This window comes from Neolamprologus brichardi, chromosome 20 (assembly GCF_056152115.1).
Source record: "Neolamprologus brichardi isolate AB-2024 chromosome 20, ASM5615211v1, whole genome shotgun sequence".
Classification (NCBI taxonomy): Eukaryota; Metazoa; Chordata; class Actinopteri; order Cichliformes; family Cichlidae; genus Neolamprologus; species Neolamprologus brichardi.
The window spans coordinates 1,844,055-1,905,002 of NC_142123.1; the positions used below are offsets into that span (position 1 = coordinate 1,844,055).

Here is a 60,948-nt window from a genome sequence, read left to right on the forward strand (position 1 = left end):
CTGTGAAAGCTTTCATGGTGAAACAGTCCAGTGCATATTAAAATTAGACTTACGTGGTGTGCGCGTGCGCATGCACATGTGCATGTGTGTGTGTGTTTCTACAAAGACAAGACACCGAGCATAAGACAGCTACTGCATAAATCTGTGTGACAGTAAATATCTGCTATTTAAAATGATCAAATGCTGTATAAGAACTCAATGAAAATCCATGTTTACTCAGAAATAACTGTAAACCTGTAAGAGCTACACAAAATAAATGAAATACTAAAATCACATTGACTGTAGATTTTAATATCAAATGTTTATACAGCTCATCTATTGTGTTTACTTATTCTATTATATAAAGAGTTCATAAAGTATGGAGTTATCCCGTTTTAGACCTTTTCGAAGTTCTTTTCTACGTTGAGTAGTTATGGTCATTTTTGTTGTTCAGTTATTGCCTTAAGAGTAATGGGTACCCATTTTTGATTTCGTGGCACAGACTCATCACCGTCCATGAATTTTGAATAGTGTTGGGGACCGCTGTTCCAGAGGATTAATGTTAGCCTGCTTTTTCTAAGACCCGTTTTGATTTGTCTTTGGGATCATTGTCTTGTTTGAACATCCAATTGTTTCTAAGTTTTAGTGGTTTAGTTGTTGATTTGAGGTGATCTTGAAGAATTTGGAGGTAGTCAAGGCCTCAGAGCAAAATGCTAACTCAACCATGCTCGAAAGCTGTTAGTGTTCCCTTTAAAAGTCTTATCGTTACTCCTCCAAACATACCGTTTGTCATTGTCACCAACAGAGATGGGCAGTAACGCGTAATCCAATTACTTTTTTCAAGTAACGAGTAAAGTAAGGGATTACAACTGCAAAAACGGTAATTAGATTACTGTTACTTTCCCGTAGGAACGCTGCGTTACTGCATTACTAAAACCGTGATTTTTTGCGAGAATGTCTCATGACAGCGATGTAAGCGAGTGCGACGTTCATGACAACAGCTGTGTGCAGATCAACAATGGATCATATATCGAGTGCAGAGAGAGTATGAGCGTGCAGCGTTTAAAGCGTGGAAGTACTGACCTTACTTTGAGTTTGATTCCATAAAAAGTGACAAAAACATTAGTGTCCGTTGTGCGTGGGAAGAAAACTTCTTTTTACAGCGAAAAAACCCTAAACAAGCACCGAGTAGCTACGACGTAATGGGAAACTCACAGAGAAACTCACGGATTCTTCAACTGACCGCTGCACACCTGCACCAGGGTAAACCTCCGCCTACCCCACTCCTGCTTTACAGGTGAAAATAGAGCAACAGGACCGCGAGTCTTTGACTTTATTTATTTTCTGCTGTGTTTTACTTGCATCTATTTGAAAGACTGAGTGTAAACACACAAAAATATTTTATTTTATGTGCTGGAATGTGCAGAAAATAGGTTTAAATGTTAAACTAATTTCTTCCAGTCAGAGAATGTTGCAGATAATTAAATTTTTGCTTGATGCATAAAGTTAAAAGATTAAAACTAATAAAACAAGTTTTAAAAAGAGACTTTTCCATTTGATTACATTTTGTATGATGATTATGCAGAAAAAGTAGAATTGGGCTGAAAGATCTATCACTTTATCACCTATTCAGGTTGTAAATCGTGTTTTTAAAAAGTAACTAAGTAACTAAGTAATTGATTACTTTTGAAAATAAGTAATCAGTAAAGTAACGGGATTACTTTTTGGGGGAAGTAATCAGTAATTGTAACTGATTACTTTTTTCAAGTAACTTGACCAACACTGGTCACCAACGAGCTCAATCTTTGTTTCGTCTGAGCATAAAGTTTTCATCAAAGACATTTGGCTTGTCCATGTGGACAGCTACAAATTCAGTCAAGCTTGAAGGTGTCAATTGTGTAGCAGGGACTTCTTTCTTGGTTCGACGCCCTCTTAATGCACGGAGATGTGAAAGTCGCTTCACTTTGAACAATACAGTTGGTGCTCCAGCAACTTCCAGTTGATGGCAGGGTTGAGTCTTTGTGGTTCCTGTGTTGTTCTTGAACATTATAATCAATTTCCATTCATCTGAGGGTGAAAGTTTGGGGAGGAGACCCAAACTTTTGGGTGACACATCCAAATAACTTCTGTTTATGTTCACTTGTTTGAACTGATGGACCTAAAATCTGCAGTTGTTTATAAATGGCTCCAAGAGACCTTCCCAACATGTGCACATCTTTAAACAATTCTTTGATACAATCCCAAAAGTAGTGGAGAAATTTCACAACTTGACTTGTTGCACCAGTGGCACCACGTTCCCACGTTGGAATTCACTGAGAGTGACCCATTTCACATATGTTTGAAGAAACAATCTGCATGCCTAGGTCCTCGATTTTATACACCTGTTGCCATTGAAGCGACTGGAACATCTCAATTCAATGCTTTGGGTGGGTGAGTGAATACTTTTAGCAATATAGTGTAGCTGTACCTGGAAAAAGAACAGTTAAAATAAATAATTAAAAGCCCAAAATTGCCATGACATTCATGAATGTATGTAAACGTCTCACCAGAACTGTACATTTCAATTAGAGAATATGTGGCAAAGAAAGGACGATTAAATGTTCAAATCGAGGCAGAGAGACAAGCAATCTCTCAAAACATCAAGCAAAGGTTCATCACTCACAGTCTGAGAAATGAACAGTTTTCAGTTTTCATATTTCATCTCCAGTTACCTCAGCTGTGTCATATATACTATAAGGTCACAATTTGCTCCATTATTCAGTTGTTCTGTCTTCCTCCTACTGAAGTTTGCAAATCACGAATGTTAATTTAGATACATTACATATGGGAAATAAATCAATGTTAAAATTTGTTCAGATTTTTCTTATTAGTATTAGTACAGTAATGCTCCTGAGAAGCAAACAGGTGAAGATGGATGGAAAGAGCAGAATTGGTGAACAGAAAATGCAACCTCTGCAGTCTTCTAGACACATTCTTCACAGAAGCAACTGATATTTATAGTTTGTGAATATGACAAATTATTTGGGTGCACCAGTGCGAGTGACTCCTGGGTTCTGACATTCTTGCTAGCAGCACTCAGTGTATCTAAGTAGCTGCATCCCATTTTAGCCCACTAATAACATTAATTCCATTAACTTTTTGATGCACAGAAATAAAAGTGTGCTGTAAGGTTTGTGTATTTCTGTGAATCTGTGAGAAAACAGATTTTAACAGCAACACTGTACTCAGAGCGAATGTAACAGCGCATGAATTCATGTATTTATCTCAAATTATGTGGTGGTTCACATTTAGTTCGGTATGAAATTTCTTTGGTTTTTAGTTTAACCCTTTAAGACCTACCATAGAACCAAGTCCGCCAGAGCTTATATTATATTTTTACATGTTGTGGAGCCATTTTTGGGAGCATTTCAAGTTGATATCCATCAATACAACCATTATAACCCAGATTTTAATAATTTGTCTGCATTAAGTGCATAGTAATTACATAAATTGCAAAAAAGTGCAATAAACTACAAAAATATTTAAAAATGTTTTTGTTTTTTTAACATATATTTCTAGTTAGAGAAATTTAAGAGGCTTATCCCTCAAAACTGTAAATACAAAAAAGTTGCACAAAATAGTTTCCCACCACAGGAAATTTATTTTGAGTGTCTTCATAGTTTTATTTTTGAAATACACCAATTTCTATACACTGCAGGAAAAACGAAAATAAATATTATAATGCAAATTTGCAAAAAAGCAGCATATGCATCAAAATAAACTATTTCCAGCAGTGCAATATGAGTCCTAAGCATCCCAGAAACGACACAGAAAGTCATAAAGTCAAAGATAACTTTGAAACCATGACCTAGGACAAGCTGATGGCATAAGATGTAAATACAACTCCTCCGGTTTCATATGCAAAAAAAATTTTTGCGCTAGCTTATGTGGTTGCAGAGCTACCGGGATTTAAAAATAGTTACGCAAAACCGAGCGTGCTGCTCTGACCGGTTTTAAAGGGTTAACTTCCTGAATTTGTTTTAATTTTCTTTGGAAGTACACTTTACTGAGAACACATGAATTCATAAACAATGTAAACTGAGCTTAACAGCTTCAGTTCTGTGGCTGTTAAAAATATGACATTTTGTTTAGAGTGAAGCTCAATGGTGTAAATTAGTCTTTATAAATGAAGTCTTCACTTCAAATTAACTAACCTGCAGAAAATATGCACAGACATAGCAGATACAAGTAATATACAATGTATATATAAATATACAAGTAATAACCAAGTTATTTCAACAAAGTTTGTGAGAGTGATTCCATTTATAGCTAAACTACAAAGCTTTTTTCCCAAACCCAAACCCGTCACGATGTAAATGTTTTTATTGCCCAAAAACCGACAATGTAAGCATTTACAAAACGTGCTTTAATATACCAGCCACTCACTTTACATTTAGAAATCTCAATCATTTTGAGAAACCCTAACAGGAGTCCATACAGGTGCCATTGTCATGTCTTGTTAAGTTTTCCAGAGATAGATAAGGTTTGCAAATGATATCACTTTGAATATAGCGTGTCTCACTTTTTTCATCATGAGTCAATATTTGCCATCTTTATAAAGTTTCTCTGAATAATTTTGCCCAAGTTGGGCCTGCATATAAAACTGACTCCAGATCCCGGATTAGCATTTCATATGAGTGAACTTTAAAATGTGCAAATGCCATTTGCCTTTGGTTCATAGCAGAGGTTTGACTGATTCACGTGAAAAATGTCAGATTCCTCTGACTTGCATGTGTGAAATACCGTCCTTGCATTCTACATGAAAAACTCCAAATTAAATTAAATGTGTTAAAAGGCACAAACACACTTGCATAGGTGGATGGAAGAAGCCTCACACGCTTACACAAACCTCCCGTGACTTGATGAGGTTGTTGTGATTAATAGGGGCGAAAATCACTTGCAATCTAAGAGAACCATTTGACTCTCCAACACACACACACATCACATGCAGAGTGCTCAGCCTTTGGTGCTTAATGGAGCCCTCATATGGGTTATTGATCGGGCGGACCACGGTGAGATTAATTTATTCTTCCAATCAAGCTTTAATTAATAGCAGGACACTGGTAAGACCCCCATTAAAACTCATGGTCATTACTCACAGCAGGAACATAGAGGAAACCAATAATCAAAAGATGCCTGATGTTCCCTTGTCCCACATTCAGGATTTCTTCTCAACCAAGAACACAAATATTTTTAACAGAATTTTCTGTAAAAGAAAAAAATCTACCAAGCAGCTACTACACATGTGAGCGTTTGAGCACACATAAGTTATATTCTCTGTGCACAAATCAATCAGTCTTTCGCCAGTTTTGTGAAACCAAGTGCGAGTACCGATCCTCCTGTGATTAGTAACATTTAATCCAATTACATGAGCATGACCTCACTAATAAAGAGCTTTAATTAACCATGTTCCAGTCTACTGCACTATATCAGCTTCGTACTCAAAATCGGGGTTGTATTATACTGTTATTAATATATACACAGTATATCAGGGAATAAATGCAAACAAATATTCTGTATTTACATTGATCTGTATTATGACTACCTATACAAACCTTCTGTAAATCTAAGGTTTGTGGAATTAAATATAAAAAAATTGAAAGTGGATACAAATATTTATTAAAACCAAAAATATTTTATTTGTTGTATTTGTCCGTGTTTGATTCCAGCACAGTGTATGCAGTCTCTATATGCATTTTTCGGTCTTTCATGGTCATGTTAGTTTTTCTCTTCAGTCTGAATTCTGACTGTTTGTAAAACAGAAGAGGAGGGGCAGAGAAGAGCACAAAGCTCTGTAGAAGAAGAGAAGCAGTTCTCCACTGAGTACTAATTAGCCTAGAGCGATCAACCTTTGTCCAACCAAAGATGGACAGATGGCAACAGATCCCAAAGGCTGAAAGCACTAGCGGTTCTTCTGCTAGTCCCAGCTGAACTACCAGCTAACCCAGCAAGACTGTCATAAAGATCAAAAATGAGAACCCAAATTCAGTCAGCATGAATCAGATTGAGTTAACAAAAAGTGAGCTGTTTATGGCTGAAAAAAGTAAAACGCAGTACGCTTACCAGGCAGAACATGATGTGAGAAAAGCACAGACAGAAGACACTATACATACAAAGAGAAGGCTCATCAGGAAGATAATGAAGATGAGAAAAGAGGAAGGAAATAAAAGAACCCACCCCAACACCTGTCATGTGTTTTTGCAGCTAAGATGGCGACGGTGGAAATACGCAAGGTGCAAAACAAGCCTTTAGATACGTCCATTTGTTATACTTCCTGTTTGTTATACTTCCTGTTTGTTATACTTCCTGTGCTTAATCTTAAACCGAAACCTTTATCGGACATCCAAACCAAGGGTGCAAAAAACAATTGGTGCGGTTTTATAGGCTGAAACTTGAAATATATTTTCTGGAAACATATGAGACTACCATTACCGTTAACATGACTTAAACTGGTAGGATGTAGGACCTCTTAACAGTCCTTTTTTGCTGTGTATCACTGGATGCACTGACAGTGCAATCCTTTTAAAACCTGTGGATTCTTTGGCAGGCTTTCTGCCCCATTAGTCTGCTGTAAGATGTGATTACAAACAAATCTCATGATCAGGATTATTGCAAGTGGTTTTATATTAACAGGCTACAAAACAAGGTTCAGCACAGTGTGTAACTCTGCATAGAGTTGGACCAGAATGTGAATTTGTATTTGTGTGTATTCTGCAGTAGCTAATATGCACGTGAAATAATATTACTTACTTGTGTACATGATTTATTTCGATCACGACTTATGACAACATTATACACACAGAGATACATAAATCAGCATGAAAATAACTAAATAAATGATACGCACGCAATTACATTTTTAAACAAACATGCAAGAACGGGAGGAGAACAGAACGGGAGTTGAGATGCAGATGGTTGCATGTGAAAGCTGGAAGATTTGCCAGACTGCATTCAACGCATCATAAATCTCTTGTAATGCTACCATGCTCAGAATGATTATGCTAAAAGTGGATATTGGAACTGAAGTTGGTGCCATTAGCAGGCAGGAAGTAAATACTCAGACACAAGCTTCCTCTCACTGAGATGGGCATTTAGTCCTGAACATGCGTACGCTGAAGAAGCGAGGAAGAGAGCAGGGGGAACTTAACAATTAGCGTTCATAATGAGATCAGGGTTATCAGACGACTCGCTGGTCACGATGATGAAAAGAACACTAATTCAGTTTGTCTCCTCCTTTCTTCCGTTGGCCCTGGTTACTTGCTAAGGGATGGAGAGAAAGAGAGGGGAAGGGTGGGGAAATGTCCATATTATGAATAACTCCTATCAGACATGTGCTAAATTATCGCGGCAAAGTAATTTCATTGCTTGCATTAGTTACAATAACTGCAGGCTAAAAATGAGCACAAACCACGATGGCAATCTCATTCTCGCCTATCTGCAGATCTTGGACATGTTCTTTCCAGTTTTAGTCTTCTGCATCCTGTTTACGCTCCTTTTCTTTCTTTGGATATAAATACCAAACAGGCTGGTCTGCTGCACCTCAGTTGGAGCTAAATGAGTGTAAACAGCCTGACTGGGCCCGAGACGGATGAGTGGCATCGCAAAGGGAGGAGGGGGAGAGATGGATAGAGACACAGACAGAGGAGGAGAAGACAGGAGAAGGGAAGTCCACACACACCTCTCTATAGAGTCGCTCGTGAAAACTTCAGCCCTGCCATCTGCTAGCTAAAGAAAGCTGACACATAGGAGAACATCGGCAGTAATCAGTAGCACCCATGCAAACACACACACACACACACACACACACATATAGGGATTTATTGTTTACTGTTACAATTTCTTCAAATCCTGAAGTAGAGAGGATATCAGCTGGGTGTTTCTTGTTTCACAGAGTTTTGTCGCCATGCCCGGGACCTACAATCCCATTCTCATCGATGCCCCTCATCAATGAAGTCCAATCATTAAGACTGATTAGAAGACATCTCACTGTGAAAGGACCCCCGCACAAGCCATCTATCACCAACGCACACAGCCACTCACTCACACACACATGCATGGAGACGCAAGCACACACCAACACAAACATACGCACACAGGGGCGTCATCCATCACCCCCCGTGGCTGGTCTATCTGAGGTCTCAGTGATTAGTTGTCCTGCCCGGCTGAATTATGATGTTAATAAGTCACCATTAGTTCCCCTGTCCTCGCCCACTTCACACATGTAAGTAAGAGTGCGCGCACACACACAACATGCCACTTTCATATTGCATGGAGAAGCAATAGAGTGAGTCTAAAACAGAAAAATAAATGATTGCATGCTGTGTTTTCATCATCCTATCTGTGCAAAGATCTTTTGAATACTAACTAAGCCTAATTTTAGCAACAGCATTTAAATAAATGTCATCATCCTGTAGTAATATTTTATATCCACACAGACCTTTTCCACAGAACACATTTTTGCCAAACCAGAGAAAACACAGGTGCTGCTGATAACGTTTTTTACTATACTAATATATTTATATATATGATTTCTTATACAACCTGCATGCACAGAAGCTGCATGACATTAATAACACATATGGTTTTCCTTATATGACAATCAAATTTGCATATGTGCTTAGATACATATGCAGAGGTTATCAGTATGCTAGCGATGCACCAATTGATCAGCAAGTGGCTGGAATCAGTTGGTTTTCAGCTGATTGGCAATGACTGGTAACCAGTCGATGAGCCTCAGATGAATCTGTTTCTGTGCTGATCTGTCACAGCTTACATTCATCTGGCCACAAATGTAACTATCCCAGGATGCAGGATCAATCAGAGTGATAGTTTAACAATTTAGCAATATACCCTAGAAACGCAGAGGTCAATATAAATACAGAATATTGATTTGCGCAGGATATTCCTTCCCTGAAACCAAATGTAACATGCATTGACATGTGACTGTGTATACAATAATATAATACAGCCTCAAATAAATTTCCACAATCAGTGCTGAAAGGAATCTGCAGGTTTTAGGGCAACATATGCTCCCATCCGTACAATGCATTTTTCAGGGACGACCTTGCATATGTCAGCAAGATAATGCTCGACCACAAACTGCATCTAACAGTGTTAGCTTTGCAGCAGAAGAGTGAGGGTACTGAACTGTACTTTTTAATATGGGTTTATGTGATTTGAATATCATTTTTTCTGGTTTAATTTACATTTTACACAGCATCCCAAATTCTTTGGAATTGAAGTTATAATATGCAATGCTAATGTTACAGCCACTAATCTCCAGTTTGGCATTCCCCATTTCCTTTCTTCAACATTCATTCTCTCAAACACAAATATAAATATTCAGTTGAAACACCTGCTCAGCTCAATCTTCATTATTTAAGGTGCTTAAAGAAACTCAACACATGAGCTCAGTAACATCACCATTTAGTATTTTAGACATGCAACTACAGAGCCACACACACATGTGAAACATTTTAGACAAAGTGAAACACACTGCAATGCATCAATAGGCGCGTTTTATATGTACAAAAAAATAGCTCTGTCCAGTAACCTGGAGCATTTTACTAGATCTGTGAGAGCAACCTAGTGTATGTCTGGAAAAAATGTAAATGGTTTTTAACTGTTTTTTATAGAAAACATCAAGTAAGTGATGGTGCCAGTTAAAGTTCTTAAGGTTATTACACACAGAGCAAAAAAACAACATGAAATTCAACATTTTTTCGAATGTGAATTTGTCATAATGGATTGCATTTATATAGCGCTTTTCAAGGCACCCAAAGCGCTTTACAATACCACTATTCATTCACACACTGGTGGAGGCAGCTACGGTTGTAGCCACAGCTGCCCTGGGGCAGACTGACAGAAGCGAGGCTGCCATATCGCGCCATCAGCCCCTCTGGCCAACACCAGTAGGCGGTAGGGTAAAGTGTCTTGCCCAAGGACACAACGACCAGGACGGAGAGCCCAGGGATCGGACCGGCGACCTTCCAGTTACAGATACGCTTCCCAACCGAAGCAGGTCCTGCAAACAGAGTTGGGACCACATCTGAGGAGGCAGAGCACTGCCAAATGCAGTGATCTGATTGGTCAGATCTGTTTATTCGCATTTGAAAATCAGAAAAATTGAACATGATGTAAAAAAGCAAATGCTGCAGATTTGTCAGTGTGAACGGCCACATTAAGAATAGGTGAGTCCAAAAAATTATATTTATATTTATAAATATTTTTAAGGCACAAAACAGTTTCCAGAAAACTGGAATAATGTCCGACTTTTTTTATTGGAAAGAAAATTGCATATTCATAATTAACCTATGAGCTTTGTTACTTTGTCATTCTTCATTTGTTTCTTGTTTGTTATATTTTTGCAAATTAATGGCAAACACACATGCAAACATCATTTTTACAGACGATTAAGTAACTTTGCTTTCTACACAGACGTCATTATAGCAACAAATAAAGGTCTGTAGTTCTAAAACTGCACAGAAATGCTTGGAGTTTGAACCAAATGCAAATACTGAAACCAACTGAAAAGAATTAGGACAAAATGTTATAAAACAGAAAAATCACAAGCACCAAGGTGTGCTGGTGAGTCAACACAAGTCTTTTTGTATGAACCACTCTCTCAACAAGAACACCGTGGAGCTGTGGTGCTCATATCGAACCACAAAAACTCATCACTAGCTAAAATAGAGCTCAAAGAGGAAAGCACTCAACAACACACAGTAGGAACAGAGTTATGAGAAATAAGAAAACCAGCAAATATTAAAACGTCCAAGGACAAATAAGGCAACTATCTAAAATCGCTCCACACAAAACCCACAAAACATGATAAACAACTCAGTTTGCTGTCAAAACGACCAACAGGTTACTTTGATATTCCTAACAGCACGGTGCATGAAGGTGAACGAGGTGATCCATTGATAAAGATATAACGTCTGCAGCCACACACAGCCTGTAGCCAAATAGACTATAACACTTTATGTCTTTCCTTCTCTTCTTGTGTCAACACAATACCTCATAATATTTCACATAACAGACTTTCACTCACAGCTACTAGGCTGGATCCATCCACACACATTTATGGTTGGTTTCAGCTGCACTGGTCTGACTTTTGAATCAATAGTTATCAAGATTATGGCGAGGATGTCCAAAACCTGCTTTGGCTTCATCCAGCGTTTGAATATCTTCCTACAGCTTGACAACATTATTGGTAACAGACTAAGCTGTTCAGCTCTCTGCTAGCTTTCTTGATGTGTTTATTATCACAGATATGAGACACATGTCATAACTATTCAAACAGTTGTTCTTTGTCTGGCCCACACTTGTGTTTCCTCTCAGATTCTCCAGTGATTTTCTTTTCCTAAGACAATTTAAAATGTTAAGTTTGTTCTTTTCAGCATTACCACCATGATTTTAGCGTGAGGGTCCTTTTTCACTAACATTCACCTAAAAATATATTTTTATGTACACTAGCACTAGTTTTTGTGGACTTGGAGAAGGCATTCGACCGTGTCTGGGGTGTCCTGTGGGAGGTGTTGCGGGAGTATGGGGTGTCTGTCCCATTGCTACGGGCCATTCGATCCCTGTACAACCGTTGCAAGAGCTTGGTTCGCATAGCCGGCAATAAGTCAGACTTGTTCCCGGTGGGTGATGGGCTCCACCAGGGCTGCCCTTTGTCACCGGTTCTGTTCATAATTTTTATGGACAGGATTTCTAGGTGCAGCCAAGTGGCGGAGGGCTTTCGCTTTGGTGGCCTCAGAATCTCATCTCTGATTTTTGCGGATGACGTGGTTCTGTTGGCTTCATCGGGTGAAGGCCTCCAGCTCGCACTGGAACGGTTCGCAGCCGAGTGTGAAGCAGCGGGAATGAGGATCAGCACCTCCAAATCTGAGGCCATGGTTCTCAGCCGGAAAAGGGTGGAGTTCCCACTCCGGGTCGGGGATGAGTTCCTGCCCCAAGTGGAGGAGTTCAAGTATCTCGGGGTCTTGTTCGCGAGTGATGGGAGAAGGGAGCCGGAGATCGACAGACGGATTGGGGCTGCAGCTGCAGTGATGCGGACCCTGCACCGGTCCGTCGTGGTGAAGAGGGAGCTGAGTGTAAAAGCGAAGCTCTCAATTTACCGGTCGATCTACGTCCCTACCCTCACCTATGGCCACGAGCTGTGGGTAGTGACCGAAAGAACGAGATCGCGGATACAAGCGGCAGAAATGAGCTTCCTCCGAAGGGTGGCTGGCCTCTCCCTTAGAGATAGGGTGAGAAGTTCGGCCATCCGGGAGGGGCTCAGAGTAGAGCCGCTGCTGCTCCACATCGAAAGGAGCCAGCTGAGGTGGTTTGGGCATCTGACAAGGATGCCTCCTGGGCGCCTCCTGGGTGAGGTGTTCCAGGCATGTCCCACCGGGAGGAGGCCCCGGGGCAGACCCAGGACACGCTGGAGAGATTATATCTCTCGGCTGGCCTGGGAACGCCTTGGTGTTCCCCCGGATAAGCTGGAGGAGGTGGCTGGGGAGAGGGAAGTCTGGGCCTCTCTGCTTAGGCTGCTGCCCCCGCGACCCGGCCTCGGATAAAGTGGATGAAGATGGATGGATGGATGGATGGATGTACACTAGCAAAGAAGGAACTCAGGTTACACTCTTCCTCTCATTGCTAATTTTATGTATGTTTTAATATGCAAAATTAGCTTTGCTGCTATCAGTTTTGCTTTTCCATCGATTTCAACCCCACAAAATACATTTCATGAACTATAACCGCAGGCATAACGATGCAGGTTTCATTACACAAAGACTAACCTGCATGTATCTTGTAACCATGCATTCTTACTATGGAAATTTGACACCATGCTCACGCTCAAGCAGACACGTGTGTCCAAATCAATGGGATTTCAATCAGACATTATTCTTCTCAGTATGAACATGCCAATATTGGAGAGGGGACGAGAAAAGCAGGAGTAGACAGATAAACCCATTAGGCCCTGTAAAATATGGAGATATGGCTTATGACTTAGAACTGAGTCATTGATTAGGATAAGTCAATAGTTATACGCATCATTGTTGTTTTATGAGGTGTCGTACTATTTTAATATAGCCCTAGAGAAAATCTATGGGTAAGGGTAAACTATTGATCAGCAAATAAGGCTGCAGGGATCAATAAATGTGCACCAGTGAAATGTTCAGAAAAATGTACATCATCAAAATAGATCAAGAGCTAATCCTCATACACCCCATTCAATCTGATTTAACTCATGATCACCTAGCTGTAGGTGTGAGCCCTCTTTGAGCTTTTCTGAGTCGTAAACATATTCGGGAGCTGATCCTGTTTTATTTCTACTCCTAATATTTGCTGTTTCCTTTTAGGGAGCAATACAAAAATAGCTGAGCTGCAGTACCTGTCACACGTAGTATTCTCCGTCTCTTTTTGTTCCAAGTCACAGTGTTTCAAATTTGTCCTCTATTGCATAAAAGTAGTGCGTCATTCAAGTGTTTCTAATTATGTCAATATTCAAATCCTCAAAGCATCGAAACCTTTCTTTCAGGTTTTTGTTGACAAGTACAGACGTCCTTTTTCAGCAGATTGCTAGGATAACACACTATGATTCAATCGCCATCAACAAACACTATTTGACTTAATTGCAACATATTTCTTTTTATGTGACGATTCAAAATCAGCTCTTTTATTTCTGTTAATACCCAAGGGTCACGCCATAGTAAAACAATGCCTGAGAAATATTACAGACAATATGTCCTCGTGGTGTTTGTAGGAAGCAAATTCCAGGCAGGGCTTTGGAGGCCATCTGCTCTTGTGTCTCAACATAATGGCTGGCTTATGAAAGCTGCATCCCCAAATTTGGCTCCATGTATACGCAGACAATGGGTCGCTTGCCATTTGAATCAGAACAAGTCCAGAAAGATCAGATCATTTCCAACATGCACAGTTATTGGAAATGTTCTGAAGAGGTTCTTCAAACAGCATACTGGTGAAATCTATCAGTGCATCTAATTCCTTAAATGCTTATCCAATTTAGGGTCACAGGGAGCGGTTGGAGCTCACACCAGCTGTCACGGAGCAAGAGATGGGGTACATGCTGGAGAGATCGACAGCCTGTCACTAAGATGGCTCGTTTAGAATCACCGATTACCCTCGCATGCATGTCCTTGACCTGTGGAGGGAACCCGCACGGGCAAAAGGATGACATGCAAACTCTGCACAGAAAGGCCCCAGCTGGTAGATTCAAACCCACATCCTTCTCACTGTGATGCTGCATTGCTAACCACTACACCACTGCGCTGTGTTGATAACAATCTATTACCTAACAAAAATAGCAACCAGGATTTATCGTTCCACTCAACACTCAGCAGCGCTGCGATATCTGCATATGTGCTTCGTTTCTCTCATCTGACATTACATAAGCCTGTCTTTTTCTTTTTTCCTGTCCCTGTGCCTCTCTCTTACACTTTCTCTCCTTCACGGGAAGGTTTCAACTCAACGTAGCGTGAATATGTTTGGATTTTAGCAAGGTGCTGAAATCTCACCAAAGCTGTGAAGCCTGGGTGAAATGGGATTGTCATTTTAAAAAAAGCTGGGATCACATTATTATGCTTTGATACAGCATTGGTAAGTTCAGCTGACATAGTCATGCACAGAGAGAAAACACACACACACAGAAGCAAATTGTGCTGAAGTGTGAGAAGATAAGCATTATGCAGCTTCAGTTTCTCTCTGGTAACAGAATTAGCTGAGGTTAATGTCTGTACCGCCGTTTAGGAAGAAAATGGAGAGTGCTGTGCGTGTGTAGAGGAGCTTGGCAGGGTTGACCATTTTCGCCTCTTCTGTAACTTCATTAAAGGAATATAAAAAGGCAGGCCATTAGGGCAAACGCATTCACCGGCCTCTTATTGAGAGATGCTTTTAGAACAATCTAATTCACCACAAATTGTGCGGCTCTCCAACAACACACGCACTTCTCTAATCTTCCAAATATGACTGTAGCTTTGTGAGCTCAGCGAGCGCTGTAGGAGGTGGAAATGGGTGGCACCGCTTTTCCACGGTGATGAAGTGGCATCTCAAACATGGCTGCCTGCCCGCCCTGCCTGTTTATTAAACAGTTCGGGGAGAGGCTGAGAGAGCAAGAGACCAACGGGGAGAGCAAAAGCAGACAAATTTGAACTTTACACCCATATTTCCTTTCTCCGCCTCCCCTTTAACAGCCTCCGTGTTCTAGCCTCTCTCTTCGCCGTGTGTGCTTCTCTCCGCCGTATGAGTTATTAGAGATGAGAGGAGTCATACACTGTGTGTGGTTATTAGTATTGATCTGAGAGCCGTTTAGCAACCGTTTCCTGCTGATATTTTTGGAGTTTGCCTTCCCTCCTATTCTTACTTTATATCAGTTAATAGTCTCATCCATCTTAGCTCACTACCTCTATACTGACTTTTTAACATTTTGTCTGCTGTATCTGTTTGATTTACTGGTTACTGTGGTTACTGTGTGTTAACGCTGGTTCACACATACACAGCTAACTGACCATGGAAACAATAAATTTACATTAACTGTAAGTGCACAGCTGTGTATTTTTGTCATGGTCTCCGTGCCTGCCCAGCCGGCCTCACAAGGCTACACTTGTGTTTTTGCTTTCTCTGGCTGTGTCCCAATTCAGGGTCTGCAGCCTTAAAGGCTGCATTTTAAGGCCGATTACATCACCGCGACGCGACGAAGACTGTCCCAATTCGAAGGCTGCTCGAAATGCGGCCCTCAAATGCGTCCTTCATTTCCCTGAATTTTAAGGACGTGGCGGTGTAGACTTCATGGCCCAACATATCCCAGAATTCATAGCGCAGCGGTGGGTGTGGATAATTTTGCTGAAAAAAAACGGCGGATGAGGGGCGCCGAAGAGTAAACTTTAAGTAAGTACTGACTATTATGTCACTTATTTATGTGCAAATGTTTAATAATGAAGAACATTAAAACATTCCTGTTGGCCACATGTCGGCAAAGTCATGTGACATTAGTGACGTTTGTACTAACTTGGTTTTAAAGCCTTTACTTTAAAATATACGCCGTTCAATAGCTGAGCTTAATCAGAGAATGATCAAAGCTCATGTAGAAACAAACAAACAAATGAACAAAAGATTTTCTCCTTCATTTCTGTCAAACAAAGCTGTATGAAACGTTTCCAGCTGTTAGTATCATGGTTGCTAGGCAACCTGGGCAGCGCAACGGAGGCTACACCGTCTCATTTCACAAGCCTCGCACTTCCGGTCTTAGCGGTCTTTGAGTACGCGGCCCTTGTGGACCGTTAAGGCTGCGTACTTTAATGCTGCAGACCCTGAATTGGGATACAGCCTCTCTCTCTCTCCCCTACCTCTCTGCCTGGGCGGAGCTCACTGCTGGCTCCCGCCCTTGGCTCACACACCTGTTGGCGATCAGCTGATTTCCCGACTACTATTTGAGGCTGGGCCACAGATCTTCTCATCGCTGGATGATTGTGCTACTAACGTTAGTCTCTCTTCCCAGCTCCCGTGGTCTTGTACCTTTACGCCCTACCTTCGTGACTTGTGAGTGATTTTTCCCTTTCTTGTTCCAGTTTACCTTCCCGGACCTGCGACCTCCCAGCTGTACGAACGTGTGTGAGTTGGATGTGAGGACGTGAGCGAGCGTGAGAGAGAGAACCTTCCCTCCTGGATTTTTCCCCGTCACTGTATATATTATCGCACTGGTGTGTAAATAAACGCTGCTCTGAGACGTCAACCTGTTCTGCGCTTTCAGATTGTGACAATTTTATTGACCACACTTCATTTATGCAGTTTGTTGAACATGCAGTGACACACGCTCACAAGCTCTGTCACACACACACACACACACATGCTCAGGAACACACATACATCGATTAATAAAACTATTACTGGTTACCACTGAGTCCTTGATTCTTCTCAGTGGTGCGTGTAATGCTGCCTGGTTTCATTTGCCTGCACATGTAAGAGGCATCCAAAGCCACACTAGCGCAACGTATGTGTGCAATATGAAAATCAGTGGTGTGTTGCTTTATTATTAATATTATTGATGTATTAAGATAAATGTTATTAACTCAGTTTTATATTTTTCATGGTGTTTGTTTCTTATAATATATGCAGATGCACACAAAGACACAAACCTGAAACACGTCAAAATAACTGAGCATTGATTAAAAGGACTTTTTCACTCAATTTGAACACTCAAAGTACTTTCTTACATGCCTCATTCAACCATACAAGTGCTTTTTTCCTGAGCCTAAGCACTCATAGCCTTACGTTCTCATAGATCGAACCACCAACCTTCCAGTTAACAGACAACCCACTTTACCCCCTGAGACATAACCACCCAAACCAACGAACATCCAGCCTTTTTGAAACATAGGGTCACTGCATCGTTGGCTGGCTGACAGCTTATTGGGAAAAAGTCAAGTAAACCTCACCAAATTCTAACTCTACCCTCAATCTTTAGCTATAACCTTAACTCCAGCCCCCAACCCACTAGATAATTAGCTTTAGCGTTTTTAGTGCTATTGGCATGTCCGTCCTCTGTGACCATGTCTATTAGTCTTGGCTAATAGAGCAGCCATCAGTAATGAAGACACTCTATATAGTTCCTAATGACTTGTTGGAGAGATGTAAACAAGGTCAAAGTAAAATCAAAACAGCTAATCACAATGAGAAGTTAATGAAAGACGACCAAAACCGTGTAAAACAGTAACTCAGCTCAGAGTAACAGCAATAAACGAAAGGAGCAAAAAGTATTTTCTTGGGGGAAATCATTCTGCCGTGCACGGTTATTTACAGTTCAACCTGACCTGTCCTCTGCTGTCTGTGAGTCTCTCCCAAGCTTTGTGCTACTTAGGAAGACCATGAGGACAGGTTTCTAAAAAGAACAACTTATAAATGGAGCCCATCTTCTGAGGGGGAAACAAGGGCAGTTGATACAAGCAGGGAACTGATTTTCTTTTCATGCAACATACAATACAAATAAAGCAAAAGTTTCAAGTAGCCTATATGGCACTAATTACATTTTTTGAAATTGTGCTCTCAGTGCTTACAGTTGCTTACCCAAAGCACAAAAACTCAAATAGTTAAAAAGATGATTTCATACAAATTGAAATAAAAGAAAACATTTCTGTAACAAAAAGACCGATGTTGCTGACTAATGTGATACTAATTAAAATTCAAACCTATGTTTTTGAAAAGGCAGTGGGGTGGTGTTTAACACTGTTACCTCACAGCAAGACGCTTCTGTGTTCTGGTCACATGTATATAAAATCAAGCACCAGGCATGCAGAGCGTTTCTGCAAACATTTGTGAAACAACGGGTCGCTCTCAGGAGTTCAGTGAATTCTAGTGAAGTACCGTGATAGGATCCCACCTGTGCACCTTGGTACTAAATATTCCACAATCAGCCTTTAGTGGTATTACAACAAAATGCACTAGTCTAGGTTTGGCAGTTGCTGGAAGAACAGCACTTGTTTGACTGCATTGTGCGAACTTTATTAGAGGGGAGATTATGGTGTGGAATTTTTTCAAGAGTTGGGCTCGGACCCTGAGTTCCAGTGAAAGGAACTCTTAATGCTTACCTTTAAGACATTTTGACAATTTCATGCTCCCAGTTTTGTGGGAATAGTTTGAGGTTGCCTCCTTCCTGTTCTAAAAAGACTGTGAACCAATGGACAGAGCAAGGTCCACAAAGGCATGGATGAGGACGTTAAGTGTGGAGGAACTTGACTGGTCCCCACAGAGTCAGAGACAGAACATATTTGGGATGAATTAAAGTGGAGACTGTTAGCCAGGCTTTCTCATGCAACATCAGTGTGTGACCTCACAAACGCACTTCTGATTAGAAATTGCCATAAACAGTCATTTGTGGAGCCTTCCCAGATTAAACTCTGGACTAAGAATGGAGTTCATATGTGTGTGAAGGCAAACAAACAAATAGTTTTGGCAATATTATGTGTCATGTAGCTTATATTACACCAAATTTTGGAATTTGAATTTCTATATGAGCCACATATATATACACACACACACACATATATATATATGTGTGTGTGTGTGTGTATATATGTATATATATATATATATATATATATATATATATATGTGTGTGTGTATATATATATATATATATATATGTATATATATTCAATTCAATTCAATTCAATTTTATTTATATAGCGCCAAATCACAACAAATGTCGCCTCAAGGCGCTTCATAGATACAGAGAAAAGCCCAACAATCATATGACCCCCTATGAGCAAGCACTTTGGCGACAGTGGGAAGGAAAAACTCCCTTTTAACAGGAAGAAACCTCCGGCAGAACCAGGCTCAGGGAGGGGCGGCCATCTGCTGCGACCGGTTGGGGTGAGAGAAGGAAGACAGGATAAAAGACATGCTGTGGAAGAGAGACAGAGATTAATAACAGATATGATTCAATACAGAGAGGTCTATTAACACATAGTGAGTGAGAAAGGTGACTGGAAAGGAAAAACTCAATGCATCATGGGAATCCCCCGGCAGCCTACATCTATTGCAGCATAACTAAGGGAGGATTCAGGGTCACCTGGTCCAGCCCTAACTATATGCTTTAGCAAAAAGGAAAGTTTTAAGCCTAATCTTAAAAGTAGAGATAGTGTCTGTCTCCCGAATCCAAACTGGAAGCTGGTTCCAGAGAAGAGGGGCCTGAAAACTGAAGGCTCTCCCTCCCATTCTACTTTTAAATACTCTAGGAACAACAAGTAGGCCTGCAGAGCGGGAGCGAAGTGCTCTAATAGGGTAATATGGTACTACAAGGTCATTAAGATAAGATGGGACCTGATTATTTAAGACCTTGTATGTGAGGAGCAGGATTTTGAATTCAATTCTGGATTTAACAGGAAGCCAATGAAGGGAAGCCAAAACAGGAGAAATATGCTCTCTCTTTCTAGTCCCTGTCAGTACTCTTGCTGCAGCATTTTGGATTAACTGAAGGCTTTTCAGTGAGTTTTTTGGACATCCTGATAATAATGAATTGCAGTAGTCCAGCCTGGAAGTAATAAATGCATGAACTAGTTTTTCAGCGTCACTCTGAGACAGGATATTTCTAATTTTAGAGATGTTGCGCAAATGGAAGAACGCAGTCTTACATATTTGTTTAATATGTGCGTTGAAGGACATGTCCTGGTCAAAAATGACTCCAAGGTTCCTCACAGAGTTACTGGAGGCCAAGGTAATGCCATCCAGAGTAAGAATCTGGTTAGATACCATATTTCTAAGCTTTTCAGCGCCGAGTACAATGACCTCAGTTTTATCTGAGTTAAGAAGCAGAAAGTTAGTGGCCATCCAAGTCTTTATGTCTTTAAGACATTCCTGCAGTTTAACTAATTGGTGTGTGTTATCTGGCTTTATGGACAGATAGAGCTGGGTGTCATCTGCATAGCAGTGTAAATGTATGCTATGTCTTCTAATGATGCTGCCTAGGGGAAGCATGTATAATGTAAACAGAATTGGTCCTAGCACTGAACCCTGTGGAACTCCATAATTAACCTCAGTGTGTGAAGAGGACTCTCCATTGAATATGTATATATATATATATACGTATATATATGTATATACATATACGTATATATATATATACATATATATACGTATATATGTATATATATATATATACATATATACGTATATATATATATACATATATATACGTATATATATACAGTGGGGCAAAAAAGTATTTAGTCAGCCACCGATTGTGCAAGTTCCCCCACTTAAAATGATGACAGAGGTCAGTAATTTGCACCAGAGGTACACTTCAACTGTGAGAGACAGAATGTGAAAAAAAAATCCATGAATTCACATGGTAGGATTTGTAAAGAATTTATTTGTAAATCAGGGTGGAAAATAAGTATTTGGTCACCTCAAACAAGGAAAATCCCTGGCTCTCACAGACCTGTAACGTCTTCTGTAAGAAGATTTTCTGTCCCCCACTCGTTACCTGTATGAATGGCACCTGTTTGACCTCATCATCTGTATAAAAGACACCTGTCCACAGCCTCAACCAGTCAGACTCCAAACTCCGCCATGGCCAAGACCAAAGAGCTTTCGAAGGACACCAGGAAAAGAATTGTAGACCTGCACCAGACTGGGAAGAGTGAATCTACAATAGGCAAGCAGCTTGGTGTGAAAAAATCAACTGTGGGAGCAATCATCAGAAAATGGAAGACATACAAGACCACTGATAATCTCCCTCGATCTGGGGCTCCACGCAAGATCTCATCCCGTGGGGTCAAAATGATCATGAGAATGGTGAGCAAAGATCCCAGAACCACACGGGGGGACCTGGTGAATGACCTGCAGAGAGCTGGGACCAAAGTAACAAAGGTCACCATCAGTAACACACTACAACGGCAGGGAATCAAATCCCGCAGTGCCAGACGTGTTCCGCTGCTGAAGCCAGTGCATGTCCAGGCCCGTCTGAAGTTTGCCAGAGAGCACATGGATGATACAGCAGAGGATTGGGAGAATGTCATGTGGTCAGATGAAACCAAAGTAGAACTTTTTGGTATAAACTCAACTCGTCGTGTTTGGAGGAAGAAGAATACTGAGTTGCATCCCAAGAACACCATACCTACTGTGAAGCATGGGGGTGGAAACATCATGCTATGGGGCTGTTTTTCTGCCAAGGGGACAGGACGACTGATCCGTGTTAAGGACAGAATGAATGGGGCCAAGTATCGTGAGATTTTGAGCCAAAACCTCCTTCCATCAGTGAGAACTTTGAAGATGAAACGAGGCTGGGTCTTCCAACATGACAATGATCCAAAACACACCGCCCGGGCAACAAAGGAGTGGCTCCGTAAGAAGCATTTGAAAGTCCTGGAGTGGCCTAGCCAGTCTCCAGACCTCAACCCCATAGAAAATCTGTGGCGGGAGTTGAAAGTCCGTGTTGCTCGGCGACAGCCCCAAAACATCACTGCTCTTGAGAAGATCTGCATGGAGGAATGGGCCAAAATACCAGCTACTGTGTGTGCAAACCTGGTAAAGACCTATAGTAAACGTTTGACCTCTGTTATTGCCAACAAAGGTTATGTTACAAAGTATTGAGTTGTATTTTTGTTATTGACCAAATACTTATTTTCCACCCTGATTTACGAATAAATTCTTTACAAATCCTACCATGTGAATTCATGGATTTTTTTTTCACATTCTGTCTCTCACAGTTGAAGTGTACCTCTGGTGCAAATTACTGACCTCTGTCATCATTTTAAGTGGGGGAACTTGCACAATCGGTGGCTGACTAAATACTTTTTTGCCCCACTGTATATATATATATATATATATACGTATATATATGTATATATATATATATATATACGTGTATATATATATATATATATATATATATATACGTGTATGTATATATATATATATATATATATATATATATATATATACGTGTATGTGTATATATATATATATATATATATATATATATATATATATATATATATATATATATATATATATGTATGTGTGTGTATATATATATATATATATACGTGTATATATATATATACGTATATATATACGTGTGTATATATATATATATACACGTGTGTGTGTGTGTGTGTGTATATATATATATATATATATATATATATATATATGTATATTGTGCTGATAATGGGTTCAAGATGAAATCTTTGAACCCATTATCAGACTACCTACCCTGGTGTAGTGGGTGTGGGATGATACTGGTGAACAACAATGCAAGCAGTTCAGGCGGGTGAAGTTGAAACCAGGTTGCACAGCAGACTCTCCAGGAGTTCAGTGATGCCCTGGATGGACCAGATTCATGATCTCAACAATGAAATCAGAATTTCAAAATAAAACAGGAAATTAAACAAGTAATCACAATTAACTGAATTCAGAAGTAAACACGATCACTCACACACACACACATACACAGCCTTTGTAGTCAGATGGCCCATTAGCATGAATAGAAATATACAGAGGCACAAGTACCCAGTTATCAGGCTCTAACTGGCTTCTATATTTAGAAAATGGAAAACGAGAGCTGCAACAAGGAATTTAATATTTCTGTGACTTTTTTTCTGTATCTGTTTTAAAAAAAAAACTTTATGCTTCATGGTGGGAATGCTCCCGATTAATGGCACATCTGCATGAGAGATCTTTTTTTTTTTACAAATGCAGAATATTAGGTTACATATCGTTCTCTCATTCGTACTTGTTCTCTTTCTCTCGAACTCGTCACCCCCTCTCCCGTCCTCTGTGTGAACGATATTCAGTTGCGCGTTAATCCACCCTGGATATTAATTACAGTCTCCATTAACATTTAATAAATACTTCCCAGGTGGGCTTGCTGCTGAGTGAGCTGAGAGTCTTATCAAATATTAGGCCTTTAATTGGCCTTTCACTCCAATGAATGGCTTTTTAATTAGCGTGCAGTTATCATTCCTCCACCAACCACAGGGCCAGGCTGATCAGCACACTCAGATGTGCCAGTTTTGCTGACTGAGGGCATCTTAATGACCTGAGGTAGGCCACCCATTGCATAATATACCATTTATGTGGCCGAGTGAGGAATAGTGCAGTGTGTGGGTTGCAGGCCACAGCCAGACACTAAGTGATTGTCTGGTTATAGGATAGAAATCTATGGGGACAGAAGGGGTATAGCTTCAGTTTTTCAGTAAGACAGAGGTTTGTGAGGATGTGGGTGCAGCCAGTAGCACACATAGGAACCACATGTAGAACCTGTAATGCAGCACAGAGTAAATGTGCTCAATGAAACATCTTAAAATCTGTTTACATTGAATAATTGCAGCGAGTCTGTGCATCTATGTTTTATGACCACAGCTCGTATGGAGAGTTTCAGTTTCTAGAATTTTTAAGCAGAAAAATGGTGGAAGCAGGAAAACGAGGTGGGCTGAGATTCAGCAGTGAGGCAAGAAAATAGACAGTCTGTCTGACTTGCATGAATTCGCAATGTGGAATGAATCTTGAGTGAACATATGGAGAACAAAAACAGTGTAAAAGATGGATGCAGCTTCAGGATGTGCACGCCTTAATCCTGCATTCTGTTTAATGGCCACTGGGAGGGGCGGGGCCTGCTCTGTGACCTCAGTAAACACTGCGCTGATGACTTTATGGGCTCGATCACTAGCTTCAGGTCATATTGAATCGAACATTAAGTCAATTTTATAAATTATGAGTCTTCTACTCAGACAGAAGGATTATCCTTGAAATGCTCATTGGCTAATGAGTGGTAATTGATAAGTAATTAATTAGTGAGAGTCCGGTTTCACAGTCAGCTCCACCTCATATCCAGTTTTAACCCGATAAAGACGACATTTGACAACCTCCCCTGCACCCTTAATGTTGAGTTTTGACACCTCAGTAGATGTCAGAAGACGGGACTGGTTAGGTTCTGGGTAAGCTGTATATGCAGAGATTACCCTCACTGTTACCTGATGCACAGTCATTTTGACTGTCCATAGTTCTGAACTATGGACATGCACACATACATATACTGATACTGATAAGCACTCACTGATGCATCACCCTCCCTATCCAACGCCACCTCCAACGCTTACCTCCCCCATGATGTGGACATCGGGTCAGCTGGAGGCGCAGTCGAAGATTGCACTGGTCCCAGATCAGATGTACATACTGGAACTCTTTCCCATGTTGCTGTCTGTGTTTATTGTGTTATGGTGTGTTGATATCTGTGCATTCTTGTATTATCCTTCTGTGTTACACATTTCAATGTTTTTTTCCTCGCTACCTAGCCTGACCTGTCTCCCCAATGTGATGTCTGTATTGTATGTACGGTCTGCAAGGTCTGTCATCTCAGTTGTGGGCAAAAGACCTGCAACTGACAAATAAAGGCTCTCTCATCATCTCTCATCTCATTTTGTTCTCGAAGCAGGACTGAAATATGACAGAAATCACTCAGTTTATTAAAGGAAAACGAGGGTTACGCCTATTAGGCATTCAAGGGGAAAAGAGTTAGCGGATCAAGAAGACTTGGTGAAAAATGTCTGTGATTTCATATCTTAATTTCACTAACAAGTAGATGACGTCATGTTGGTAGGTCCATCTTTTATACTAGGGGAGAATCATCACTTAATTTTCTCATTTTGAATTAAGTCATTCATATATTCATTAGCTTTCTTAACACTAGGTTGTAATGGGTGCCATTGGGAGTTGTGGTGCATATAACATAACAGCAACATTTGCTTACAGATCCTAGCAGAAGAGACATGTTTGGCATGTTGTTCCCATGTTGTGTTTCTTCCCCTGTGACATTTAACTGTCCTATGCAATTATGCCTAATGCAAGACCTCCAAATCCAAGATCAACTTTATGATTTACCTCAAGAGTTTATGCTTCTCCTATAATTTCTCATAAAGTATTTGAACTCATCACAAAATTCTAGCAAATAATTACTTGGTCAGTAAGTTGTCAGTTGTTGCAGGGAAGTAAACATAGACGCATATTCCATCCATCCATCTTCTTCCGCTTTATCCGGGGCCGGGTCGCGGGGGCAGCAGCCTAAGCAGCCTAGAAGCATATTTGAGTAGTTATATGTCACACCTCTTTTATGTTTTAATTCTTCATCCTGTTAAAGGTTCTGAAGTCGAGATGTTTTGCAGTTGAATCAGTTAAGATACTTCCTCCCTCTGCGGATGCTGGGTGTGATGCAACACACATGTATGAATCACTGGCATATCTACCAAAAAATGATTACACACACACGCAGGCGCAAATACACATATTCACACCAGTGTGGAGTGGAAACACAGCAGGAGAGAGTGACGGCTGTCACAGGCACTTAAAATCACAGAGACATAGACGCCACCTCACAGCTCTGCACAAACACACAAACACACGGGCAAATCACTCAAGTCATTAGTTTGTGTTCTGTTTCCTGGAGTTTAATTAGCCGACGTAGCTCAGGGTGATGTGGGGAAAAACATAAGAGGGAAACATTATATCCAGTGTAGGGTTTTTACCCGGTCATTGATTTTGCTGTTTTCCCAACACTTACGCTGTTATTTGAAAGTGCATATAGAAGCAGCACTGATGGTTGGAGGCTGACTGAAAAGAATGAAAGCCATTTGGCTCAGTCATATCATTTTCCTAATGAAAGCACCAGCGTTGAATTTAATTCTGTCTCAATCAGCGCCAGTATTGATCAGATCAGTGAAGTTCCAAAGATTCTTTCAGCTGATGATGAGCACAGAGGATCATTTAAGCCTTCAAAACTATCGGTCTTCACTCGATGGAACAAGGGGAAAACAGTTCAATAACAAGCCCTTTGTACTGTACGGATTTCCTTTTTCTTTTGCCTCCAAATGCTTTTTATCTGTGCTTCATTCACAAATAAAACGAATACTTCTTTCAGTGTTTTCACTGGAGCCTGAAAAACATCAATAGTTCAATAAATATGTATATGAAAATGGAGAAATGGAGGGGTGTGTGTGTGCCTGCCTGCAGTAACTAGTGTGTAACTGCAAAAACAGAATCTTATTAGTTTTAGTTTTCTGTATTATATCATTAATCATAGAGAAACTAAACAGCATGCAGGCAAGTTTGGCTCAAGAAAAACACACACACACACACATTTATGTTCACACTTTCAAAGCAATCAGCAGAAATAGCATCAAAGTTTATCATGATTCTAATATCATCAGACTTTAAACATAAGGGTACAGACAGGTAGCAATTATTTTCCAAATATGGTGATTATGTAAAACCCTGGAACCTCATTCTCACACATTAACAACATGTAATACAGATTTATGTGGCGTAATTAGCAGTGAACTTACTAAGGAATCAAAGGGATGAGCCATATGTTTTTCTTTTGCCTCAAATATCTCATTAAAACGAGTGTATACTTGCCAGGGTACACAGCAAGCCTAAAATACTTCAGTGTTTAGTCCCAGCATTCAATGTTTACTCAGTGTTCCAGTCAATGACGGTTAAAAAAGTCAGGCATCAAGTCTTCTCACAGTCTCTCCGATTCTTACACTGGTCACTGAGTTTAGGACAGACCAAACTCCAAAGCCAGCAGGATGTGGGTTTCTCATATCTTTTGGGAGCTCCAGAAACCTGGCTCGCCCTCTTTTGCCAGAGGGACTTTGTGTCGTCTCATGGCCCAAAACAAAGAGTCTTAGGGATTGAGGGAAGCCTGAGCTTTATGGCTCAAATCACACAAAAGCTATGCTTAAATTATGAGCTGAGTGCATCACCCGGCTAAAAGCGTTTTGATACTTTAGAATGATAAGAGCTCCCTCTAGAGGTCGGCTCACACTGCAGTAGAGCCACAACAAAGCAAAATGTTCCCTCTCCTCGTTCACTTTGTGCCTTTGTCTTTACTGTAATGAAGCAGATTACCTTATCCGCAGACTTCGCTTAATGAATCCTGCAAACAAGGTCTCGACAAGTCGCTGACTTCACTGAACTACAGCAAATATTAAACGCTGACATCAGCCGACACCTGCCTCTCCGGGTGACTTTAGCTGGATGATCTCATGCGATAAGAGCTTTTTCTTTCTTTCTTTTTTTCTTTTTCAGCGCAGTGACTATTTTTTGCTCCTTTGAACTCTTCAACTCTGTCCTCCTCCTTTATTTAAGCTCCCCTTTGACCTCCTTCAAAAACTCTTTCTCAGCCTCCTGCTACATCACAAACACACACACACACACATTCAGAAACACATACACATCCATTTCCTCCAGGAGCTCCTTCGTGGCTTTAATGCTGTCTGAAAATGTGTCTGCTGTGTCTGTCAGACTCACTGTCTTCTCCCTTCGTTATACTTAAAGGAGGGAAAATGCCTTTGTGTTTGCTGTTTTTCAGTAACTCTAAATAGGGGTGCTGAGGAGAACACACACACGAACACACACAGGTAAATTATTTACACTTCTATCAGCCGTAATGGATCTGTCAATTACATTACAGGCTCAATCTATAAGTCCTCTGCAAACGGTCTTCCTCCCATAATGAACAACAGCTTCATATATATTTGATCTGAGAGAATATATATGACATGATGAATGGTAATGGATGGTCATCCTGCTGTTATCCAGCATTAAACCCTTCTTCCCTCTAAAAGTAGACATGATAACATCTCAGATAGGGTTACCTAACAGTCTGAGTTGAGCCTGTGATACTAAATCTAGTGTCTTTGTGCTGAAAACTGAAGCTTTCCACCTACAGTTTGTGTACCCAGCTGTAAACAGCAGCTTTGCGCTGCCCCTCTTTCACTTTCTATCTCTTGTATTGCGTGTTTGCTCTGTTTGGCTGCCCTGCTGCCCTGGTCTTTCCTCCCTCACTCTGGTCTTTCATATATAATGCACGTTAAACAAACAGACATGTCAGAGCCACTCAAATATATGTCCATCCCTCCACCCTCTCTACCCCCTCCACCCCCATCCTGGGAGCGGGGTGTGTATGTGTGTGTCAGTGGGAAGGGATGGGGACCTCCCTGTGCAGAGGTCCATCTGTACTATTCAATTCAATTCAATTCAATTCAATTTTATTTATATAGCGCCAAATCACAACAAAAGTCGCCTCAAGGCGCTTCATAGATACAGAGAAAAACCCAACAATCATATGACCCCCTATGAGCAGCACTTTGGCGACAGTGGGAAGGAAAAACTCCCTTTTAACAGGAAGAAACCTCCAGCAGAACCAGGCTCAGGGAGGGGCGGGGCCATCTGCTGTGATTGGTAGAAGGAAGACAGGATAAAAGACATGCTGTGGAAGAGAGACAGAGGTTAATAACAGATATGATTCAATGCAGAGAGGTCTGTTAATACTACAGTCGGCTGCAAAAAATATAGAAACAGTGGATTATACAAGGGGAATTAAAAACAGTGAACCTACTTCATCACATGCAGTCATACTAGTGAACAGCAATTTGGTGCAGAATCCTTAAAATTGCAGGCTCATATCTGAGTTATAACCAAAGAGCGCCATTTCTTTTATCAACAACTTTATCTGTGAAGGAGCTTTGTGTGCATCTTAGTGTCTAAACATAAAGCTTGTGTACTGTCAGCAAGTGTACAAAGCAGTGTTTGATCCACACAAACGCAGACCCAACTCCGTTTTGTCCCTCGTGGCTCGGAGCGCTAAAGTCTGTCAGTAAGATTGATTTCCCTCGTCACTTACTTTACATGTAAATTTAAATTTCTCTGTTAAGGCACGGAGAGGATAAGCTGCTGCGCTGGCTCCCTCTTCAATTGTATACATGCATAAATAAACACACATGCGCGCATACACACACTCATCTACAAAAATCCCAATTTTCCAGGTGCAGAGGTCTGTAGAATAGAGCCAGAGCCACTCATACAGAAACTGCATTATTCTCCATCAGCAATGTGGAGAGTTGGAGCTATTATACCATCCACCACTAGCATGCACATACAAGTGGAGTTTGCCACTTGACAGAGAGCGCGATGGGGCCTGAAAAGAACCAGGGTGTGAGTGGGATCGTGCTTGATCAGCGGCAAACTAAGTTCATTGTCATTTTCATACAGAGTATGCTCCACTTGTGCTGCAGTAATGTGATGCAAAATGAATAACTGCACACTTTGCAGGCACATTGTGCAGCATTTCAAGTTGAAAGCTCCCTGAGTGTCGGTGTATGTATTCTCTTAGATCAGCAGATCGCTGCCTTTTAGCTTTGCTACGCTGAAGCTCAAGATTGAATATAATTCAAATTTATAACATAATAAAGTCATTAGTAGTACATAAAGGTAGATGAATTTCTCTCTAATACAGAAGCCGCACCTGAGTGGTAAGAATAAATAAGGAATAAGTGATCTGATCTACTCTTCCACTCACTGTAGGCGAAGCAAAAGCTGGTTTTATTCAGACAACCAATACACACAGTGACTCAGAGTGTATACTGTGTATGGATGAGATGGGCTCGAGAGGCTTTTCCACTCACACAAAGCAAATATCTGTCCAGGAATAAGATATTGATTTGTCATTTCCCAGAGCTGGAGCTTTGTAAACAGGCTGAGCAGATGTGTGACTGGTGATTCCTGATAATTGTTGTCCTATAACAGTCAGGTGCCTTTTGATACATTAAACTTGGATGTACTGTAATGTAGATCATCATTCATGATACCTGGCAAGTGTGCACATCCAATAAACACACACAGGCACGCGTCCTATTTGGTATGCACGCAACAAGCCGACTCTGCTCAACCAAAAACAATCAAATATTTATTCCCATGTTTACAGCGCTCCATTTTCACAATATTACCAGCAACACATTTCTCCGTGTCGACGTGAGAGTTCGAGATTCTTGCTCTGAGGAGGCGCCCAGGTGGAGAAGCTGTTTAGTTTACAGTTTAGCTGCGTTGATGAATTAGAGCAGCAGTGAGTGGATTTTGTTTTTCTGGCCACAGAATTTGAGCTAATTTTAAAGAAACTAAATAAACTAAACATACATATTTTGTCCTCCCTGCTGCTTTTCATTTTTGTACTAAAGAAATTATCATTAGCTGCATTATTTATATCCACTTTGGATATTTGCATTGTGCATACGCAGTGGCTGTGTATATTGCACACACTGCGTGTTTTTATAGCCATTATTCTTTATATTATAGAAAATCTAGAGCTTTTAAAGCTGCAGAGTTTTTTGTGCAAATTTTGCCTTATTCTCCTTAATAACCTGAGGTATTTCTTTTTTTATGCCTCCCATATAATTATATTAGTCACTTCTTTTTGTATTTATTGAAATGTCTCTGTTTCATAATAAAGTCTTATATACTTTTTTTAAATTAAGTATAATTTAAGATTATAGAACACTTCTGTCACTGCAGTGCAATGTGTAAGCATCTCCACCAGATGGCGCTAAATGCTCAGAGCTGGGGAGGTTTCCTGCAGTTGAATCATCCACCCGCTGGATGGAAGCAAACAGAAATAAAATGCTAGTGAAAGGAATAACCGGAAATGATTTGACTGCAAATACCGGATAAAATAAGGAAGGAAAAGCAGCGGGAGAAAAGCAGCGGGAGAAAAGAAGCGATGGTGAACTTGTGACCCGTCTCCTGTGTTTGTTTATCATTTTTGTTATTGGGGCTGTTGCATTAAATGGTAAGAGAAACGCACAAACACGTTCCGCCTGTAGCCTGTTTGGGGCATGAAAGCGAGTCTGTAAAGCGCATCTGGAAGTGATTGACAACAGACGCCACAAACCCAGGAAGTGCAGAGATTAAAGGGGTTTAGGATTGAAGTGGTGGATGTGGAACAAAGGCTTTGCGTCCTTCGTGCACTAAAAGTAATAAACTCTGTAAGCACGTGGTCGTGTGACGTAGGCAAAGAAAAAAAAGTTGATCAGTGTGCACATGCTGTGATTTCTGATCAGTGTCCATCAGTATTAACGCTTATTTGAACAATGTTACAGTTACTGCTCTATGCTTGAACTGAATAAACAATATTAATGCCACTTAGTTTTCTTCATGTCCGAAGCTACAGATTACATGAGCACTATTCAACTCCCGTGTATCTCAGTGTGAAATCCACTCACCAGTCACTTCATTAGCAGTGGGTGGGATCCCCTCGTATCATTGATTCAAGAAGGTGCTGAAACATTCCTCAGAGATTTTGGTCCATAATGACGTGATGGCGTCACACAGTTGCCGCAGACTTAATTGGCTGCGTATCCATGATGCATCTCTCCGATTCTGCCACGTGCCAAAGGTGATCTATTTGATTGAGATCTGGTGACTGTGGCAGCCGCTTGAGTACCGTGAACTCATTGACATGATCAACTAACCAGTTTGAGATGATTTGTATAGGTAGGCTCTCCTGTTTAAATGGTGCTCAGTTGGGGCCCAAAGTGTACCGCAAAAGTATCCCGCACACCATTACACCACTACAAGGTGCCTAAATTCATAATTTATTGTCTTTTTGCCAAATTCTCAACCTACCATCCAAATGTCGCAGCAGAAATTGAGACAGATCATTGCCTGATCATCAGATCTTAGTATAGATAGAAGAATAGTCTTCTATTATCTCATTTCAATGACCCGATGCAAATGGTGTTTGTAATGAGTGGTTATTTGAGCTACTGTTGCCTTCCTCACAGCTATTTTAATCTCTGAGAACTGCCACTCACTTGATACTTTCTCTGTAAATTCTAAAGATGGCTTGTTAGGGCCATGGCTGGGCATGACTTGCTCTCTTTCCAGCCGTAGATGCTGCCCTTTCTCTGCTGTCCTTTCTATTCAACAATTAGGCTTTGAGTACTTAAGATCAGGGATCAGGTGAACTCTGTCCTGGAGAGCCTCTGCAGTTAGTTGAGTCGTGTACGGCTTAACTGCTGATGCCTGCTCTGTGGAGCAGAGGGCATTTTTAACCATTTAACCTTTTTGATGTGCTCTTATGCATCAAATCTTTTGATGCTTACAGTGACTTGTCTGTCTTCTTTAGTATAGTTATTGTAGTTTAAAAAAAACTTTATTTCATCTATATTTTTGCCTCCTTGTCTCTTTTTTGCCCCAACCTTGATACTTTTTGTTACTTCCCTGCATCCCCTCGACTTTTAGAGGAATGTAACATGGATTTGTGGGAAAATCCCAAACTTTCTTCCCTATTCTGAGGTTGAATTTGACTGTATCTACAAACCTAAATACATTGAGTTAAGGATCAGTCACACAAGTATACCCAGTGAAGTGGCCGGTGAGTTTATTTTGTCAGAGGTTGTCATCAGAGATTGTGGTTTTCAACACGTTGTAACATATTATGTTACATATTACATGTTGAATTATGTTAAATGTTACAGTTTTATATACTAAAAAAAGTAGCTGCAAAATTGAAACATGTATTCATTAGATATGTTAAACAGTCTTGAATATTTCCCATTGTACAATCCACTGGATTATTGGAGAGACTTGAATGAGTCATTAAAATAAATGTGAGAATATCACATTTTTCCATCGCCACGTAAATTAAAAGGCAGCCAGGAATGTGTTTATGCAGACATGTGCAGGACAATTAGGTGTTACATTAGAGCCTGATAGATATATATCAAGTGAGCAATGTAATTGGCTAGTATTGGCTTAGAACAGATATATAAGCATTGATGCACATGTTATCGGTCATGCAGCAACTTGAAAACTCTTTGTTTTTGTTTTTAAAATAATGAGAAGGCAATGAATGCTTGTGGTAATGTAGACATGCTGTCATTGCCTATTTGACCAGCAGAGGGACCCTGACTCTGGTCCCAATACACATTTAGCAGAACAGCGTCACAGCTACAATTATTACCACTAGAAATGTTGGAGAATGGATGATATTGGAGCTGTTTACTTTTTTGAAAGTTTAATTTAGTCAAAGGGTTTTTGGTTGAGTTCGTTGGAGATGTCATTTATACTTTTATTAAAAGAGTTCTTCATCAACTTGTTTTGCCAGGAGTTGATTTAAATCAGTCATGGCTGAGGAACCAGGAGAGGAAATCCAGCTACTCAGAAGTCAGAAGCCAAAGCTTATAGAAATCCTGAGTGCCGATCCCGACTTTGTACTCCAGCATGCAGATGCTCGCCGTCTGCTGCCTCTTCACGCCTACCAGCACGTGAAATCTTGCCGCGTTCCCAGTGAAAAAGTGACAGAGCTTTTGGATCACGTCATACAGAGAGGTACCGAAGCAGCAAAAGAGCTACTGGAGCTTTTCAAGGATAACGCCTTGCAAGAAACCTTCCCAAGCCTTGACTTTATTAACAAACTGAAAGTCAACACACGGTCCTCGGGTAGGTTAAAATTTGCTCATTTTCAGCCATCTTTTATTCCAGTTAGATTTCTATTTCTGATCTATAAATAGATTTTTGTCACTTCCAAGCAGGAAAAGAAACCTCAGAAAAAAGAAAACAAGCACCTGAGATACCAGATGTCATTCCAAACAAAAAGATCTGCAACAATGGTGAGTGGCACTGAAACATATTCCACTGTCAAACTCTGTAAAACATACTTTAACGGCCTCATCCCACAGGCTCTGGCATGGTGAGTGAGAAACAGCTGATGTCTGTGGCCCGTACCATCGGCAAATCTTGGAGGGCGATTGGCAGAGAAGCTCTGGAAATCTCATCTGTAAAACTGGAGCAAATCGAAGAGGACCATAATCTCCATGTGGAGCGAGTCTTTGCCATGCTGCGTCACTGGCGTAACTCACAGAGGGAAAAAGCCACACCCACTCAACTGCATTCACTTCTCAGTCAGGGAGAGTGGATGTTGCCACCTGAAAGCATCGACTTCCTGTTGAAGACTGACTGATTACTTGCTTGGAGTATAAAGGAAATGTTTTTCATAAATATCAGGGCTTAAACAAGAACAAGATTTTATTGTTTACTACTCTGCATTTAGCACTACTGTGTTTTATACTGTACATTTTTAAATGATGCATTAACAATTATCGTAGGAAAGTCATAGAAGTTTTGCCTCATGAAATCTCTTACAAGAGTTGCTTTTATGTCTGTTTTCTGTTGTGGTATCTGTAGTATTTTTATTCACCTTTAATTTGAGAAGATAATGGAAAGAAAGCTGTACTTACTTCATTTGAACGGTATTTTCTTTTTATTGTGGGATTATTGATCTTATGGATGAAGCTCAGCCGTCCACATGAAGCAGCAGAGAAAAGAACATTTTCAAAACTCTTTCGTGGAAAACATCTGCAAAAGACAGAAGCAGGAGAACCTTAGTACTACTTGAAATAACTCTTTGTAATTGTTGTATTATTCGTTCAACTGCCATAAAATAAACAATATGTTATTTTTACTCTTTTATCCAGTGTTTAAGAATTGAGCCACTGCAAATGGGGCACAGATGACTGGACAGAAAATGGTGTGAAATCGAGTTGAAGGCTGATAAACTGGTGTGTAAATGTTTTGGGGTTTTTTGGTATTTGAATTTAATCACCAGAGTAACCAGATCAGCAAGTTCAGCCACAGACGAAAGCATCACTGAATGTCCCAGAAACATAAGAGACTATATAAATCCTTTTTTCTTTTTCTTTTTTTTTTGCTTTTTTACCCCTCAGCCATAAAAGAATGATGGGGTAATGCTGTCACCCCATCATCAGTTACATTTTTCTCAGTGCTGTTTTACCCATAGAACCAGATATTTTCTCATTTTGCACCAATCTCTGTAAACCCTGGTCGTGGTGGAAACTCCCAGGACAGCAGCAGCTTCTGAAATACTCTGACCGGCCCGTCTAGCACCAACATCCATGTCATGCTCAAAGTCACTTAAATCATCTTTCGTCCTCCTGTTGTTCAATTTGAACTTTAACAGTTCACCTCGAACATGTCATGTTGCTGCCTTTTGATTGGCTGATTAGACATTTGCATTGACGAACAGTTGACCGGGTGTATCTATTGAGGTGGCTGATGACCGTACATTCGTCCTTGACTAGCTGCAAACTTCTCCTAAACGTTAGCTGTTGCTGCTCATTAAAAAGGTAAATAAATAAAAATCACAGCTGGAAGAAGAAAAGAAGCCATAACTGGGAACAGAGCAATCCCAGGAGTTCTTTTCTGCAAAAATATGAAGGTTTTCTGTCTGTGCAATCTGGGAATTGCTCCTGCATTGATGTTTCATAGAGTTTCTGTAGAGGCTGACTTGTGTCTTTTAAGATTCATTCACCTTCTCATGCATATCAGAGCAGATAACACTCCATAACTCATCACAGTAAAATGACTGCCTTTAAAAATGTTCACCCACAAGCTAATCTGATGCTCTTTGTTGTGAACTGATGAGAATCATTTCATGAATCCACAAAAGTTTTATCCATTAAAGTGCTATACATGACTTATGACTCACTAAAGCATATTGACCTTCTAAAAATGAACTTTTGTGATCCCATAAATCAGTTGTGTGTAAGTGTGTGCCCCATTGTCTTTTCTCAACTCAGATAACATTAACTAGAAGTGTGGGACAAAGGTTGCCTCCCTCCCTCTCTCGCCACCTTACCTTTGCTTTGTAGCCATTTTCTGCAGTCTGGTTTCAGAGCAGCACAAACCCATCTCCATTCTCAGGTTAGTAGTATGAAGTTTGCATGTGTCTGTTTCTTATCACACCTTTTGAATTTAAAAGTATTTATGTTTTCTTAAACAGCACATAAGAGATAATGGAACAAGCTAGTCTCCGTGACCTGAACGAGCCTCTCATTGACCATGCTGAAGGCCAGTTCTTCTTAAGTGAAGCCTTCAAAATTATTATGGAGGAAGTGCTCTCCAATGGCACAGATGTCAAACAGAAGGTATCTTGTGAAGCACAAAATAGCTTCCCTGTCTGCGGTAGCTAACAAACTTCATAAACCACACTTTCCTCGTGCAGGTTTGTGAGTGGAAAGAGCCCGAGGAGCTGGCTCTGCTCCTGGATTTGGGGGTGAGAGAGACAGGAGAGCCACGGGACAAGCTCCTCCAGAGAGTAAGAGATGTTGCCAAGTACAGCATCAAAACAAGTAAGTAGAAAAATGAGCTAAACAGACAGGCACTTGTCTGATCTTGAAGGGACTCTTTCTTTTGTTAATTTCAGGTCACCCACATTTTTTTAACCAGCAGTACGGTGGGATGGACTATCATTCCTTGGCTGGAAGATTCCTCACCGAGGCTCTCAACACTAATCTGTAAGAAGGAACAAATAAGAGAAATATTGAGGGGATGGAAGAATATTGAACAATAAAATGTGTTAGGCACTGATCAAAGGAGATCAGAGTTTCTGCTTTGGTAGTAATCTGTAGAAATACTCTAGAAATAGGAATAAGCAGAAAGAATAACCTCCAACATTGAGGTTATTTTAGGTATTTTGCATATTTTTAGTAATCAGTGTTTAATAAACCGAATTTATTAGAAAGCATGTGCAAAAATATAAAGTCAAAATGTTTCAAAAGGATGTTTAGTTGCACTGTTTGAGTGGTGCTTCTTGGCACCAATGCTGATGACATGTTTCACAATGTTGTGGGTTTTTTATATATTGGTTCGTAAGCAAGGAAAGTTTCCTGACTCATAGAGCAGCGCTGCAGAGATTTACAAACTGAAAGATAAAAAGAAGACGAAGCTAATCCAGCAAATAACACGATCGGACGTTTTCTGTGACAACTGCAGCTTCACCTATGAGGTAGCCCCAGTCTTTGTGCTGATGGAGAACGAGGTCCTCAGGGCCCTACGTCAGCTGGTTGGTTGGACAGAGGGTGATGGGATTTTCTGTCCGGGGGGCTCAACCTCCAACATGTATGCCATGAACCTCGCACGCTATCAACGCTTCCCAGAGGTCAAAAGCAAGGGGGTGTGGGCTCTCCCACGGCTAAGCATCTTTACATCTCCAGAGGTGAGGGCGGCTGTTCGCCTGTTTGTCTTGTTGATGCAATGGAAGCTTCAGCAGGTTTATTTCTAACTTCACGACACTGTTGAAACAGACATACCTGTGTTTTTTCAGAGCCATTACTCTGTAAAGAAAGGCGCTGCATTTCTGGGGATTGGTTTGGACAACGTCATCTTTGTGAAAGTGGACGACAGGTAATTGAACTTTTTTATTGTCATTGTACAGTCGCTTGCACAGAGAAAGTAGGTAGCAAGGCCACAAAGGTGTAAAAGTAACGAAAAAAATATAAAAAAAAAAAAGAAGAAGAATAAAAACACTATATACACAATGTATAAGTCACATTATTCACTGTTGGGGGTGTATACATGGGCATCATAATAAGAACCTTGTAAAGCTTCTCTTTAGTCTGTATGTTTTGCACCTGATGGATCTGAACCACTTTCCAGAGGACAGGATGTTGAATTGGTGGTGGTTAGGACAAAGTTGGTCTTTTATAATTGCCGTGCCTCTAGAGAGACATCTAGAGGTGGCAATGGAGTCCAGGGAGGGGAGTGGACAGCCAATCACCTTCTCTGCAGTTCTGATGACCCTCTGGAGTCTCTTCAGTGTGCACCAGCACACTCTCAATTGTGGCTCGGTAGAAAGACACAAGTCTGCAGCCTGTTCCATCTCAGAACCCTCAAGAAATGGAGGCGCTGCTGGGCTTTCTTCACTAAGGCGGATGTCTGTCTGGGGTGATGGTATTGAAAGCCGAGCGAAATCAATGAAGAGCATCCTTACTGACAGGATTCTCCAGGTGATGCAGAACAGAGTGGGGGGCAGTGGAAATTACATCCTCGGTGGACGTGTTTGCCTTATAGGCAAACTGGTGGGGGGTCAAAGCTGGGTGGGAGGCAGTCCTTAATGAGCTATAGGACCAGCTTCTCTAAACACTTTGCAAACTCAGGTGTCAGTGCAATGGGTCTGTAATCATTGAGGCCACTGAGCATGGTGGACTTGGAGACTGGGACTATTGGCAGTGTAACAGGGAGAGGTTGAATAGTCTGGTGAACACAGGAGCCAGCTGGTCAGCGCAGACTTTGAGCACTCTCCCAGGTATTCTGTCAGGGCCAGCAGCTCTCCCCTGATTTCCTGCTCTGAACAAACTGTGAACCTGGAGTTCTTGGAGGGTAAATGTGTTTGGGCTGTGATCAGAGGCTATGGGCAGGGCGGTGTGCATGGTAGGGGTGTCTACAGTCCTCTGGAAGTGGGCAAATAAGTCATTTAGTTCTTCTGCTAATGAGATGTCCATGTTATCTGCATTTGTCCCACTGCCTTTGTAATTGGTGAAGTGTTTCAGGCCCTCCCATGCCTTTCTGGGGTCGTTGTCTGAGAGCTGATCCGACAGTTTACTCGAATAGTCCAGTTTTGCTGCTCTGATGCCTTTTTTAAGGTCTGCTTTTGCTCTTCTGTACATGTCCTGGTCCCCAGATTTGTATGCAGAGTTGCGCGCCTTTAACAATGCCTGAACCTTACTCGACATCCAGGGTTTTTGGTTGGGGTAGACGCGGACCCGCTTTTCCGTGGTGACAGTGTCAATGCAATACATGACGTAACCCAGCACTGCAGCTGTGTGAGTCTCTAGGTCGTCGTGTTCAAAGACACTCCACTCTGTGAGGGCAAAACAGTCCTGCAGCTGAGCCAGAGCGTCCTCAGAAATGGTGTTAATGGTTCTGATTGTGGGCTTTGTCCTTTTACTGAGTGGTGTGTATGAGGGGACAACAAGCAGAGAGAGGTGGTCGGACACGCTCAGGTGTGGGAGGGCAACAGATCTGTAGGCCTGGTTGATATTTGAGTAAACATGTGTGTTATTGCCTCTCATAGGGCATGTCACATGCTGAACAAATCCAGGCAGCACGGTGGTTAAGCACACTTTGTTGAAATCCCCTGCGATGATGTGTACTCCCTCTGGATATCTCCGTTGCTGTTCAGAGATCGAGTTGTGCAGGTGGGCAAGGGCCGAGCTAACATCAGCGTTTGTTGGTATGTAGACTGCTGTGATTAGCACGACAGGCAGCTCTCTGGGCAAGTAAAAGGGTCTGCACACGACAGACATTGTCTCTATGTCCGGGGAGCAGACTGTGGAGATTATCTTGGTGTTTGTGCACCAGTTGTTATGTGTGTAGATGCACAAACCTCCACCTCTGCTTTTACCTGCTGCAGCCTTTCCGTCGCTGCGGTGCATTGTGCGGCCCGCTAGTTGCATCGAGGCGTCGGGATTTTCCTCTTGTGGCCACGTTTCTGTGACGACCAAGGCACAACAGTCGCGGACGAGTGGCTGTGCGGGGAGAAGTAGGTTCAGCTCGTCTGTTTTGTCGACAACCGAGCGTGCGTTGGTCAGGAAGATGCTTGGAAGCGGTGGTTTAAAAGGCTGCTTCTTTAGCCTGGCTAGCACGCCTGACCGGCAGCCCCGCTTTCTTTTGCGTCCTGTCCGCCGCCTGGGTTGCTTGGCAGAGCCGATAACAATCCACGGAGCGCCCGGTGTTCTCGCTATCTCCGGGGGGATGTTGTTGATCCTCTGATAGTCGCTGGTAACGGGGATCTGGCTGTTATAGCCGATGTTGCATAATTCCAGATGACTGTAGGTAAGTTTTGCTTTGCAGAAAGAAAAACGCGTAATTGGAGAGGCTGAAGCCGCTGCGTCCGTGTGCGCCGCCATCTTGGATGATTTGGATGACTTGTTATCAGTTGCCTGCTGGAAGAAGTTATTGAGCATAAAAGAAATTGAATTTTCTTCTGTCCCTAATTTATACAATTGCAAAACGAATGCTCATAAAACTCAACTTGCAGATGTTATATGACCTTTTATATAGACTCAATAATTATTCAATATATAAAAAGTTTAAGAACACTAGAAAAATGGCAAAAAAAAATCATATTTTGCATGGTCGGATTTTAACAAGGTTCCAAGTAGAGCTTCAAAATGCAACAAGAAGAAATGGGAGTGAGACAAAAAGCAATTTCAGAATATTGAAAACAACGCCTAAAATGAAACGGGCTGTTTTCAGGCACACCAGAGTTGCCATTTTTCAAGTGATCTTAAACTTTTGATTGGGGCTGTAAATCATAATGTTCTGTATTGAAATAATTGTTACACCTTGATCTATTGTAACCTGGAGTTGTGCCGAGTAAAAATAATACCTTTCATCTAATTAAACGCTGCCTCTTGTGCTGCAGAGGTCGTCTGATTCCAGAGGATCTGGATGAAAAAATAGAGCTGTCCAAATCTCAGGTAGATTTGCTGATGTTTAGCTAGTTTTCATCGAATTTAACGTGTAGCTTTTAGTCATCATCTCCTGACTTTAATTGTATTTTTGTGTGTTTTCCATTAGGGTGCAGTGCCATTTCTCGTAAGCTGCATATCAGGGACCACAGTGCAGGGTGTGTTTGACCCGCTGGATCACATAGCTGATATTTGTGATAAACACAAGCTGTGGATGCATGTAGATGTGAGTGCACTTGTGGAAGACTGATGTGTGTGGACAAGACTTGGTTTTGTGAACCTTGTGAGAATCTTTTATCCTTTTTTTTGGTCAGGCTTGCTGGGGAGGGAGCGTGCTTTTTTCTAAGAAACACCGACATCTGATGAAAGGAGTTGACAGGTATTAAAATGTACACGAGCTTGTACGTGAGTGGAGATACAGTGTAAGGCTGTGATGTTGATTAGAGTTTGTTTCTGTGTATAACAAGAGCAAATTCAGTAGCATGGAATCCCCACAAGATGCTGGTGGCTGGCCTGCAGTGTTCTGCTTTACTCCTGAAGGACACCACGGTTTGGCTTCACAATTTAAAGGCTGCAGAATTAATAATCATAAAGTTTGGGTTTGTACATTTTTTGACAATCATTGACTTTGTTCCAGAATTTGTTGAAGCAGTGCCACAGTGCCAATGCCACATACCTCTTCCAGCAAGATAAGTTCTACGATGTGAACCTGGACATTGGCGATAAGTCTGTGCAGTGCAGCCGCAAGGTGGACTGTCTGAAGCTGTGGTTGATGTGGAAAGCTGTTGGCTCCATGGGCTTAGAAGAACGTGTAGACAAGGCTTTTATTCATGCAAGGTAAATAAAGGATGTGGCACAGCTTCAAGTAAAGTCGTGAAGTCAGATTTGTCTCATTCTAACAGAAGATCAGCCTTACACATCCAGTTAAGACCCCTTAAAACCAGTTGTCTTTCTCTTGGTTTTCACTAACTAATAAATTATGTCTAATATATAAGAAATTTGATTTTTTTTTTTAAAAAATATGGTTACTTTTTGGGATTTTTGCTAAATTCTCTTGCAGATATCTGGTGGAGCAGATGAAGAAAAGAGAGGGGTTCCAGCTTTTGAGCATGGTAATTTCATGCATTTTTCATAAAGCATACCTGAGTTTTTTACCTGCAAAATTTCATTACCATGCTTGCATTTGTCTCTGCGGACAGCCAGAGTTTGTGAATGTCTGCTTCTGGTTCATACCACCGAGTTTGAGAGGGAAGGAAGGAACTGAAGATTACCAGGAGAAACTGGCAAAAGTAAGTTTGTCTGTTGCTGAATAAGAATAAGCCGCCACATTTGAGATATTTTATTCCTTCCGTTGCACACATATTGACATGTACTTAGATGTGGCATCTTCATTTTTTGTAGTGTGCTTTTGAAAAAACAAAGAAACCCCCATTATCTGAAACGTACAGTTAATTCTGTGTATTGTTTTCTTACTAAAAGGTAGCTCCTGTCATCAAGGAACGTATGATGAAGCAAGGCACTATGATGGTCGGCTACCAGCCTTTGGGAAACAAGGTCAACTTTTTCCGTGCGACTGTATTCTCTCCCCTACTGTCCCAGAAAGACATGGACTTCTTCCTTGATGAAATTGAAAGACTAGGAAAGGACCTGTGACAAAGCCCATAAGTGAACACCTTGCCCTTCAGAAAATGTGATTGTGCGTTTAATGCTGGTCATTGTAATTTTACAAATAACAACAAACAAGTCAAATTGTGTTAATTTCAATATCTGATTTCCAAGATTCCAACAGCTGTTAAATAAATAAATAAATAAAGGTTACTTGGTATTACAAACTTTATATGACCATGTTCTTTATTGTAAAGGAGTTTAAAACATTTTTGGAGAATGCCTACCCTTTACATTTTATTTTATTTATTAACCTTTATTTAACCAGGAAGATCCCATTGAGATTAAAAACCTCTTTTTCAAGGGAGACCTGGCCAAGATAGGCAGCAGCAGATGTCTCACAGTTACAGAAATTTTAGAGAAATTTTATACCTAACTAATTACTGATTTTTTATTTTAATTGATTCCAAGAAAAGTGATTGAGGTTTTTTTTTGTTTGTTTTTTTACTCAGAAAAGCAGTTCAGGATCACAATGTCTTTCTGTAAGTGTAATGTAAAACAAACAATAAAACAAATCGTCACCTCTGAGAACCTGCTTTTGGTCTTGTAATGGATTAATTATTTAATTATTTGGTTAGGTTTAAGAAAAAAAAACAACTTTCTTTGTGTAGAAATAGTATTCTCAGTCAAAATGTAATATTTATAAAGTCTGCCAGACACAAAGCCTTTAAACAAAACTTCTGCAGCACACCTTACAGTTATGGCCGCAAATCTGGGTCAGTCCGCTTCGGTCACGTGTCTTGGCGTACGACCAATCAGGACTCTCCCCGGGGAGCACTTCCGGTGGTGTTTCCTGTCAGTGTTTGTAAACTGAGAAAAAATTGGAAGTGCGACAAGAAATATTAATCTTCAGCACTGTGAAAAGCGAAAGGTAAGCGGTCGAGTATGCGGCGCGTCACTCGCGGCTCTGTACACGTTTTATTCCTGGTGCTCGTGTGTTTGGAGCAGTTGTAGCTCGCGAGGGCGGCGTTATTTTGAGGTCGGCGCGGAGCCTGCACGCCCTGCCTGTTGTTGTGCTGTCCGGGGCGGGGGGTGGGGTGGGCGCTCACTCACACAAGAGTTGTCCCAAAATCCAACTCCGGGCTGGCTAGCTGCTTTCTGCTTTCGTTTCATTCAGCGGGGACTCAGCGTGCGGCACACTTTCATACAGACCCCCGCGGAAATACACAAAGCTGTCTGTCCCGTGACCCCAGCGGAAAAATAAACCTCTCTTACTTTCTCTCCCCCCCCCTAAAAAAAGCTGGGATACGTTGCTAGCTAACTGCAGCTAACTGTTTGATCTTTGTAAGATCGATTAGAGAATAAACCCACCAGCTTACAAATGAATCGCAAAACAAAGCGTTTTCCAATAATAGATGTGGTTGGATCAATTAAAATAAAAATCTCTGTCCGCATTAAGGAGTTTTCAGTATGGGTGGGTTTGGGTCGTCGAAAGAGCCCCCTTTACATTAACATAATAGATCATGCAGTAATCGTGCATGTTTGTATGCATTCATCATTTAAGTGCTTCTAGCACCAGCTTTTAACCTGACTGCGAAACTGCTGTATGTATGTTATTATCTAATACATGAGTATTAGATGCAGGTTGAACAGACAAGAAAGGAGGGTAAGAGAGCAGGACAGCAGACTGGAACCTAAGCCACTGCATATACATATACCCCCCCTCAACCCAATGAGCTATACCGACCACCTAGTAGCTTGGTTTTTACAGTATTTCTGGCCTTTACATGTATGACAGAAGCAGCGTCATTCATATCCTTTGTAATCAGTAATGCATATACTATTATATATCGTACATATATTTATTAGTCTCAGATTTAGCCATTCTTATATTTTGCTTGTTTTACGTTATTGTATTTTTGCACAACTCTGTTGCTTGTGAAGCTCGCACACAAGAATTTCACTCACATGTACTGTACCAGTGTACCTGCACATGTGATGTGACAATAAAAGTGATTTGATTTGATTTTGATTTGATTTAATAGCCACATTTGTGTGTAGGGTTTTCAAGACTAATACTTATATTTTGTTATTTTAAAATTAATTTTAAAACATCAGCTGATATTATTTCTCACAAACAGATTTAATCAGATTTAAACATATTTTGATAAATGTAATTATTTAAAAATCCACACTGATTTAACGTGTTTGTAATGTGATTTCTAATTTTCTCTGGCTCGTGCTACAGAACATGCTTTGATAAGAGTGCAGATTTATTTTTGCTGTCATGTGCATGAAAAAGACTTTCAAACAAATTCCTGCTGGGAACCAAAGCTTCATTTAGGATGTTTTTTTATTACTGCAGCTGTATGAGGTAGATACAGGTGTGTGTTTCATTACACTTGGACTAAAGTGCATTGCAAACCATTTAAAAAGAAGCATCCCTTCTATATTCAACTACCGGCTATTAAGGGTTTGTTTGGTTAATGTATTATTTACACAGATGCATTGTGCATAACATGTTTTTCCTCATTTCCATCATTTTTCTCATTTTACCTTTTATTGTTGTGTTTTCTGTCAGCCATGTACCAAGCAACTGGTGCTTTCCTGTCTGATCGACAGCACATATTAAAGCTGCACATAGATTTTTAGTCATATATGCATATGCCTTTATTTTCAGACTTTTGCCCCTGATGATTTTGGAGGGTGTAGTCTCATCTGTCACCCCTCATCCCGAGTGAAGCCCCTCTGTCCCCACAAACACACACGCATTCAAAGCACGGCGATGACACACCATTCCAGCAATTCTGTTCGAGACCATATGAAATGGGTCAGTGGAAGTCTCTTCATCTCAAGATCACGATCATGGTTTTATCGTATGCATGTTACTCCCATTGTTCAGTCCCCCTCTCCTTCCTTCTGATGCCTCGCTGCGTGAGGAGTCCTGCAATCTCCTCTTTTTCAAAACGACATTTTGCTTGTATTGTCAGGCTGGGTTGCTGGGCTGCGAGGCAGTGCTGTCCAGCATGGCCCTAATGCAAGCCAACAACATCCCAGGCCAAAAGAAGATGATGTCACCCTTGGGTCAGGGGCAAAGGACCAGTCCTGAAAGCCACCAAACCCACTCGCAGCATAGCCAGAACCACCACAGCCACCAGGTGCACCATGGACAGCCACATCACAGCCACATGGGCCATCCATCAACTGGGAGCTGCCCACCCCTGGTGAGAGATGCTTCTTTATTTTGCATGGAGAAATAACTCACTTTAAGTCTGCTGATGTTATTCCACAGTTTTGCTTTTATAAGCCAATTTAAGTCGTTGGTTGACAAATGTACACAGGTTGCAAAGCAGCATTTAACAGAAGCCTTTTTCATCTTTCAAAAGCTCATCCGGAAAGATGGAGATTATCATACGTCAAGGATAATTGAGGGAAAGGGCATGCAGGCAAACCAGAATATGCAGCCCAAGAAGAAACACAAAAAATCCGGTTTAGCCAACAAAGTAAAAGTGGAGGTAAAGAAAGGTTCAAATTATACTGAGATTAGAAAGTGAAAAGACTGTTTTTCTTAAGTTAATTTCATCTAATTCTCTTCACGTTTACAGCATTTAGTTCCATCAGTTGATATGGATGACGACAGCTCATTGAAAGTCCAGAAGAACTTCATCTGTGATCATTGCTACGGAGCTTTCCGGAGCAGCTACCACCTTAAGAGGCATATTCTTACACACACAGGTGAGAACTTACCCTCAGCTCTTTACTTCAATTGGACTTTTTTTAAATTTATTTTATGTTTTTTTGTATGTCAACTAGGTAAGTCTTTGTGAGGATGTTTCCTCATAGCCCATCTGCTCAGAATAAGCTTAAAAATACCCACCAGCTACCTTTATGTTTAGTATTTGCTCCCTTAACCTGTTTTGATGCATTTTCAGAGGTTGGTTGACAAGTTTGTAAAATGTGTCTTTTCCACGTTTCTTCTTCTCAGTTTGTGTGTTGATCTGAGTTCTGCATTGGTCATAATTTGTAACTCAATTATAAGACTCATACTAAAGTAATGTGCAAAAAATCCTTCCATCATTTTCTTTATAATTTGCTTCTGAGGAGCCACATTTTGTTATAATCTTTTACAATGGGCTATAGAAGGCGGAGCAGTAGTTCTCCAGTCTTTCCAAGTTTTTGTTTGGACATCGATGCCTTTTCACTCATTTTCAGTATAGTCCTCATAGTTGATTTTCAGAGGAGTGGTTTTTTTTTTCTTTTGTTAAGCCACATAAGACTGAGTATGAATGATTAAAGCATGAAAAGGGCATCTAGCTCCAGAATAAACCCTGTCATGTCTACACATAACAGACAGCTTAGGAAAGAACCAATTTAAATAGTGTCTTTAAAATCATGTCATTTGTTCCCATTTCTTCAGTTGAATCTATTAAAAAAGGCCAGTAATAACAAACAGGTCTTTCCCAAAAAGTCTATTTACTGAAAAAAATGAGGAAACTGAAAAAGTGGAAAACGAAAGATGGTAGTCCTAAAAATCTGTCTGTAGCATATGAACAGTGTTTGAAAGTCATTTCATGAAGAAAATGGAAGACAAATCCAGCAAAGACCTGACACAGGACCCGACAGATGCATCTGAACCTTCTCTGAACTGTTTGCTGAACAAGAAGTGAAATTGGTGGAAGGCTGGGTGTCGAGATTAGATTCTTTAGGAGGGCAAATGGAGAGAAAATGCTGTGGTGTGACAAATCAAACAAGAACTACACTGAAAATCAGAGGCAACAGGACTTATGGAGTAAGTTAATCCATAGTTGAAATTGTTGTTTCAAATTGTCATCAGTATGTACAGAGTAGGTCAAAACAGAGGTCAACAGAGTGTCTGCAGCTATCTTTAACACACAGTGGAGGCTTTGTCATGGTTTGGGGCTGCGTTTCCGTCACTGCTGTTGCAGATCTTCTTAAAATTGATGGAACTTTGAAAGCAGAGAAGTAACATCCGATTACAGTACCATCTTAAAATGATCTCATTGGTAGTGGCTTCAATAATCCCAAACTGACAGCCAATGCAGTAAAAGCATACCTGGATAGAAAAACGCACAAAGCCACACTGTCAGTCCCGGATTGGCCTCGACATTACCGAAGCAGTGTGGATCATGTTGACAGAGAACGGAACAAAAAGCAGCCAACATCCAAAGAAGAGCTTTATGTGTCCTTCAAGAATCCTGGATTCCTGAAGACTGCATAAAGACATGACAATTATTAAGCTCATTAAAATTGGCTAAAGTCTGTTTTTGCCTTTTATGTTTTTGTTTGCACCCCTTTTCTCATCAAAGAGGTGTCTCCAGACTTTAACACAGATTTAGATTTAGATGTCTTTTGTGAAGTGCGTGTGAAATCAGTGATGATTAAATTCATTTTCCCCGTGTGTGGGCTTTGTTTTGTTTTCCAGGGGAAAAGCCATTTGCGTGTGATGCTTGTGATATGCGGTTCATTCAGCGTTACCACCTGGACAGGCACAAGAGGGTGCACAGCGGAGAAAAGCCTTATCAGTGCGATCGCTGCCATCAGGTTAGTCATACTTTTTTTTTTCACTTTACGTGTACTTGAACAGATCCTGCATTAAGAGATTTTCAGCTTGTCACAATCACTCCAGCAACAGTGGGTTGCAGATGTATTGGTGGACGTGGCACTGCTTGTGCCCGCTGTGTTGAAACAAAAACGAATACAGAAAAACAATTTAGAAATATTTTAGTTTTAAGCCGGAAAAACAATAATTACCAAGGGAGGAGGTCTAAAGGAAGCAATCAAACAATGTTTAGGGTGCTTAACCTGTAATGTGGGCAGTGCAAGTGAAAAACTAGCCATATGCTGCTAATTTATCTATCATTGACTCCTCTTTATATTTAAAATCAGTTGTGCATGGAAATTAGAGCAGCGCGATATGACCAAAAATATTTATCACGATATACACTTGAAAATTTGCGATAACAATATAACTGACGATATAATTGACGCTAGACAAAATATTTTACAACTCCACAACTTTATTCGTGCAAAAAAAAAAATCAACGTATTTTCACTTAAACAAGCAGCTGTTTTTTTATGTAAAAATGTAACAGAGCAAATTCCTCGCTGACAGTTTAACCAAAAGGCATTTCCAGTGGAGACTGGACGACATATCCTCAGCATAACCATGTATAATATCCACAAAACTTAAAAATAAGTTATGCACACACAATACGGTAATATTATGTTGAAGCGCAGTACGTATCACTCCGCCAGGCTCCGCCTACGATAGCCGTAATGCTTCGACAATCCATCAAGCGGTGCGGCTTCGTAGCTTAGCAAAGTCGTACTAAAACACTTTCCAGCGCTGTGCACATAAAATCATTTCGAGGTCAGTAAACACAACCAGGATTCAAACATAAGGCACACGGGATTATAAGGGGCTCTGTCGACTTTCAGAAAAATCAAAGGATTGATTTTAAGTGTGGCGTATTTTCCAAACAACACGGTAATAACGACGGCCCGCTAGCATGCTCTACCAAAAATAGTGCTTTGTTGTGTATCTGACGGACGAAAGCCAAACCAGTTCCACACCAGTGAAGCTGCAGCATTTTAACAAACCAGTTCTGCGCATGCGCATTTTACCCATATTCTATCACGATATTTCATTTTCTTATCGTTGCCCAACATTATACCAGTATTATCGTGAACGGTATGATATGGCCCAGCCCTAATGGAAATTGAGATTTTCTGCAGCACCTGTCATCGACAGTGTAAGATTTTCAAGGCATTAGATTCTAAATCAGTTTCTGTGTGCAAATCTCTACTTGAACCACTTTAGCAACTGTTTTACAAGTGAAGTATTTACCAAGTGGAATTCTTATGGAGGCACACCAATAAATGAGCAACAGAAAAATGACAGATATCACCCAAATAAAAGTGCTGGAAATGTACTACCCCACTACCCCTCCCTAATTCAATTACTACTTTGGCTGAAGCCCACATGTTTGTTTGCATTGCTTCAGAACTTCTCACGGACAGACAGGCTTCTGAGACACCGACGGCTGTGTACAGTTGGGATGAGCAAAGAGGAAAGCCAGTATTCCCAGGACTCATCTACCCATCCGGCCTCATGGAGCCCACTACATCCTTCGAGCAACCGTCTGACTGTCTGACCCTCAACTTCCACATAGAGACCCAACATCAGTCTGCAGCTCAGTAACATCACACCTTGGAGTGGTGACCTGAAAACAGCCCAACTTTTCCACAGCCAACCTTTAGCTTGCTCTCACCAGCTCATAGTGGATTTTTATGGTTTTTTAACCTACTGTCACTTTAGAATCCAGGAAGAAGGCGATTGGGGAACGGACTCATTTGCAGTCACGGACATCGTATTGCGGCAATAAATGGAGATTACACAAAATTTGTGACTGCACGGACAGTCGGCACCTTTCATGCTTTCAGCCTGCAGTCAACCCCAACTCTGCCTGTTAATTCACACGAACGGTTCGCTAATGCAGGCGCAGACAGAAAACCACGAAGCATTAAAACGTCCTATTTGTTTTGTGTTTCGTTTGTTACTAATTATGTAGCGGCTACAGCTTATAAGGTCACAGCAGGCTTTCTGTGCTGCCTCGAGGAAGTGATTAGTCAATGAAATACTGTAGGTCGCTAACACATGTGAAGGTAAATTTAATGACCTTTTTGATGCCGCTGATCTAAATGTTAAAGATTGTTGGAGAGGAAAAAAAACGTCAAATTAGTCAAACATTTTCACTTGATGTGCCGTATTCTTTCTGTGCACAAGTCTTAAATTAATCCAAATATTTTAATCTGCTGTTCATGCTGCTGTACATCTGCAGAAATAACTACAGGTCCCTACTGGTAACCAAAACAAACACTAAAGCTGAATTGGATAGATGGTATCTGTACCATGGCAAACACATTTAGAGTTCTACCTTGTTTTAAAGGCATATGGCCCTAATTGTAAGACCTACACTGGCTAACAGCTGACAGATTTCCGAGGAGCTCCGGTTTTTTTGAAGCTGATGTTTACTGGATGTAGGGATGACCCGTGTGTGGCAAAGAATGAGGTTTTTCTTGACGTGCTTCTGTAAAATGACCTGCCGTATGAATCCATCGTGGTTACCCTTCCTAGAAACCGCTGTCTTGCCTTTTCCTGTTCAGTGATCAGAGATTGTTCTCACTTTAAGACTTTTATCTCCTTCATTGTATTTTGGTAAATCCTTAGGTTTACTCTTACTTAAATATCTATGAAATATTGTCAGAATCATGCTCGTAATATTTTTTGAATGCAGCTGGATCAACGCTCGAGGCTTTTCACACGAGTGCACTGGGGAGCTTTTTCTTCAGCACTTGTGCGAATGGCCCAGGTCAACCAGGTTATCATATAAATCGGCTCACTGCTGAATTGTGTGTTCGCCTGGCTGAGTGTGATCTAAATACAGTTCCATGTCATTTAACACTGAGCATCTTCAGTGAAGATGACGAGTCGTACTTTGTTGTGGAACTTTGAGGGTCGTTTGTATGTTGATTACTGGCGATATAAAACTTCAGGCCTGTATATTGTGAAGTCACTGGACTGCAGATGTTAGTTCAGTTGTAGATGACTATTATTTAGACGAAAGGTTTTTTTAATAATAGACAGGTAGATCTGTTTCTGTCAGACTTTTAGATATGTGAGAAGAGTTTGGGCCCATTGCTGACTGTCTACTGTTTATGAAGTTAATATATATATATCTATAAATTGTTTTAGGGCTAGAAAATAGCATGTATGGGACCTAAACTCCAAAGGCAAATCAAAGTTTTGATGATGTTTTAACCTTTAGTCTGATCATTGTTATTCTTTATTATAGTTCAATAGGCCACGGTGACTCTTGCTTGCTTTTAGGACGAACATTTGAAAATGTCACACTTGCCCTTTTAGTGCAGCAGCTGTGATTAGTTAGGATATTTTGTTTTCATTTGCATGTATTTGTTGGAGGATCTTTTGTTCGTTTGTTTGGAAAATAATATTTTTTTGTTTATATGTTTTTATTTTATCATCCCCTATATTTTGTTATGCCAGGAGTGACATGAGTCAGTTTCACACTGTAGTGAATGGAGTTTTGGGCCCAAAGTAAAAATAAAGTTGTTTCTTTTTAAACGGGTGATATTGGTCATGTATTTACAGCAAAGGTTCGTGGGCGATTTTTTAATAACAGGTTTGAAGGATAGTCTGTGAAGTCTGCTACGTTCATTTGTGTGAGTAATGCAGCAGTTATGTCAGCAGGTGGCAGCCATGACCATATGAGAGTTTCCTCTCAGCCTGTTCATGGACATGGAAACAAACCTCAGCACAGTGCTCGGTGTGCTGTTTCAAAGAATGCTGCCTCCTTTACACCAAAAACGTCGCTTCTTCTGACTTCAGTGTGAAGCTGGCGAAAAACAAGAAAGCAGCTGTCAAACACCAAATCTCAAACATACGATTTAATCAACAAGCAAACGTTTTCTTACACATAAGCATGTAAAACCTGTGCGTCATTACAGAACTCCCTAATGCAAAGAAACTGATGGTACCTGCACTGTGTAAGTGTTTGGTTTTTGGGTTTTTTAGTTTATGGGATTATTTTAGTAAATGTTCAATGGAGGACGTGTTCAGTGAACCTTATCTGGTGGATATCATACAAACATATCTGTGTTTAACACATTTATCAGGCCATCTGTCAGCAAAAAACAGAAAACCTCGGTTAAATTATTTTACCAAATTTTATAAAAAAAGTCAAAGGACCATTTCTAAGCTAAAAATGTTATTTTTCTTTGCTAAGCGAATAACAAACTGAATTCATGTTTTTATACCCAAATATTAGCACACTGGACTTCTCTCAGAAGTCATAAATAAATCAAAGATTAAATTCAAACACTTGAACACATTTTTCTTTTTTTTATAATGTACTTTGTTTTGTTTTTTAGCTTTTTTGTAAAACAAAAAATAATAATGGATTGGATTTATATAGCGCTTTTCAAGGCACCCAAAGCGCTTTACAATGCCACTATTCATTCACTCTCACATTCACACACTGGTGGAGGCAGCTACGGTTGTAGCCACAGCTGCCCTGGGGCAGACTGACAGAAGCGAGGCTGCCATATCGCGCCATCGGCCCCTCTGGCCAACACCAGTAGGCGGTAGGGTAAAGTGTCTTGCCCAAGGACACAACGACCAGGACAGAGAGCCCGGGGAACGAACCGGCGACCTTCCGGTTACAGATACGCTTCCCAACCCCCTGAGCCACGGTCGCCCCAAAAAATAGAAAATTCATGGATAACAATAATTATGTTTCAGCATTATTTAAGAGCTCGTTCATACCGGTGGATTAACCATCACAGAAATGTTTTTCTTTGCATGATTTCGGTAATTACCGATATTGTTGGTTCAGTTTAGGGCAGCTGTGGCATAAACCTCATCTGGGGTTAAACTCTGTAAATCATCTGCTTGGAAATTCTGCTTCTTGTAAAAATGAGGTAAAATTTCCCATAAATACACTTTTGGTCAGAGCAGCGTTGGCAAATCAAATTTGAAAACCTGCAGTTTGCAGTGAAGAAATGTGAAATATACAACAGTCGTTCATACAGATGATTTGTTTAACAGAACCCAATCAAATGGACATAAACGCCTCTGTGGCTTTCGCCAGATTTCAGAGAATGGGAAAGAATTCCTTCCATCCTGCTGCCCTGTAATTCGAGCTGCATGGGTATTGCTACATCAGTTGTACCATAGGAAGTGCAGATCATAGCCTTTAGCACCTTCTTTGCTATTGAACAGTTCTTTAATTACACAGCATTAGGATAGGCAGGATGAGATCAGCCTGAAGGCTGCTGGGAGTGTGCGCTTTCCCCCATGGGAGACATCCCCTCCCTCTGCAGACTGATTTACAGCACCCACAGGCCCCCGGCACTTAACAATGGACCTCCTTAAGTGAGGTAGATGGGGAGGAGATCAGAGAGGGGGAGATAACACTCCATCTTCATGCACAAAGTGCTGAAATCATCTAGGTTTGAAATCATCTCTGCACGACAGACTGATCATGGAGTCAGTCCAGAGGTAAAGTGTGGGAGTGCTGCCTCGTCCTCAGTCTGGCTCACTCTATCAGGGAGGAGAGCTCTCCTGAAGACTGATGGCCAGTTCTCCACATGCTCACCTCTCCCCTCAGAGGGATGCAGAAAAAAAACATAGGCTTGACAAACTGAAATCTCCCAAACAACCGGTAAATCTCAGCTAACTGTGTACGCCGGGGCTCGTGTCATCATGTAGGTGGTTCAGAGGTTTAGAAAAACAAGTGCTCAGCAGCAGAACGCCTCCGTCTCCTACAAATGTTTGGTTGCCCTCTGATCAAACACATCACAGGCTTGCTGCAAATGACTCAAAGCCTCCTAACAATAGCTCCTGCTATCTCCTTCTCCCCGAGGTGTGGGAGAGCCTTTTCATCTCAGGCTTTGATTAATAAAGGAATCGCTGGTTGGTTGAAAGCAACGATCTGCCCCCTACGAACATCCATCATGCGTGTGACAGCCCACCTCTCTGCGTTAATTAGCACTGATATTTAAGCTGTCTGAGGCGTACCATGACCGTCAGCGTGCGGCGCTGCTGCTCATCATTAAAATTTCAATCCCTTTGCCCAGGTTACTCCCATTTTCCGTGACGCCTCAGTGAACACGTCCTAAAACGTTCCCGCAGAAGCACGGGGCCACGGCAGAAATGTAAAGAACGACTAAAAAAAGACCTTTAAATTACAATAATTCACGACTCTGTTGGTGCACCCGGCCTTTCTCGTGCATTTGAGAGTAAAAACATCAATTTGACTTATCACACTCGCTCAGTTATTATTTGATATTACATGAAGGAGTCTGACATCAATCTAAAGTTCTTGTCAAACAACGAGCAAAGAAAGTGTGAATGCATTACTTATTAATGATTACCAAATATTGTAATATTCTCTAATACCAGGAGCTATTATTCAAGAATCAATTATTTATGCAGCCGATTCTTGGTTTATGTTATAACCAAAAGGCATCCTGCACCAAAATGAGAACTTCAGCGGGGGCGGAAATAAAGAATTGCTGAATTAAACGAACATTTTTAGTCAAAGGCAGCCATCTTATGCCAATCCGAGGTGGACAAAATGGCTTCCAAAACGTACGCAAAGTTGGTGTAGCGGCGTCCATAGGGGACCAGTGTATGACTCTCACCGTTAACAAAGTCTAGTAACTTGTGAAAGTTAAAAAGGGGTTGTCTGCCCACCTCAAAACGATCTCTCTAATGGGAACGTTCAGTCATGTCATGCTTCATATTGTCCCATATTTAGATGGCTGCCAACTCTTTTTTAATTAGTGCAACTCAACAAGATTAATTAGCCTCGGCACATCATTCCCAGTACTCAAAATACAACACAGAGGAGAAGAGGAGCGAAAGCTTTCACCCGTCTGACGGGTAACGAGGGAAAAGTTTGTATTCAGCCCATGTGTGCGATCATAGATCCGAATCATGAATATTCATACGTGAAAATGAACCCCGGGAACGGTCAGAAGTCGAGAGCTGAATTTTCTAAATTCCCTCATTGCAATATGCAATTAATTAAATAAGAGAAAGTGGATGTGGTTAATGAAAACAGTTCAACTGCCTGGCAGTTATATGAGTTTCATTTACCAGCCTCGTCTTAGTGGTCCTGGTGTCTTACTGGGACACATGAAATGTGTTTTTAAGGCTTCTAATCAAAACTTGTGCCTGTCAAGTCAAAAATGTCCACTTATGTCACAACTTTGTCTGAGTTCCTACTTGGCAGGCTCGTCCAGTACTGCCAGGACCATCAAATGAAAGATGAAGAGTGCAAAGCGTCCGCTGGTTTCAACAAGAATATAACAAGAATAAATTAATTATATCAATTCAAATATCCTACAGCAGCAGTCTCCAACCTTTTTTGCGCCACAGACCGGTTTATACCCGACAATATTTTCACGGACCGGCCTTTAAGGTGTCGCGGATAAATACAACAAAATAAAACTAGTACCAGTACCGAAAAAAGAAGATTTATTCATAACACACATGAAAAGACCCAGGAAAACCGAGTAAACGATAAAAACGATAACAAAATAACGCTGAAAACCGATAAAAACCCTGAAAAACCATACATTTCACACCTGAGCCTCAACTCTCGCGGCCCGGTACCAAACGACTCACGGACCGGTACCGGTCCGAGGCCCGGGGGTTGGGGACCACTGTCCTACAGTATGTTCTGCTGATGTTGGTCATCTGCTAAAGTGCTTTCAAAGAAAAAGTCAAATGTTGTTCTGTCAGGATATCTTTGTTTGCAAAAAGACTTCCAGTCGTGTGGAAGTCTAAAGGAAAACAACCTTTTCCTTTAATATTGTTTATCTGAAAATGAGTGCAGCTCGTGTGAGCGCAGACTGCTTAAAAAGTTTGTGCTCACGGTTTGCTGAGGGAAACTGCAGTGTTTTATTAGCAAATATGTGTGTCTTTGCATTATATAGATTTTATTGATGCATCTTGCTAAAGAAGCTTGCTAGCATTGACTAATAACTTGATATTTCAACAACAATTAAGATGTATTGAACTGGGCCGAAACGTGACTCATAGCAACTTATACATGATCTCATACACTGAGCAGCATATAGGGCGCCCTGCATGCTGCTCAATGCCAAGAAATGAAGAAATGCCTTTCAGTCTTTTTACAGTTGGGTTTTCCCCCTTTTTCCCTTTTTTTGCCAAATACCTGCCTCGTTTCTCCAAAGGCAAAAAACCCTCCGATTTCATGATTTACCATCTCTCCTTCACTCCTTGCAGCAGGTCCAGCAGGTGGCCTGCCTAACACGAGAGGCCTTCAATCTTCTCACACCAGAGAGTCTGTGGTATGTAACTATTACATTATGTGAAAGCTTTTGGTTGCTAGTCATTGTTGACCGTAGAGAAAAACACTACTAGCTTTGTCTATCATTCAAGTCAAAGCTTCATCCTTCCCAGAGTAACAACAGCATCCTTTTCTTATTCCTCTCTAAGCAGTTAAAATGGTTTAGCTCTGCCGAGGAGCAGATATGGCAGCAATATAGGTCATAACATGAAATGAAACAATGTAAAATGGCCAAATGCTTTAACAAGAATCAGAAAGATAAATAAAAATGAATCTGAAAGTATCTGAAGATATGCTCAAATCTTACAGATTTGATTGAAAGGTCTAAACAACTGCTTTGATAGATTGCCATGAAAATTGGTACAAATGTCCACGTCTCCCTCACAATGACTAATGACAATTCTGGTGATCTTTTGACATCTTTTGACATTGTGAACACTGGCAACTCAATCCATTGCTGTGCTTTGGTATAGCCTCAGACTTTGTTGTCTCTCTCACTCAAGATCACAATTTTCTTTGCTGTAAAAACATATTTCAGTTTCAGAGATCCTTGGCGATCACTGCCCTGAGGAAAGATATTGATAAGCCATTAACTTTATGTTCCAAAGACCAGAAACACACGGGAGATTCTGTAGTGTGAGGTTATCAAGATGCTAAGCTTCAACCGAACCTTTTCCATGAACTCCAAACTGTAGACTTGATAAAAGAAGCCTTTTACATGTGTATATATTACAGAACAGACACAAATAACATGATCCTACAGAAAAGACCTTGTTGTTAACTCTATACAGGTATATTTGTCTCAACCCCGTCCAACACACACTCAAACAATCCATCACTCTGAGTTCAGAGGGATCACGTCTCTTTAAAGATGTAAAGCCTGTTTTCTTTCTCTGACATGGCACAATGTCAGAGGGCATGCTGTGTAACCCCAAGTTATCGAGTTCAACAGAAGGTCTTTTATGAAATTATGCAATCCCACTTGACAAGGCAAAACCAGGGCTTTCCTCAGTCTCTTTATTTTCCAACAATTTTCCACTTGAGCAGACATCCTCAAGTGTGAAGTGAGAGAGTAAAGAGAGGGATTTGATTTCCAAGGGAAACGGTGCATGAATTCACTAGAGGTTGATAGACGGAGCAGGGGCGGCCATGCTATTTACCCTTAAGAGATTTCCGTGGGTCAAGGCTGTTACAGGGCCACATTCTCAGTCTTCTTGATCTTGTCAGGATTGACTGTCAGGCTGATGAAGAGATAGGCTGCAGATAGATGATGGTGTTGCACGAACACTGGGGCTGCAGTGAGCAGATATAGTAGTCAGACTCCAAAGTGACTTTGGCAGTTTGCTGCTGGTGATCAGCTTAGCGATATAGTGATTTATTCCATCAGTTATGATCTTCTGACCCCTGAGTCACCTGAAAATTTGCTCATTGTTTGATGTGAGAGATGTCTAATGAGAGTAGAAAGAAAACAACTTAAACAAATGAGGTGAGAAATAAGTTTATTTATTCCATATTTGGGTTTTTATGCATATTCAGGTAGGAAAACATCAAATCAGAGGCAGGAAGACTAAACGAACAGTTTACCTGTTAGCAGCCCAGTTTGGGACATACCAGTTATAGAGATGGCAGCCTTTGTTTTTAATATTACACAACCAGAGGGCACTCGCCTTGCTCAAAGCACTGTCTAAATAGAAATCCTGATCCAGGTACTCAATAGAAACCCTAAATAATAGCAACTCGCAAAGTAGCATGCAGCTTTCTAACATTACAGCTAAGCTGAGGGGGACACCCATTAATGTTTACATCCTGTCATGGTGTCACAGCCTCTAACCACGAGTCGCACCCTTCTGTCAGCAGAGCGATACAGTTGATGGGTGTATTTTGGTAGAAAAGTAAATGCTCACAGCAAGATGGGTTTTTTTTGACTAACTAGATCTATATTTCTAGAAAGAGACACAGTTCATCCATCCATCTATTTTGTTGCGCTTATCTTTGGCCAGTTCATGAGTGCAGCAGCCTAAGCACAGAAAGAGACGCAGTGGAATTCAGTTCCATTACATTCAATTCAATTTAATTATACTAATAAAGTATAAATCATAGTAAAAGGGGCCTCAAGGTGCATTATGCTGTAGGGTTAAGATGCTACAATAACAGAAAATCCTCCCATTCTGCTTTTAAATATCCAGGAACCACAAGTAAGCCAGGAGTCTGAGTGAATGGCTCTACTGGGGTTGATGTGGTATTATGAGGTCTTAAGATAAGATGGGCCTGATTATTCAAGACCTTGTTTATGAGGAGAAGGATTGTAAATTTGATTCTGAATTTAACAATGAAGAGATGCCATTATGGGAGAAATATGCTGTCTCTTTCTATTCCCTGCCAGGACTCTTGGATCACCGCTGCTGTTTTTTTTTTCTCAAATGTATTTTATTGGACTTTGAACACAGAGGTATTTAGTTCACGCATTCATATTCCAGAGAAAGCAGAGAAATCTACACCCAGAACCAGCCGACACAACAAAACAGCACACGGCAAAGGGAAAATATGTAGTTTCATTTTGGAGTGAGCTATCCCTTTAAGTATATTGCTTTGTGGTCTATGTAAATCATTTTCAATAGAAATTTAGTGGTCTTTTTTTTAACCATACCACACATTTCTCCGTTCTTCCTTCTGTGCTCACAAGAAAGTCTCCTCTGCTCTTATGATGTAAGGACTATTATACTCCAGTGCCACCTCCCTTCAGGGATAAGATTTTACGATTGCAACCTGACACCGTTTCTGTGTCCTATAAGCGACAGAGCTGTAACTCACTTCAAAGGCAGGAGGCATCAAATCACAGTGCACCTATAAATTAACCTGTCAGGTCTTGGCCAATAAGAAGGCAGCATTAAATCTCAGCTGTCACGCTGGCGGCCAATGGAAAGACGATGGCAGTAAATCTGTCAGGGCCGCTCTGTTAACGGTGTTGTGGTGTGGTTGGGGAATCCACGGGGAAGGGAGGGGAGAAAGGGTAGATGACAGAGGGAGGAGGGAACAAGCTGGGGGTTTAGAGGTATGCCACAGAAAATGCTTTTTCTTTACATTCTTCAGCTCCTGCACACTCACACACTTACACTGTAGTACAAGAGAGTGGATTATCCAGAGGATCCTCTTTTTTCCATGCAAAACAAGACTAAACATGAACTGTAAGCATGTTTAGTCTTTGACGGATGCGGTGGGAGCTGAATAACACCAGCAGAAACGCTCATAAACCGTTACGGCCAGCATGCCGGAGTCCGATGTTGACAAGTGAAAATGACTGATGTTCCTTCTTTAGCACAATTTTGCATCATTTTTGGACCTAAATGTAGTGCTGAGTGTTTGATAGCCGCAGTAACCCAGTAACCTCTGACTGGTGTGACACAGCATCACCAGAAGCACGTCCTCCAGAGTGCACCCTGCCTGCAAGGGTCTGGAGGAGGCAGTTGAGCACATCCTCTTACCAGATGTGAGCCAGCTGTGCACCTTTACAGGATGGCGGAGTTGACCCAGCCGCTCGACAAACTTGAACAGCCGTGCTTGAGGATTTTGAGTTTTTGTCGTGCAGCAACAAAGAAACAATGCGATCGCTGCTGCATCCAGCCACTGGCAGCATTTTCGGAGAATTTTCACCATCACTCTTGTGAAGCATGCTTTCAGTAGAAGAGTAATGCACTGCTCTGGCACAAGAGAACTGTGGGAAAAACAACAGAGGGAAAACACATCAGGTGGAATATTTCCTCGATTAACAATGCCCTTGGTGGTGCACTTTCATTATCCTATCAAAGTTGAACATTTTCATGTAATAAATCTTCCAGGTATCATAAAGTAACCGGTCCTGCAAAGCCAATGCCATTCCATCCCCAAGAAAAAAAAGCTTTCCCTTAACAAACCTCGCATTTTTTTTCACCCAGTTGTAACAGCATCCAATAAAGCAGACACATTTGTGGTGACAGTTTTATTTTACATCAACAAAAAAAAAAATTAAACATTAGCATCAGAATTTACAGTCATCTTATGTCATTACTGTGAAAACTCTTTTTCTTTTTTCCTTGGCAAACATAAATAGTGGGCTGACTTATGGCTAAAGCAGGCAAGAGTGCAGTGGTGGAGGTGTTGTTTTTGGCTGGCTTTCCTTGAAGTGGCTATGATTCTCTGTTCTATGGGAATCCATAAACAGACCCGGAGAGGGCAACTGCGGTCATAAACCACACCAGGCTGCCACAACGCTGCTGAGGCAAAGGGAGCAGGCCCGGGCCCATACCTCCTCTTCTCTGCATGCACGCATTCACACATGCAGCCACACGTGCTTCGAGCAGCCTTCGATGACCTATTTCTAAACGCTGCCTTTGCTGTGATGCTATAGCTTTTCGATGGTCTCTTGTTATTATTTTAAACACTGAAAATGAAGGCGTGTGAAAAATGAGCCAGCGAGGGAGTGATTTCCTTTCATATTATTTTATTTCAAAACACTAAAGCAGCATCATTATGTTAGTAATTTTATATACTGGGTGGAAATGTGAAAGCAGTAGAGGTAAAATGGCCTTGTTAATTTTAATACAGTGGGTCATCCAACATCGTTTGGTCTTGCCCTTTGCTCCGCTCAGACAGTGTAATGGCACTTCCTTTAATACATTCACTGTACTGCATCCAACATGCTGTCATTGTTTTCCCCTGTGTTGTTTCTGGTTAGCAGGACAAGCCATTGGATGGGTGCTTGGGCCTATTGACTATGACATAAAGAGTCTGTAAGCTTACAGATGATGATAATT

General features: G+C 40.9%; 3 protein-coding genes across 6 annotated transcripts; all 3 read left to right on the forward strand.

The window, feature by feature from the left end:
- Positions 1–31,105: 31,105 nt before the first annotated feature.
- Positions 31,106–34,822, forward strand: zgc:174906 (uncharacterized). 2 transcript variants are annotated; one of them, XM_006785679.2, is made up of 4 exons: positions 31,106–31,147; positions 33,467–33,801; positions 33,891–33,971; positions 34,041–34,822. In XM_006785679.2, exons 2-4 carry the CDS (start codon positions 33,486–33,488, stop codon positions 34,319–34,321), a joined length of 678 nt encoding a protein of 225 aa, XP_006785742.2. In that variant the 5' UTR covers positions 31,106–31,147; positions 33,467–33,485; the 3' UTR covers positions 34,322–34,822. The 2 variants fall into 2 exon arrangements, with proteins under 2 accessions (XP_006785742.2, XP_006785743.2); XM_006785680.2 differs by having other exon boundaries at positions 33,894–33,971.
- A 1,134-nt stretch (positions 34,823–35,956) lies between these two features.
- csad (cysteine sulfinic acid decarboxylase) lies at positions 35,957–42,817 on the forward strand. 2 transcript variants are annotated; one of them, XM_006785678.3, is made up of 14 exons: positions 35,957–36,081; positions 36,161–36,305; positions 36,383–36,509; positions 36,584–36,674; positions 37,153–37,375; positions 37,484–37,563; positions 40,586–40,640; positions 40,741–40,857; positions 40,946–41,010; positions 41,099–41,180; positions 41,269–41,468; positions 41,692–41,743; positions 41,831–41,920; positions 42,111–42,817. In XM_006785678.3, the coding sequence occupies exons 2-14, from the start codon at positions 36,174–36,176 to the stop codon at positions 42,282–42,284; spliced, it is 1,488 nt and encodes a 495-aa protein (XP_006785741.2). In that variant the 5' UTR covers positions 35,957–36,081; positions 36,161–36,173; the 3' UTR covers positions 42,285–42,817. The 2 variants fall into 2 exon arrangements, with proteins under 2 accessions (XP_006785741.2, XP_035761644.2); XM_035905751.2 differs by lacking the exons at positions 35,957–36,081; positions 36,161–36,305 and having other exon boundaries at positions 36,453–36,509; positions 36,610–36,674.
- Positions 42,818–43,071: 254 nt separating this feature from the next.
- Positions 43,072–51,400, forward strand: znf740b (zinc finger protein 740b). Of its 2 annotated transcripts, XM_006785676.3 has the most exons (7): positions 43,072–43,167; positions 44,917–45,066; positions 45,227–45,460; positions 45,623–45,751; positions 45,842–45,971; positions 47,680–47,798; positions 49,262–51,400. In XM_006785676.3, exons 2-7 carry the CDS (start codon positions 45,022–45,024, stop codon positions 49,409–49,411), a joined length of 807 nt encoding a protein of 268 aa, XP_006785739.1. In that variant the 5' UTR covers positions 43,072–43,167; positions 44,917–45,021; the 3' UTR covers positions 49,412–51,400. The 2 variants fall into 2 exon arrangements, with proteins under 2 accessions (XP_006785739.1, XP_006785740.1); XM_006785677.3 differs by lacking the exon at positions 44,917–45,066 and having other exon boundaries at positions 43,078–43,167.
- The last annotated feature ends 9,548 nt before the right edge of the window (positions 51,401–60,948 follow it).

Excerpts from the sequence above, each read along its gene's own strand:
- zgc:174906 (XM_006785679.2), top strand. The coding sequence starts at position 33,486 with ATGGCTGAGGAACCAGGAGAGGAAATCCAGCTACTCAGAAGTCAGAAG. Across the intron at positions 33,802-33,890 it reads AGTCAACACACGGTCCTCGG|CAGGAAAAGAAACCTCAGAA; the intron begins GTAGGTTAAAAT and ends GTCACTTCCAAG. Across the intron at positions 33,972-34,040 it reads CAAAAAGATCTGCAACAATG|GCTCTGGCATGGTGAGTGAG; the intron begins GTGAGTGGCACT and ends CTCATCCCACAG.
- znf740b (XM_006785676.3), top strand. The coding sequence starts at position 45,022 with ATGACACACCATTCCAGCAATTCTGTTCGAGACCATATGAAATGG. Across the intron at positions 45,752-45,841 it reads CCAACAAAGTAAAAGTGGAG|CATTTAGTTCCATCAGTTGA; the intron begins GTAAAGAAAGGT and ends TCACGTTTACAG. Across the intron at positions 47,799-49,261 it reads AGTGCGATCGCTGCCATCAG|AACTTCTCACGGACAGACAG; the intron begins GTTAGTCATACT and ends GCATTGCTTCAG.
- csad (XM_006785678.3), top strand. The coding sequence starts at position 36,174 with ATGGAACAAGCTAGTCTCCGTGACCTGAACGAGCCTCTCATTGACCAT. Across the intron at positions 36,510-36,583 it reads CAAGTACAGCATCAAAACAA|GTCACCCACATTTTTTTAAC; the intron begins GTAAGTAGAAAA and ends TGTTAATTTCAG. Across the intron at positions 40,858-40,945 it reads AGCTGTGGATGCATGTAGAT|GCTTGCTGGGGAGGGAGCGT; the intron begins GTGAGTGCACTT and ends TTTTTTGGTCAG.